Here is a 72,089-nt window from a genome sequence, read left to right as displayed (position 1 = left end):
GTTTGGTTTTCCACTCAAAAAACAGTAGATTTAACATTGCATCATGCAAAGTCATCTAGCTTCCTTAGGCAAACCATTTTTTATGTGTCTCTCTTTAACTGGTAAATTTCTCAAGAGAAGACTCATAGTTCCTATTTTTCCAATCATTTTCTAAGTACTTAACAATAAACATTTATTTAATGGCTACTGTCAAGTTTGCAAGACAATAAAGTGAATTAACAAGTCAAGTCAAAAGATCTGGAGGAAAAAATCCAGTTTTGTGTGCCTGTTATTAAGGTTCTTTGGTTTAGCTTGTTTTATACTAAATAAATAATTTTCTTGATTTTTATCTCCTTTTCATATATTAACATGTTGAAAAAGAAAACCAAAGGTCATGTCCACTAATCTGTGTGGAAAGGTTTCCCTGGATTATTGCATTTGCAAGGTTTTCCACTTTTACACTAAGATTTGGTAGCTGATGGAACACTGAGGGCCAGTAATAGCAGTTGCTAATGGAAACAAATCCTGAGAATAAACAGGAGGAGATCATGGGAAGTAGCATGGAGAAAATTGTAGAGTTTCAGGGAGGATATCAAAGTAAAAATAGAATAATTTAGAAATCACCATCTTTCTTTGAATGGATATCCTGGCAGTCAAAGTCCCAAACAGAAGCTACTTGAGCCAAGACTTCCTTTGAAACCACTTGTATTTCATGGAAACTAATTTTTAAAATGTTCGGTGGTTTGGGAAAATGAAGAGTCAGTTTACAAATCATTATCCACTTCGTGAAAAGAAAAAGAAAAAGAAATCATCAAGAATCCAGATTTTAAAACCATATAACAGAGTTAAACATTGTCATGTGACAAATTAGAGGGACACTGGAGTAATTTCAACACAGTCAGATCATCAGCCCCTGGTCCTCCTAGTGATTATGCTCTCGGTTTACATACATCCCTGCGTTACTGTGGTGTCTTAATAACATCTGTTAAAAGTCCTGACATGTCAGTAATGTGAGGAGAGGACATCCCCCAGTACCTATGCCAATAAGCAGATGTCTGTTCTAGTTACTAAGGGTTTGAGTCTTTTTGACTATATATAGCTCATACTTCTCTAATCTCCTTGCTTCAGAATGGGGAATATTTAATAGTTTAATTAAAGTAAGCAAGTTGTGATCACTAACTCTGATTTTTGTGTCAGATTAAAAAGTAAATCTATGATAGAGTCCTCTACTAATGTGCATGGGGCTAGTGTATGTTAAAACTAGACATGGAAAGAAAGGTACATTAATTTTCTTTCCAGCACGGGGATTCAACTCAGCATCTTGAACATGCTAAGTCAGCTCTTCACCACTGAGCTCCAGTCCCAGACCCAAAGTTATCTTAAATATGAGGGAACTACTTATTACAATGGTACTTTTTGTTTGTTTTCCTGAGATTGAAAGATTATGTTTCCAATTATTTTATGTACCAAGTTTAATTTTTGCTTCTCCTAGACCATGCGTTTTCATCTGCTAAGGCCTTTTTCACATAATCTTTACTCATCACTTGGAATTGTTACAATTGTTACAACCCTTCCAGTCTGAAATTCAGTATCTCTTCCTCCTCTTCCTCCTCCTCCTCCTCCTCCTCCTTCTTCTTTTTTCTTTTTTTGTGGTGCTCGGGATCTAGTATCTTCTTGATGGAACTTTTGTCAACTGCTCTGGGCCAAATCAGTTAGAACTTCCTTCAAGCTCCCAAGGAAATGACAGTGGCCATTAAACATGTTAAAATAAGGTGCTTATTTCTCTACCTCCTCTCTAAGATTGCATTTCTCAATGGCAAGAGACCTATCTTGTTCTCTTTAGACTTCTGTTGTTTAGCACATTCCAGAACGCAAATGAGAAAAAAGAATGATTGTTCAATGAGTGAACCTGCCTTCTAGATCTTCCCTACCACACCTCATTCCTGTACCATACATGCACTTTATGCTTCTGACATATAGGACTATTTGCCTTTTGAATCTTTTCACTTTTTTGTTTGTTTGTCACAATAGCTTTGTTCAAACAGTTAAATAAGTGTGCCTTGCTTATCCTTGGCAGAGACAGAAGATATTCATAGACACTTGATATAGGAGAGCTGTTCCCTGTTGTATTTTAAGGAACTCCTGAGTACTGCCACGTCTGCCAGTAACTCTACCAACAAAGAGTTTTCATTTACCTCACAGCCCAGTCCTATTTTAATTCTCAAGTACTTCTGGAAAGAGCAGACATTCATTTGTCTGCATATGAGTGTGTCTGATACTTTCCATTGAGCAAATTAACTGAGAATGAGGGAATAATTTTCTCAGTTTCAAGACAATCTCCATGCTTTATTGGATATGTGATTTTGAGCAGAACATTTCACTCTGTCTCAAGTCCTCAGCTGAAAAATTATGATAATGATAATAACCACCTCAGAACATTACTATCTATTTATACGGTTCAGTTGAATGTGTAACTGTGATGATAGTCACTATTTATTAAATATATATTTGCATTTATAGTTATTTACATAAATTATTCAAATTAATCATCTCTGTACCCTTACAGAACAAATATTTATAGCCATCTTTTACAGAAAATTTACTCTTAAGTCATGACTGTATGTGTGTGAAAAACATGACCAGTATAGTCATCCAGGCAAAGAGAGCTGGAATATGACAAGGAAACAACTAGAAAGTAGAAAGGAATATGAGTCAATCTGATTAATATGGATTTTTACTCAATATAATGCTAAAGTTAAGACAAAAAAACAGAGATCTAATTTTAATAGGAGCCACTATCTTTAATAAAATAATACAAATTCAAGACTATTTTAGCAAAACCAATAAAGACTTATAGATGAAATCTCAAGAGGCCATAAATTTTACAAAAGCTAAAAACAAATCATGTGTTTGATTAAGGGAAAAATTGATCATTATATTAATACAAATCAGATATCAAACTAGAACATTGTGATGAATAAATTGAATGAATAAATACTTTTCACATAAATTCCATCTCTTTCAACAAAGGGAAACTTTTATCTTGAGAACTTAAAAGTAGAAGACAGATGCCAAAAATCATGTGCCAAAGATTAATTTCTAATGGTAATTACAAAAGTAAATTATCAAACTAAGTATTAAGGTCTCTTTTAAGGCTTCAACACAGAAAAGTATTTCCAACGCATATTATTTCAGGGTAATTTAATATGTCAACAATCTTTGCATTCTAAATCCTCAGATCTACAAAGTTTTCTCCTGGGGATTTTTTAATGTGTAACTGTGATGATAGTCTTTTGGGCTGAGGCAACAAATACTGAGCCACATTCTATGGCCCTACATCCAATTAATTTTTCTTTCCTTAATCTGGCTAGCCCTGTTTCCAAAAAGAGATTTGTATACATGCATATCCTCAGCATATACTCTTTCCGCAGACTTCCTCTGAATTTTCTCAAATACATTTTTCACCCTAGCAAAAGGTTTCAAGAAAATAATAATGCAAAGGGGAAAAAGAAAAGATAATTGTGTAAGAAGAAATTAGAAATTTGGGTTTGGATTCTGAATACTCAGGTTTGAATCCTATCTCTTCCATTTACTAGTTGGACTCAGTCTGGTAAGTCATTTAAGGATTTTGTTCCAAAAGTGAACTCAGTTTAAACTTATGGATAATAGTGATAGCTATGTGAGAGCTGAACAGGAAAATGAATGTAATACTACTAGCAGAACTCTGGCTTTTAGTATGTACCAATAATTATTATCATTATTAGACTTGATGTTTTAGAAATAAGAAAATGTGTCATTCTGTTTCAATTTCCTTTTACCCTAACATGACATTACCATCCAGGAATAGAGGATCATAAAGTTGTTCAGATTAATGTTCATAACTGAATAAATATAGAGACTTTTTATCCAATGAGGCAAGTTTCAATAAATCATGATTTTTTTAAAGGGGTAGGTCTACGAATAAAATAATCCAAGGAAACATTTTGTTGAGAGTCCTGTTGCATAATGAACTCAGAATCTGTAAAAACTGTTTTAAAGTTTTTTAATAAGTAAAGAACTAACTACATCCATCCTTTATACATTTTTAATTAAAGAAATAATTTTAATACAGCAGTATTTAAACTTTAATAGGTGTTTATTTTATTTCATCCTGTTCATTTGTTTATGTCAGTAATAAAATTTATTCTTTTTCTAATACTGCAATGAATTTTCACTGTTATTTTATACTAGATTTAAGCATGTGTAAAAAATAAAAACAAGATGGCATCACTTCAAGGCTGCTTGGAAAGGACTGGATGAAGTTGGAATTATTGTTAAATAGACTGCGGACGCTTTGCTTTCACCTACAACTGTGTATAAGGTTAAGCTTGAATTTTTCATTGAATTTCATGTTATCATGTCCACAATTATAATTAAAGACTAAAGTTTACATTTTAATTAGAGCTCACCTTGGTGGGGGAGTAAATTCTAATATCTTGGCAGATGTATAGATGAGAGTATATTTCAGATAATAAGCAAGATCCGTGCAAATGTTGAAACAAAGTCTCAGTCTAAAGAGTAAGAATCAGTGTTGGTTTTGTTTTAACATTGTTAGAAATATAAAGAAACAGTGCTAAGTAGGTGTGATTTCTATTCAAGAAAAAAGTTCATGGTGAAAGTTGTAGCTAGGTCATTTTAAGCCTGGATGTTGATTTCTAGCTTCATTTTTTTTTAACATCCATGCAAGCTGAAAGAGAATGTGAATCTGAGATGTGAAAATAAAATTGCTGTTGTCCATTTATGATTTTAATGATGTAGACACTAAAGGCCATTTCTAGTCTTGGCCTGTGGCTGGTAAGATGCATCCTTATTGAAAAAACATATGTGCACATACTTAATGTTAGGGTGAGATCTGTCAGCCACTCTTCAGGCACACTGGCAACTAAAATAATGTGACAGAAGGTAAATCTCTCAAATGACTTTTAAAATATGGTTCCATAAAAAAATTATTTTGTTACTGTTTGTATAGCACAAATTACATTGAAGGGCCATTATTTTTTAAATAAACTCTCTCTTTCACAAGACCTCAAGTTACTTTAAGGGAGCTATTTTCCTACAAACTTTACCCTACAGTGACTATCTCAGGACCAGATATACAGTGGGCTGTGGGGAAATTTTTGTGGAAGTGAAGCACATGATTCTGTAGTCAGTGTAGACACATTCTCAAATGAGCAATTGCTTGACATACTAAATCAAGGAAACTTGAACTCTGGAAAAGGCCATAGGAATCACATGAATAAGCTTATTTCACAGACAAGAAACTAAAAACAAACAAAAAAAAGATTTATCTAAGAACAGCACTGGACCACAGAGCTCCAGTGCCACTTCCTGAACCTAATTACCACAGTCTTTGCTCATAGAAAGTCCCTGGTGCAAGAGAGTCATTGCTTTGGTGAATATTTTATTTCAGATTCACACACTGAAGAGCTGTGGGATACTCCTAAGTTAATTCAGGGCTTACAACCAAATGCCCAGTTCTATAGAAAGATAGGATAAAGACTCTTCATGAAGCAAAAGGCAAATTGGTACTTCTGCTAAATATCTTTTGCTTTTTAGTTCACAAAGTCATAAAGTATACATAACAACTAAAAATGTCAGTGTATGTTTATGAGATAGTAAGAGAACAAGATTTGGATGAAAACAATTTTCCGAAGGAAATATACTTAATTAATTAATTAAAAATCAAAAACTAAGTGTAATAACCTTTACATATGAATACTTTTTTTTAAAAAAAGGTACCATTATCTTCACCAACTCTTGACTATCTTTTTTATGTTTTATTTATTTTTTTGTTTTGTTTTAGTTGTAGATGGACATGATACCTTTATTTTGTTTATTTATTTTTTTTATGTGGTGCTAAGGATTGAACTCAGTGCTACACACATGCTAGGTGAGTGCTCTACCACTGAGCTACAACCCCAGCCAACAAATCTTGACTATTTTTATTATTACAACTTATTGCTATTCCAGCTAAAGTTGACACACTTGTCACCACCTTGACACAATGCACTTTCTTTGTCAGTAAATAGAGTAATAGCCATGCATGTGGCCTCTGTATCAAAGATTAACTTCTTCATACTTCAGTTAATCTTTTTTGAAATGAATATCACAACATAATCACTTCATAGTATCATTGAAATAATTAAATAAACTGGTACATGTATAACACCATAGAACATCTTGTGGTTCACAGTGTGTGCTTGATGAATGTAACATACATTCAAACTCCTGGACGTGAAGTTATGAATTCTTCAATGTGCCTTCTAAATCTGACACATGAAAGAAAAGAAAATTTGAAGTTAAAGGAAATAATCAAATTTCTTGTAAGTCATTCCTTCTTCCTTCACAAATTTGAATTTATTACTAAAAAAGGTAAACAGAAAACTGTTTAAAATTTTTGTTTGATAAATCAATTAATGAAAAGCATTAAAAAGCAAAAAGTGTATAACTCTAAAATGATTTGTTTTATTTGTTTTAAACTATAATTTAAAATATGGAAGCAATAAATAGAGAAATGAATGAAAATCTGACAAACACTAGCTGAACAGAACTTAAATTCATGCCTACCCCATGATACCTTTATTTAAAATAAAAGTATGTTTAAATTTTGGAAAAAATATAATATAAAAAGAATTAATTCTGAAGAAAGAAAGATGAATGATCAAATCACATTTTACAATCATGTTTTATACATAAATGCATCTGTTAAGGTAACAGAATGTAAATTAACTATACAGCAAAGGTAAAAATTATCAAACAAAAACATTTTTATGCTGATAGTGAACAGCAAGCATGCTAGGTTGTGAAACTTGTAATTTAAAAACTTTTGATGGTAAAAACGTTGATCAATGCATGATGAATTATTGAAATAACTTACTCTTTATCAATTTGATGTAAGTATGTATATAATTTTCATTTTTTGTTTTTAGAGTAACAAAACATGGAAAGATTTTATTAGTCCTCTAATTTCACTTCTCACTTGCTATGATGGTCCTTTCTTTGGAACCCCTGACAGATCTACTTTTACACAAATACCTTTTGGTGCAAGCATTCACTGTTCCTTGAGAGAAACAATTCCTCTATCAAAAGTATTAAATAAAAATATAATTGGTAATCTTTTCTTTCTGTTGAATTCAAGCCAGACTTCCTGAACTTACAAACCAAATCATTATGAAGACTCTTGATAGTTTTCTTTTTCATTTTTTTTTCATACCAAACATCCCAACACTTTTACATTGCCCTTAGATTTACTATCTTCCAGTCCCCATTCTTTCCTGGGTTCTATTTGGACACCCTCTTTGTCTTTATCTCTCTCTAGAACAATGATATAATCTGACCACTATAAATCAGAAGAGGACTTTTACCTCCATCCTTTGGATATCATATCTATGTTAGAATGTTTTATCAACATTTTCACAGTGTAGATTTGTACTAGGCATATAAGCTTTTCAAGTTCTTAGAGAATTTAATAATCTTGTTGGTAGCACTTTTGTCCTTCCTTGAGAAGTTATAGTTTACTTATGTTAGCAGGGTAACATAAGTTACCCTGAAGATTCTGTCCAGTGTGTATTCATAGACATGAGTTTATGGGATGCATGACTCACAGAGACACTACTTCTCTGCATAGTGGAAGCTGACAGACTAAACAGTTGCACATGAAAAGTGGCAAGAATGCTGAGCTGTCAAGCTGACTTCTCAGTGCCATTGGTGTAATACAGTAGAAATAAATGCTTAGATTAGGTTTTGGAGTAGTCATTTATGCACACAAATAAACCCCAGATTTGACCTTTAAACCTGAATGACTTTGAACATATTCCACATTTAGTTCCCATGGTTTAATCTTGAATAATACCTATCTTATCTAATGGTTTCTAAAATTAGAAAAGACACCATATCATGTAGTTGTTAAAAACATAAACTTTAAGGTCAGAAAATTTTGACTAAACTCATGGCTTTACCACTAACTAGTTTGTTGATCTCAGATAAGCCTTGATTTTTAATTCTGTGAAGCTAAGATAATTCCTTCTTCTCAATAAATTACTGATTATTATATTGGCTATTAAAATATAGTACAGTCGTGTCTAAAGGAAAGTAATCAATATGTGATAATTTCCTGCACTCAATATGAGAGGAGATACAGGAGACATGGTAATTGATGGAAACTTTTCTGGAGAATCAGAAAAAATCCTTTAGGGAAAGAAACCCTGTAAAAATTATGCAAATAAAAGCTCAACAAGAAGAGTTAAATACCTCACAGAATGATATGAAAGTCTTCCTGTAATTATTTGCATAAAATTTTGCCTTGCTCATTAAAATATGTCCTCACAGACAGCAAGGCCATTATTTCCACACAACAAGCAAAATTTCTTGCATATTAAATAAAAAAGGTAAATTTGTTTTATCATCTATGTAATGGTATTAATAATGCCTGCCCCATTATATAAGAGTTTTATATTAACAAGAGAACCATTACTATTAACAGTGATATAAATCATAATAAGATCTATAAATTTTAGCTTGTCATGTGCTAATAGGTCTCATTATTATGTTTTTTATTATATTACTGCCTCACCATAGGCAACTGATTTTCCAGGCTGACCTCTGTGTATAGTCATTACATTACCATTATTCTAGTTTGTGTGTGTTTGTGTGACTGTGTGTATGTGTGTGTGTGTGTGTGTGTGTAAGAAAAAGATAAAATTGGGCATATGTGTCAGTGGCTATCCCCAGAAATCCCTGGTCCTTAAACTTAAGGTCAGTGATGAGCTGTTGGGATGTGGTAGGAAGAATTCTTTCATTAATGTTAACGAGTTGGGGTGATCTGAATGGGGAGAGAGTGTAAAGGGTGGAGGTATCAGATGGCAAGGGCTTTCATTCCATCAGGGTCAGCAAATAGTGTGGTCATAAAAACATTCTTGAAATAAGGCCACCAAGATTAATTGAAGCTCTACCTCTATAAAAATAAAGGTGAAAGCTAATGTGCTTTAGCTAAGAGTTCATCTGTAAACCTTTACATATTGAAAAAGCCCCCACACAGTAGTTCCATAAATTCAGCGTGCCCAGACATGGAATACATCAAAAAACAGTGCAAATCTAGAGGAACAGGAGTCCTATTGTGATCCACAGATACAAATGAGTCCCTCACCTGAAAAAAAAAATGAAATGTAAAAACGTTTTTCTGGACTTCACTTCAGAATAAATAAAAGAGAAAATGTGAGAAGGCGTGTGAGTGCAATTCTCACACTTCTGAATTCCATCATTAAAGGGATGATTTATACCGATGAAAAATGCAGTGGAAAGGTAGGATATAGCTAAAAGTCATGCTTTACAACTTATTTCTGTAATATGAATGCTATTTTCACATCTACCAGATTGGGATGATAAAATATTATCAGAAAAAAAATGGAAAGGGATTATCAAAATAACTTATGCCACAAAATAAGCACCAAAAATATTAGGAAAATGATTTGTGCTTCCAATGGGTATATAGAAAAGTGCAAGAAAATATCACTTCAACAAAATCATGCAAAATCATCACTTATTTTTCAGCCCATTGAAAAGGTCACTAGACAATAAAAGATACCAAATTTCAGCTGGTTATAAGCCTTTCCAAGGAAAAGTGGTTCACAAACTGTTTCACCTTTCTTAGAACATTTCAGAACAAGTTTCATGATGGTGATCTAACTACCATAAATGAAGTTAAGAAAAACAGCTGAAATCTTCACAAAATTTTAAAATAAATGTGTAGGCTTCATGAGAATTTCCCAGAAGCCCCAGACATAAGTGAAAACTATATTAATTTGCAGGTCTATAATATGCAAAAAAAATGTACATACATAAACACAAATATCAGAGACTGTATTCAGAATAGAAAACAGTACATTTGATTTAAAGCCAAATCAATAGAAATATTTGAATGGAGATACAGAGAGAGAAAAAGGAACTATTCAAAATCCCAGACCATCCAAGATCTGTGGAATGATATTAAATGATCTAACATATACATAACTAGAGTAACAGAAAGGAAAGAGAGAATGAGGATAAAAAAAATACTCAAGGAGACAGTAATCAACTTCTTCTCAAATTAAAAAAAAAAAAGAAAACATAATGAAGAAACTCAGAGAATTCCAAGCAGGTTAGAAAAGCACAACTAAGCAGGTCAAAGAAAAACAGGTGATAGCAGACTTTCCATCAAATAGTGTGTAATCCAAAAGAAAACATAGAATTAATTTTACTAAAACAGATAATCTGAGATGGGGTTCTAACTCAGTGGTAAAGAATTTGCCTAGCAAACGCAAGGCACTGGGTTTGATCCTCAGCATCACATAAATAAATAAATAAATAAATAAATTAATTAATTAATTAATTAAAGGTATTGTGTCTATCTACAACCAAAAAAAAAAAAAAAAAGATTAAAAAGAAAGAAAACATCTGTGCTTGGGTTGTAGCTCAGTAGTAAAGTACTCAACTAGCCAATGCCAAGGACTGGGTTCAATCCCCACTACTGGAAGAAGGAGGAGGAGGAGGAGGAGGAACCAGCCTCAGCAACAGCAAAGCACTAAACAACTCATTGAGACCCTGTCTCTAAAAAAAATATAAAATAGGGCTGGGGATGTGGCTCAGTAGTTGAGCATCCTTGAATTCAATCCTCAGTAGCCACTCCCCCACCTCCCCCACCAAAAAAAAAAAAAAAAAATATATATATATATATATATATATATATATATATATATGGTCAAAACATATCAATTGAACTTTAGAGTTTGTCAGAATGTAGGAAGTGGGGAGCATAAAGCCATCCTGTCACACAATTACAATTCAGTCTGTCTATAGACTAAAAACAACCACTTCCCAATAATTAAAGAAAAAGCTTAAAAAAAAAAAACTAGTGACATGGATAAATCTTAAATCTCTCAGTGGGAACCTATTTGTAAATAATTGACTAAAAAAACAAGAATAGGGAGGAAAGTTATACTATGCCAACAATAGTACAAAGAAAGCTTATGTTGAACAAATTGTGTCAGATAAAGTAGACTACAAAACATTGATTTTTTATTATAAATACATTTTATAATAATAAAAGCGTAAACACTGATAAAGAGTTTGAAAATAAAGCTGATAAAACTGAAAAAAGAAGTAGAAAAATTTACCATTTTAAAGATTGCTGGTAATATCAGCAATCTTTCAATTATTGAGAGAAAAAAGACAAAAATTATTAAAATATAGATTTAAACATTATCAGTCAGCCAAATTTAGGGAGGATTTATAGAACACTCCACTCAATAACAATAAAACAAATATTTTCTTTAAAGTCCACATGAACTTCACCAAGGTTTGGTAAATGCTCAGCCATAAGACAAATATTGACAAATTATAAACAAATTAAATAATGCAAAGTACCTTTGCTAACAACAAAATAATTAAACTAAAAATCAATAGCAAAAGATATATAAAAAATCACTAAATATTTGAAAATTAAATGACATGGCTAAATAGCTAATTGTAGAAAAATAACTTATAAAAATAAACAATAAAAAATGAAAAAGAACATTTCAAAATATAGAGTTGTGGGTGCTTGGAGGAAAATTTATAACATAAAGTGCATATATTAGAAAAAAGAAATATATAATCATTTAAGCATCCACCTTAGGAAAATTAAAAATTATGCACAAGCTAAATCCAAGTGAGACAAAAGAAAGGAAATAAATCAAAACAGAAGTCAACTAAATTAAATGATAATAATAGTAGAGAAAAATCAATGAAAACAAATGGTTAATTATTATTATTTTAATGCATAAAATTCTAGACTGATCAAGAAAAATTTGGATAAAAATATAGAATTAGGAATAAAACAGGGACATCATAATAGATCCTACAGATAGCAAAAAGAAAAAAATAATAGTATAAGGAACTTTAATAATTAATTAAATGAATATATTTAAAAGACTAGCTGTGTGAGTTCATTTAGGAAAAAAATAGCTCAAATGATTAATCCTGTACCTGTTAAAGAAGTTGAAATTTTCCATGAAAACTTTCCCACAAAGAAACAAAAGGTTTAGCTGGATTCATTAGAAAATTTTCCATATATTTAAGAAATAATACAAATTCCACACAATCTTTCAAAAAAATAGTTGAGAGTATAATTCTTCCTAATCATTTTATGAAATCAACATATTGATGATATTAAAACTTGAAAATATATTTAAAAGAAATAAATGTTCCATCTCTTTTATGAATAAGGATTCTTTACAAACATTAGCAAAAAGTAAACAAACTCATACATCATGAGAAAAAAAGATAATACATCATGATCAAGGAGAGTTCATCTTAGTAACATACAGTCACAATTCAGTTCATCTACAGACTAAAAACAACCTCTTCTCAAATAATAAATGAAAAATCTAGTGACATAGATAAACCTTAAAAGCATTAGTCTAAGTGAACAAAAGCAGACCCCAAATACTACATACTAATTAAAACAAATAAAAAAATAAATTTAAAAAAGATCCAAACCCTGGCAGCATCCAATAGGAAAATGATAAAACAAGAGTGATAATAAGGAAAATACTATAGTGGATATTTCATTACTATGGTCTTTGGGAAAAGCAAAAATTTGTACACAGAAGTCAGATCACTGATTGCTAGGGCCTGCAGGTTGGGAAAAGGGACTGACTGAAAAGGGGCATGAGGGAAATTTGGAGGTTAATAGAAGTACTGATGACAGTGAAAGTTTCATGCTGTCTACATATGTCAAAGTGTATTCCTTAAAAGGGTAATTTTTGTATGTAAATTAAAAAAACTGGACTTAAAAGAAAAAAGAAGCATTAGATAACAATACCAAAACAATGTCAATTTCACTCACATTTGGTCTTTTTTTTATTGTTCTTTCTCATTTATTCTTCCAGTAAAAAATTCACTTTGTTAAACTCAAAAAAATAAATCTCAATAGGATACTCACTGAAGTTAAATTAACTGGAAAAAGAATTGACATATAATCTAGAAATACATATGTGAGGGGAAAAAAAAGAATTGTGTCACATTAGATTGGGTAGAGAGACTCACATTGGTCTTTACATAAGACCCCATTGTATGCCTCTTAGCACTGTTTTAAGGTTAAACAGCCCTGGGGCTCTTTTATCTTCCATCTTTCAATTCCTTTTCCCATGGTTTTTACTAAAGGGAAAGAGGAAATTGTAGCAAGGAAGTTGAGTAGAATTTCAATGTTCATTCTATCAGTCCCCCTGCCCCATAGATTGCTCATAACTGGCTTTGTCTTTTAATGGAAGGTCAGACTTCGGTTGGACAACTTTCTCTACCTGGATCCCTCTGTCTCTGGATCCCTGTAACAATCTTTCCACCAGAATGCCTATTGTTAGTTAATGTTATTGCACTATCCCTTCTGGTTCCTATACACTATGCCCAAATTACATTTCCCTCAACTTCCCTCAACTTCTCTTTACTGCCAGAGTCCAGACTGATATGGCTAACAGGTTCAACACCTGTTCCATCGTTTTGAAGCCATGAGAACTTGGGCTATCTATTTAAGTGGAGCTTATTTTTTTTTGCATCTGTTCCATGTGACTAATACCTCCTTTGCAAGGTTGTCAGGGAAATTAATGATATGCTATCTGAAAAATCTTTCATTAATATTTTCTCCCTTTCTCATCTTAAGTTTCTTCCCATCTATCACTGGATGATTATTTCCTCATCTTCTCTTTGTTTGCATATATTCATTTCTCCTCTACTCTTTAAAGATATTTGAATTTTTTTGTCATGTAAAAATGCATCAATAAGTCACTTAGTGTATAATGTACAGAAGTCTGTATAAGTGGCTTAAATGTACCATGGTTGTGTTCCTGGAATAAACTGTTTCTATTTCTATTGCTGCAGAACAGTTAAGTCAAACTTTTGAATTAGGTCAACAAAATCCACAAATAGGGTGGAATCTTTGGACTGTCTAAGCAGGGACAGATCTGGAATAAATCAGCCACAGATATCACTTGTCAGCATGCTAAGGGAGGCATTTCCAATAAGGGTAGAAGGTACGTCAGGAATATTGGCTATGGTAGTGTTATGATGCATCCGTTAAATCTATATTGAGAGTTTTCCATCATGTGCATTCAAGCAAACATAATTGTTTTATGGCAGTAATGTCTAAACAAGGGTCTACAACTAGGCTGTATTTTTATCTTGACTTGTGAACTATCACTGCCAACTACTCGGATTTCAAACTTGTTGAGACATATGTTATCCCTGGAAACCCTTCATAAAAATGAAGCATTTTACTGTTCCACCAATTCAGTGTGCTCTGGTCAGTTCCCCTATCTAGTTCCAAATTAACCATGTAATAGTTCCTATACTAGTGAGTAGTATTTTAAATGGCTTTTAAGCAAAACCAAAAAGAACAATTTTATTTCTGTTTGTGCAAAAACATAATCTGGTTTGGATTCTCTTTTCTAGTTTTTAAACAGTGAGTCAGAAATGCAGCTATGGGTGAAGAACTGGATATGGAATTAGGGAAATCTATGTTTGAAATCCGGCTCTGCTAGTAACCCATAGCTGTGTGTTCTCTTCAAGACACTTGATTTATCTGAGCCTCAGTCTCTGTATCTGTTAAATGGGGACCTGCTGATGAAGCAAATAAGTCAATAATGATCTAATGTCATAACATATTACCTTTAAAACTTAGGCATTTATCTTTTTACTAATTTGTGTATGTAAGGATATATGTGTTAGTAGTAGGAGATGAAAATGAAGAAAATTTTCAGATAGAGGCAGGAATATTTTGGTTGAAAGGAAATTAAAATACTGGAGAACAAGAGCAAGATAAGAATGATTACAACATCTGCATTTATAGCCCACATGTCACAGTTTGGTATTTATAGGTTTGCTAGTGACAGCCTTCCCAGTATAGCCATGTTAATTATGAAGTAGCTGCTGGTTTCACTGACACAGCACTGTGCACCTGACCGAGGCTGGAACTATTCATCATTTCCATGGACAATCATTTAATTTAAAGGTCCAAAAAACACACCAATAAATCAGTTTGGGTTTCTGATTATAATCTCCCTAAATCATACTTTGAAAAGCCCTGGTGACTTTAACAAATCTTCGTGCATTTAATTTCCCAAATATGATTTGTAATACTCAGAGTTGGACTAAAACCTCAGGAAGAGGTGATGGGTCAGAAACGGAACACAATACTAAATGTAGAATTAAATTTTCCAGAGTTAAGCTCCCATTGCTACTTAAGTGCCATAATCAAAGCAATAGATAAAATAAGGAGAGGAAGAAAAGGGGGAGAGGGAAGGAAGGAGGGAGGGAGGGGAAAAGGAGGAAGGAGGGAGGGAGGGGAAAGAGAGAGAAGGGAGCTTGAAGAGAGGCTTGGGAACATGTTCAGTGGAAAATCTGTAGAAATGATGTAAGAGACAGCAAAGGCAGGGATTGGAGTAAGGGGTGTATAGCTGAGACTATAAAAACTCAGAGAGAAAACTCTCCATCAGGGCTGAGTTTGGGAGAAACTGCACATACAGGACTCTAAAGTTAGGCACCCCTGGTTTATCACAAGGTAAGTTAAATGTAAAAATTTGTAAAGATCTAGGAGATTATTTTTCTTAACTATTATATTTATTTACACATATTTGTAAAATATGTTGCTTATGTCTTGATTTTGTGAAAATGTTTTTGGTAACGTTTCCTTCTCTCAAAGAAGTAGAAAAGCTGGAATATTTCTATAGCACAAGCTTAAGGTGAAGCTAATAATCTGCTCAGACACTATCTTTCTTATACTCGTTGTGCTTTTTTTTTTTTGCATTTCATAAGAAAAAGGAAAGTCAGGAGACTGATTCTATGTCAGTAGAAGTATTTTGCTTTCATCACAGAAGCTCAATATCAGAAAAAATTTTAAATTTTTTATAAAAGTTGTCTAAACAATCTGGATGGGAAAGAAAATTTTCTGTTATCCTTATTTTTACCAAATTAGAAAATAAGAACATCCTAAATTAATCAGAGTCTTTATTCTATATTCATAAATCCTAAAGCACTCTCTATTTTCTTATTATAAAAATAAAATGTGCTAATGTGGTATTAATATAGTCAAAGTGGCTTATATCATGTCTATTATTCAGTATTTGAAATATTATTGCTATTCAGTGATTGGTTTAATAATATAAAATATACATTTGAGTTCTGTTTGAGACAAATTTAAATTTTTGTTTCAGTTTGGAAATACAAGCATATGCTCAATAAATTCAGCTCTAACAATGTAAAATAGTATTCCTTTGAATTTCTATAATAGACTCTATAGAATTAGGAATATGAGAATTATTTGAGTTATCCTTCTAGAAATGGATTATGGTAATTTTAATGCCCATGTAAGCTATAGAATAGACAGTGTCATAGATAACAATCTACCCAAAATCATCAGGCACATTTTGTATCTCCTTTTCACTTTGATACTAGTCTTCCGCACTCTTATGGAACTTTTCTAAGAGCCTTTTATAGATACAAGTTCAAGTCCCCCCTCTAATTGAGTTGCACTGTGGCCTCCTTCAAGAAATTTATTCACAGACTCTCTAAGCTAATCTTTAGATATGACCTAATTAACCTCTTTGCCAATACTTAAGTTACTGTGATCCTTCTCCACCAGAAAATTTTGGAGTAGAACAATCTTTGTTAATCCTGATTTCAACAGCTTTGTAACCTTGGACTAGTCACTCAGCTTCATTGGGGCTGGAGTCTGAGGTGAGATAGGTGAGATGCAAGTTCCTTTCTAGCCTTGGACATCCTGCTTAGCAGATCAAAGCATGTCATCTGGATGTTCTGACTTAAGCCACTGTTTAGCTAAAGTTCTCCTCCTTTCTCCAAATAAGCTTCAGGACGCCGCTCTGAAGCAGAGAGTAGCATTACATGCCAGCAGTTGCCAGATGCCTCAGTTGGTTTACAATGGTTGCTGCTCCTCAGCATCGCCTTTGCTCTGTTCTAGTCTGTTCTAGTCACCTGCATGGGCTCAAGCCTGCTTACCAAGCACCATGCCTTCGCCACCACCTTCTGCTGCTTCCTCTTTATGCACCACTGTCTCCCCTCCCATATTTCCTCTCCTTTGAGCAAGTTCATTCCAAAATGGACACTTTCTTCTTCTATTGAGTGCTAAATTCAACGATTTGTAATATCACCATCTCTCTCCTAAAATTCTGTATTCTTTTGATATGTGTGACTCCGAATGTGAAAATCACACTCTAAATATCAGATGAAGGGCTGGGGATGTAGCTGTGTGGTAGAGCGCTTACCTAGCATGCATGAGACACCGGGTTCAATCCCCAGTACCACATAAATATAAACAAATAAAATAAAAGCATAAAAATACAATAACATTTTTAAATATCATATAAAATAATATTAAAAATTCATTTCATTTAATAAAGTAGAGCTTGAAAGATAACTATGCTTTGGGTTGAGTTCAACTGAGCTCTCTTCCCTTTGTTTTCTGCCCTGGAGGATATTCTCTATTATTGCATACTAATATTTTCATGCAAATATTATGACTGAAAACAATGATAATGCATTAAGTGTTATAGTGATTGCTACTTAGAACTCTCTTTAGTAAAATTCCTTACCCCCATTCAATATTATTTTTTTATTATGTTTTATTTTTATCACTATGCTGTAATTCTAGTTTCCAAGGACTAACTGTATTCCTTGAAATTAAAAATGCAAACTGATATTTTTTCATAAAAATAAAAAAGTTTTTGAAGTCACCACATTTGAAAGGCAATGTCAGGCTAATATAATTATTATTTGTTAATTGATTCATGTGCATCACTTTACCTGTATTATTTTTACTCCTCACAAAAAACCTGCAAAGTATGTCTTTGCCCCATTTACCTGATGAATATATTAAAATAGAGGCTAAGTAATATGCTCCATCAGGATGCCGATCAAGGTCTACATAACCTAAGAGTTGACACATTTCTACTAATGCACATTTTTATAGTGGAAAGTATACCAAGTTCTAAAGTAATTCAGCTTAATTTCCCAATAAGCACTGCAGATTATTTAAAGGTTGTCTCTAACAATTATAGCTGAAGGAAATGCATGCATTCCAGAGAGTCTGCTCCTGTGGGAAGAAATCCTTACAAGTGAACAACCTGAAGGACCAGGAAAGTAACTGACTTTCTTTTATATCCCTGGTACTTGACATGCTGAGTATGCCTAATAAATGTATCCTGTGGTTGAGTATTATAAAATATATGTATTTTCTTCTTCTTTTCTTAAAATTTTTTCTTGTAGTCATAGATGGACAACATGCCTTTATTTATTTTATTTTTTTATTTTATTTTTTTCATGTGGTGCTAGGAATCAAAACCAGTGTCTCACATGTGCTAGACAAGAGCTCTGCCACTGAGCTATAGCCCCAGCCACTATTTTTCTTTCTTTCTTTATATTTTGAAGAGTACTGTTTCATTGATGATATTGGCTTGTTTAATGTAATTTAAATGTAAGAATTTTATTAAAATATATCGATAGAAAGTGGGATAAAGAGGGAAGGGGGTGGTCATGTCCCACATTATCATCAGGCTTATTTATATGTTACGTTTTAATTGTTTATTCACCTTTACCCTCTGAAAGATTTTTTACGCTCCATAAAAATTACCTCTGTACTGAATAGCCAACCAACTTGCTTATGGGCAATTCTACAGCTCTTCCCCATCCATAGCTTTAAAGGTTCTCTCTTTTCTCATTTGTGAGCATAAGCATATGAATTAAAGAATAAATTTTCTTAGCAGAATTGTTCATAGTCATATGCCAAAGTTCTTTTTGGCTTGTACATGTCATGGTTTTATATCAAAAAAATGTTTAGTTATTCAGAGATCTAAGTGCAGATTAATATCTAATAAGGAAAGCTCTTAAACTCTTGAGGAATGATTATTGGGGAATGGTGCTGCATGTTTCTTTCTTTAGAGTAAGAGTCTATGATGTAAAACATTAATGGCCATGTCAGGATTCTAGTAAGAACTTCATCACAGTTTAATATAGGTGTAAAAATTTGGATCAATCTTTTTTCTAAATCTAGATAAGATTGTTGATATGAATTAGTATCCATATTGATTTTAATATCTGCCCTGCATTCCTGTTTACTGCATGAGGCTTCTTCACTCATTCATTTAACTTGATGTTGACTCCATGCCAAGTGTTCAGCTAGGTGCTAAGATTAATTTGGGGATATGGCATAAGTCTTTGCTCTCAAGGAGTTTACAACCACAAATAACTTTTGTTAAACATACAGATCTGGATTTGCTAATAATAGGATTTTTCTTTAAAGTAGTATTGTAGGTTTCTGCCTTTATTTAATTTAATTTATTTATTTATTTATTTATTTATTTATTTATTTATTTGCAAATAAGAGACTAGCAATCTGACTGAAAATTCCAACTAAACAAACAAACAACAACAAAAATAAAATAGAGGCACTTAACCACAAAATTTTTGAGATTTTTCAAAGGCAATAGCATCAGAAAAAGAATGAAAATTGTGCCAAATAGAATAAAATCAGGTATATATGTGCACTAGAAAATTACCATTCTTCCTGATTTGTATTACACAGAGAAAGTCATTTTAAAAGACAGATGTCCATCACATTAACAACTCATCCATAAAAACCTTGCTTTAGATGACATTAGTTTTGGAGATGGAAAAATGTTTTATACTTCCACAAATAGGTTATACTTGAAAGAGAGTGAAACTGGTAGTCTGAAAATGTAAGTTGTTGTTCTGGGTCTTCTGACTGGTGTTGTGACTTTGGAAAATTTACTACTGCCAATTGAAGAGCAATGAGAAATGGAGAACACAATCCTGGTATTTTAATTCTCATTTTTTTTTTTATAGCAGGGATTGAACTCAGGGACACTCCAATACTGAGCAATGTCCCCATCCCTATTTTGTATTTTATTTAGAAACAGGGCTTCACCGAGTTGCTTAGTGCCTCGCCGTTGCTCAGGCTGGCTTTGAATCAGGATCCTCCTGTCTCAGCCTCCCAAGCCAGTAGGACTACAGGCACACACCACTGCACGTGCCTTGGTATTTTAATCTTTAAAAAATTGGAAAGTGTTACATTTCTTAGTTTCAATGTGCACCTTCTTTTCAGAATCATACCCCACCATAAAGTAAAATATCCATCACACGATTTGTTAAAATTAAATTTTCTAAGGAGAATCTTAAATGAGTAATTCTCAGATGTACTTCATGAAATTGATATAGATCATGTATGTGACAGAATCTACAAGCTATAAGGTTCAAGGAAGTGTCTCAACCAACTGATTGCCTCACCCTGAAGAAAGCTAGAAACAACCTTGTTTAAAATTCTGTTCAAACATTGTTACTTATTGAAATATCAAGGTTATCTATATAAGGAAAAACTATTATTGATCTTCTTGATTTTTTATTACAAATTTTGCAGATTTTCTCTATGAATGGCTCTAAGTTCTATAGGTGATTATTTAGTGCATGTAACCTTTATGTTTTCTAGTAGAGCTTGGCTTCAAAGATCTACCTTCAGCTTAATCATGAATTTTACAACATTTAATCAAACTTTTCACATTACCATATGTTTTACAAATGTTTTCATGCACCATTTTAAAGTTCCCAGTGCAGAGATATTATCTATGATAAAATAAGAAATTTTATGAGAGTTTTTTCATAGAAAAATTTACATCTTTATATATTTTTAGTAAATAACATTAAATAGACAAATATGCTTATTGCTCTTTCTTGGCAACTCTAAGCCTATTTCATGATTTTTGTTAATTCTAAGCCAATAAAATAATTAAGTTTAACTAGAATTAATTAATTAAAATTTTGTGAATTAAAAAAGTGACTTTTATGCAACAATTTAAGAGTTTGGGTCAAAGTTACCAGGCCAATAAGGAGCACAGCAAGGATATTTATCAGCATCTTTCAAATCTAATACTGAGTTTTTCCTCATCACCCCAGAAATAATTTTTCTGATGTTAATGAATAGCTGTTCATTGACTAAAAGCTTTATTTTTAAAATATTCATTTACTCATAACCAAAATTATTGTAGTAACATTATATAGCAAATATATGAAGATATAATTATATGATATTGGTAGAAAATTTTTGTTATCAAAACCTCCTGATTTATTTCTTTTGGATGAATTCCAAGGAATGAGAGAGCTAGGGCATATACTGATTCTATTTCCTGTCTTTTGTGTAATTTCCATACTGCTTTCCAGCGTGGCTATACTAATTTGCATTCCTGCCAACACTATGTGAGTGCACTTTTTTCCCACATCCTTACCAGCATTTCTTATTATTTGTATTCTTGATAATCACCATTCTGAATGGAGTGAGATGAAATATCAGTGTAGTTTTGATTTGCATTTCCCTGATACTGTAGAGATACAGGCACATAAGTGTTTATAATAGCACAATTTACATATCCATGTTGTGGAACCAGCCCAGGTGTATGCCAACAGATAAATGGATAAAGAAAATGTGGTATCTATACACAGTGGAATTTTACTAAGCCATACAGAAGAAAGACACTGGAGAACATCATGTGGCATTTGCTGGTAAATGGAAGGCACTGGAGAACATCATGCTAAATGAAATAAACCAGACTCAGAGAAAGTCAAAGGTTCAATGTTTTCTCTCAAGACCAAAATGGCGGAAAAGGGGAAGAGCGGGGATCCCATAAAAATAGAAGAAGGATCACTGGAGCAGAGGAAGGAGATGAAGGGGAAGGGAGGAGAGAGAGGAAAAAGGAGGAACAGTGGAATGAAAATGACGAAATTATGCCATATATCTATATGAATATACCACAGTGAATGTCACCTTTATGTATATCTGTAAAACACTGACTTTAAAATATTATGAGTAAATAGAAGAGCAATAGATTAGAGGAAGGAGAAAAGAGGGAGGGAGAAGGGGAAAGAAAGAGGAAGTACTAGGGACTGAACTGAAACAAATTATATGCTATGTCTGTATTATTATGTCAAAATGCACCCAGTATTATGTATAATAATAATGCACTAATAAAAACATAAAGAACTCTCCTCTTTTTGTATCCATCTTTCTGCAGCCACTAAGATTTTTGATTTCTGAGAGTCTACTCAAATAATTATTTTACCTTGATAGACTATTTATTCCAAATGGTAGGGAGTAGGCCTCAGTCAACACTTTAAAATTAATATTAACTGTGTGGTTTTAAAATTATATCGGATAATCAAGTTCAGTATCATATTATCCTTCCCTTCTCTGAGCCCAAAAGAGGGAACATAACTGTACTTTATGGCAACTTGAATCTTAGTGCTAATAATTTTTTGTTTTGAAACTGTAGGGGAATGCATCTAGTGACTTACTCATGATGGAAAAAAGAAAACGTAAAAAAAAAAATTCTATGTAAACATTTGAAAGTGTGTGTGTGTGTGTGTGTGTGTGTGTGTGTGTGTAACCCTTATTTTATCAATTCTGTCCCATATTTAACATCTCTGAATTTTGGAGGGAGTCTGATATGTGATAGCATGTCATCACTTAATGAACAGCATTTTTTCTTTCTTCGAACACATTTTAACAATAGAATATCTTATTATAAATGGCATCTTTAAATCAAAGGTTTGAAAGTTCTTTATTTTGCCTAGAAATACCTAAAATTATGGAGGAGAATGTTTATGTCATGACCAGATACAGTCTTGTGCATAGCCTCCCGCTTGATAGGAGGAACAGCAGGAAGCTTCTTTTAGCTAAGCCTGCACCAGCTACCATCATTTCCTCCACCAACTAGCTTTACTAACTGACTTTAAAAGCCAACGCAACATCAGTAGTTAGTTAGGAACTCTGTTTTTATTTGGTCTAAAGAAGAAAGGGTTGCAAACGCCACATTGCTCAATACCAGCAGAGGCAGTGAGCAACCTCAGTCCCAGAATTCCTGTATCAGGTCTCTTTCTATCACAGTGAATTGCATGGACATTGTGTTAAGCATTGTGTTTGTGTACCCTCCTTTAATATGTGTGTGTGTGTGTGTGTGTATGCAATAGTTACTCTGTTGTCTACTATATCTCAAGCTGTTCTGTTATCAAAAAGACCTATGTGACTGTAACTTAGTGGAGTGGGATAAGTGGTGAGTTGAAGAACTCACAGTCATACAGATTTACTGATCATACTGACTCTACTTGTTTGGAAGACCACCTTCACTTTCAGAGAAAAAAGTCTGTACACAGTGTTGTCAGCAGGCACACGTGGCCAATTCATGGTGTCAGAATTAGGCTCCATTTTTAGAATGTCCTGTTAATTTTTTTAAAATGAGAAGAGAAGGTAAAGAAAAAGTGAAAGTTGAATTAGCCATAAATCTTTAATCTTTAATTAAGTCCTTTATTTTAAATTTTTGTTGAAAATGTGCATAGAGTCTGTTTTGAATATCTTCAATCAAGATATTGGGGAAAATAAAAAATTCCCAGTTGATATCAAGATTCACCCAAAAACCCAGTAGTTTCTAATACTTGGATCAAATATCCTTAAGTTAAATGTAAATCATGAAGTCTCAGGTTGAAGAGAAATGTTTTTAATCACTTGAGAAGTTTTTTTCTTCAGATGCAGATACTTTAAAAGTTTTATCAGTTTTAAAATGCCTTAGGTCAGATAGGAGCTCACAATGCTTCTCTTTTTCACCTTTATCATCTTGAAATTTGGCACTTTGCTCCAGTTTGGTCTCCCTTTTTTCAAATGATGATTCTCAATCTTTTTTTTTTTTTTTCATGCCCAGCCACTTCAGAGATTTGTTGTTCCCAGTAAAGATGAATAATGATAATGCACTGATTCTTAACAATGAAACACTTTTCTTCATTTTAATAGTCTTCTCACTAAACTGGGGTTTAAATATATTTAAGTCTGCTGGACTTTCATAGCAGCATGTCAATATGAACTATCACTTCTCTAAAGGAATAAGCAATACATATTGTTTTCCCCTACTTAAGTGACAAAAGTTTGTATCCCTCCTTCTTGATCCATCTACCACCACTCCAGCTTGAGTTCGGAAGATTCTTTCTGGATGGAAAGTCTTACAGGTAGAAAAGCTATGAAACAGAGCTGAAAATGTTTGACTATGTGAAATATTTCTTCATCAGCAGTATTGTTTACAAAGTAAACACATATACTATTCCAATTGCCTAAGACTGAAGCACACACAAAATCTTCTTATATAGTAAATCTTGTGCTCACTTGTCTCTTTTGAAATTCTTCAATACCCAGAGGAATACTACTTAATAAAAATGATTGATATACTGAAAGTGTGCACATACTTCCCCCTTTGGTGAATTCACACAGTCAATGAACATCCCTTGAGGGTCTCTCTATGAATCAGAGTGTACATGGGGTTTAGGAGATTTTTAAACCATGAGCTATATTTATGCACTATCAACAAAATAGGGAAATGGGCCTAAAGGTAATCTTTTCCTTTCCTCCCTATAATTTCCTCTGTTTCTAATTTTGTAGCAGTGAAGTTTCAACTGGTTAATCAAATGTCTTTTGTGCGGCAGGTGCCAGGGTGCTTGTTTTCATTAGTGTACCAAATGCCATTTTTAGGAACTTGGCCTTTTGGTTAACTGGCTACAAGCTTGGCTTTAAACCATTAAATGAGTGTATTTAACTCGGCATTTATTTTTATGTCTCCCTATCCAAATAATCAGGATGTGGTTATCTGTTAGATGATATATTATGACTTTTTTCCTATATACACCCAAGCACAAAAATATATGCCTCAGACATAATCATCAATACTATAAACACCCATCATCCTGTGCCATTTATAAGATTACAGAAATGGAGAGAAACCTTAGTAAGAAGTGTATAAAAATAGTTAAAGGAAATCCACATGGAAACACTTATAAAATTTGGTAATTTCACACTCTAAAACCTATTTTTAACATAATAAAAATGAAGAAGGAAAACATCACAGTGGTAGTTTATCTTTGATTAAATGATAGAACTCTATTTTAAAATAATATATATATATATATAAAACATGAGATCAGGTTTAAAAATATACCTTTGTTCTTAATATATTTTCCTTTATGTGGAGGATAAAGAAACATCAGCAAAATGAGCACAAATTATGACTAAGTGGCTGATTTTCTAAAGGAATAGCTAAGGCAGTGTTTGGTTGGTTGCATTATTTCTCATCTATTTTCTCAATTTAGAGACAGTCATGATTTATGCAAAAATTATTATTTATTTCGGAAATACCCAAATCAAATATCAGTTTAGCAAAAAGAAAACAAAGAATTCGTTTCTTCCTTCTTTCCAGGAAAGGATGGAATAAAGAAAATATATAGTGAATAGTATGAAGTGCAAGATTCCAAAATAAATTATTTGATATGATAATGAGCAAATAGTTTGGGCTAAACTATGTGAAAATTAAAATTATATTTGATAAAAATAAATTTTACAGACAATGCCAAAATATTTTTATCTCCATTTAGTCTCAATAAACATAATTAATACAGATGCTACTCTGCTTATACAAAAAATTTATTTGTTCATATTCTAACATGCAACATATATCACTAAGATTTACACTGAGGTTTTAAGATAATATTTTAAGGAAGTGTCATAAAGAAAAATTTTAGTCACACCAAAATGTATGCGGTTATTAAAGAAATATTTAGTAATTCTCATAAATATTTCTTCACTTACAAATTATAAATACCACATAAAGGGGCTATGCATGAATCAATTTAATCCTCTCAAAGCTCTTATTAGGTGAGAATTACTTCTCACTTCATATATAAGTAAAATGAAGCTCAAGTGTGTTAAATGATATATATATGTATGTGTGTGTGTGTGTGTGTGTGTGTATACACACACACAAGGTCACACTAATATGAAAACAAAAATAATGAGAATCAAACCCAGTCCTTCAGATTTCATGGTAGCATTTCTTTCTCTTTGCCCCCAGCAAGTTTTTCAAATTATTATTCCTTAAGGAGACAGAAGTGTACTGAGACTTCTCATTAATTACCAATGAACCTTGGAGACTTTCCCAATTCTTCATATTAAGTGGCAAAGACTCTATTCCAGCTGGCTCATACCTGAAGTCTGCCCTCCATAGGACAATGTCTCCTCCTGTACTATTCAATGTTCAGAGTTTATTATTCAATCAGGCAATCAGCAAGCCCAATAGAAATCATAGATGAACTTTAATTGGCTGTATAAACCACAAATATATAAATGACATACATTTGTGCCTACTACACAGAATTTTTAAATGTAATTTTTTATATATTTACTTTTTTTAAAATTATAGATTAAAAACTAAGTCCTTTATCTTTCCTCCATAATCTTATTCACCTTATTTCTTCTTCTGAGGCACTCATATTCATAAATCAAGTTCTATTGGTTTACAGTTTAATTATATGTATATATTCAAAAAATATATAGAAATGCTTTATGTATTTTTAATTCAGTTATATAGTGTTATGACATGTTGTTTTAGTCAGCTTTTTCTCTGCTGTGACTAAAAGATCTGACCAGAACAATTGCAGAGGAGGAAAAGTTTATTTGAGGGATCATGGTTGCAGAGGTCTTAGTCCATAGATGGCTGGCTCCATTCCTTGGGGCTCAAGGTGAGGCAGAACCTTATGGTAAGAGAGTGTGGAGAAGGGAATCAGCTCACCTGATAATCAGGAAGCAGAGAGAGAGCTCCACTCACCAGATACAAATATATACAAAGCTACACCCCCTTTGTCCCACATCCTCCAGCCATACCCCAACTGCCTTCAGTTAATCCCATCAGGGGATTAATTCACTGATTGGGTTTAGACTCTCACAACCCAATTACTTGTCCTCTGAACCTTCTTGCATTGTCTCACACAAGAGCTTTTCGGACACTTCATATCCAAACCATAATACATGTATTGTTCTATACTCCCCATCCCAGTTTTAATGAAATCCGCAAATACATTTAAATAATTCAATGGTAAATAGAAGTATATCTAAATTATTTGCTTTAAGTCCATAGTATAAATAAATTTCAATTGACAAATCCTCATCTTTTGAATGGACCACTTGGGTTGATTCCAGCTTTTTACTACTATAAGGGTTTAGACTTCCAGACACATGTCTCCTAATAAGCTTATAAGAGTTTCTCAGAGATATATACCCAGAAACAAAATAAAAGATCATAGGTATTGCATGATCACTTTCAATCCTTATGCCCAATTTTTTTCAAATGGAAGGATCCATTTCCAAATCAGCATTTTTTATATTTTCTTTTTTCTAGCATTATTCTAAACATATGCAGTGGTGTCTTAAATTTCTTGCTGCTCTTATTGTGTAAATGGTATATCATTTCTCTTTTTATTTATGTTAAATAGGCTACATATATTATGGGATGTTTATTTTTCATTAACTTCTCTCCTTTTCTATGAAATCTCCATTTACAATTTTGGCCATTTTTATTTAGTTGTGTGTCTATATTTTAAATTTATTTATCAGACTTATTTACATGCTCCAAATACTACTTTTTCTTTTATATATTTATTAATAATATCTTCCATTTTGTAATTTGTCTTTTGATTTTATTAGATTGGACATGGAATTTTAACATTTTGTATTGAAATTTCACTATTTTTTCTATATGTACATTTTGAAACTTGCATAAAAATTCTGACATAATAAAAATATAATTTTTTTTAATTTTTTTAATGTAAATGCTTTCAGATACACCACATTCTGTCTGATTCAGAACCCATCAGGCCTTTTTCTCTTTTACCTTGCCAATTTTACATATTTCTCCTTAGGTACGTGAGGCTTCATTCTCTGTATTAGACAAAGAATAAAGTTATATAAATTTCTCAGACCCCAGGTTACTTTGAATTAAATTATTATTATTATTATTATTATAGCTATACAAACTCAATCTATGTTTCCGTGTAAATGAAGACTTGATTGAATTCAATCTGGAAGACTGACAGCTTCTATTGAGTATCATTGAAGTTTTGTAGAAATACACTCCTGTACACAGAAGTGCTTATCATGTGCATGTAACATACTTCTTAGGAGATTTCTTCTCTGTATTTCTATTCAAAACTAATCAATGCTAACCCTGATCTACATGACCCTTAGATGCTGGACTGGAGACTGGCAAGTGCACATTTCATCCTGGCTGTGTCTTTGATATTGTGGAGCTCAGGAAAAGTGCTCTCAGTGGATGCAGCAACAGAGGTAATGGAAACTATCTTGAAAGACTTTATCAACAGTTTTATGAACACAAGCTATTTTTACTATAGTCAGGAGGCACAGCTGAAAAATAGGGATATATTTTGATAACACAAAGTCAAGGAAATAGGTGCTTTTGCTATTGCTTTTTTTGTTTGTTTGTTTTGCCAATGTTATTCAAGGTTGAGAACTTTAAATGTAAATAGTAATGATTATTAACCTTCTAAGCAAATTCAGAGCAAGTCACATATTTTCAACATTAAAAGTAACTCGAAATAAGAAACACTTGTATTCCTTAAAGTAGAAAGCATTAATATATATATATATATATATATATAAAATTTCTACCATCTTTCTTTCATTTTTCTTTTTTTTTTCAATTGGTACTGGGAATTGAACCCAGGAACACTTAACTGCTGAGCCACATCCCCAGTCCTTTGTCCCTTTTAATTTTTCTTTTGACATAGGGTCTTGGTAAGTTGCTTAAGGTCTTATCAAATTGCCAAGTCTGGTCTTGAACTTGCGATTGTGCCTCAGCCTCCTGATCTGCTGGGATTGCAGGTGTGCACCACCGCCCCCAGCTCTACCAGTTTTAATTAAATCAGTTTGAAGTTGTTTGCATTCCAAATTTTGTGTATTTTTATTACAGTATAAATGTTTTCTTTATGTCTTGACCAGTACAAAGAAAAGCAAATATGAGGACATCTCCACACAGAGAAAACTCAAGATCAAATTAAGTTTGATCTTATGAGAAACATGTATTCTCTGTACTTCTTAAGTAACCTAAAGTAAGGATTTGAAATGCACCTTACAAAAGGTTTAGTCTTACATGAATTCTATAGTCCACCCACCCACCCCCTGCAGAATTAAGGGTATCTTAAAGAAACAAAACTCTACTTGGTATATATATTAGTTGGAAGAATATTTTGTGAAGGCTGCTTTGGAGATAATGTAAGATCTTTGCCTTTGAAGGTCTGTCTCCTGCTCTTTGGGGTTTCTTTCTGACATTCCATCTCTTCTTCAGTTTCTTTGTTGTGACCAAGAGTGAGGTAAATGGAAAAATGTGATGGAAGTGAGAGAGGAAAGGAAGAAAGCCCCTGAATCTAGTTTCCTCCCTTAGAGAAATATTCTCAAGCTTTTAAAAAGAAGCAGTGTTTCCTGTACTGCAGAATGACAGGGATGGTTAATAGGAGCAGAGGATTTGTTTTGTTTTGTTTTGTTGAGTCCCAGAAAGGAAAAAAAAAAGAGACTTCACAATCTGAGCATCCATACCTATATTATGACTTGGATGAAGTACAAAGTGACAATATATAGTAACATCTAAGCAAACAAGAAATTTTATCCTAGACTTTGACATTAAATTGGGTTAGTTCTCATGCATTGTAGACACTCACAGATTGTGAATAAATTGCATGGATGGAGAAGTTTAGTCCCTGGACATGCAAGTGGCTAAATTTTCTTCATTTTTGTATCCCTTCAATATAATGCAGAGCCTGGCATAGATTGGTATTTTAATAGGTTTTATAAATAAATAACGAATGAATGACTAAAGGGAAACAGCAAGAGGTTTAGTTTTTTTTTGTTTGTTTGGTTTAGTTTTGTTTTTTGAGAGTTCATCCAATAAATATTCATCAGTTATTTATTGAGTACTAACTCTGAATAAAATACTGGGCTATGTATTGAATAAAGTAAATAAAAGATTAATCAGACAGTCTTTGTCCTCAAGTTATTTATAATCTGATAAGGAATACAAATGTGTTGTAAGCAATCTAATGTAAATAAAATAAAATGTAATAGGTATGATGATGAAAAGGTATAGATAAAGCATTCTAAGAATGATAAGCAAGAATTCAATTCTTAGTGGTACAAAATCAAAAGAATAATCAGAATATGTTCAATTTTAGAGACAAGCCTGGAGTTTTTGTTTTGTCTGTTTTCTCTTGGATATATATACTCTACCTTTATATGTTTCCTTCCCCAAAGGTTTAGCTTTCTGTGTGAAACATAATTCCATGAGAAAGTATAGAACGTTACACAAAAGGGATGTTATCTAAATACAGGAAGTGTCCACTAACTTTACCTAATTTGGGTTTCTTCATCTAAAGAGTAGAACCACCTTTCTCTGCTCTACAGGCCTTTGATTCTGGAGTCACAGATTTGCAGTCACCACCCACAGTCCGAGAAGAGAAGTCAGCCACTGACCTGGCTGCAAAACTGTTGCTCCTTGATGAGCTGGTATCTTTGGAGAACGACGTGACAGAGACAAAGAAGAAAAGGAGCTTTTCTGGCTTTGGGTCTCCCCTAGACAGGCTCTCAGCGGGCTCTGCAGATAAAGTTAAACAGAGGTAAGCGAGCCTTTTGGAGAAGGGAAATCTGCACTCTCTAATCCTTTCATTCTGGGCTCCAAAGTAAAGAGAATTAAATGTAAAAAAAATACAGTGAAAAAATTCTATGCAAACAGATTTAACAGAGTATTAAAGTTGTGGGTTTAATAGTGTGAATTTGGAAGTAAGTGATTAAGGAACAAAATGACCTCTAGCTACAGTGTGCATTAGCTTTCCTGTCAGAATGTTCCCTGAGGAGGATCCTCACACACATGTATACCATGGCTGTTGTAAGACATGTTTGCATTTGCAAAGTGAAGGAGAACATGTGCATAGTGGGATAAATATTCTGATCACCTGAGTCTTCTACTTAATAGAAGCATTCGGAATATCATTGTTTTTATCCTCAACACAAAGCTTTCAAAATATGTGAATTAATGTATTTTTCTCTACCAAGAAATAATGAAGAGCTCTCAGAACTTGGAGTGAGAAAACAGGTATTTAAGCCTGGAGACTTTAAAAGTAGCTTACCCTCTGTAATCCTCAGCTTATTTGTCTACAAACCGGTGTGATTACCTACCTCTGTAAAAAAAAAAAAAAAAATCAAACATGATAATCAAATTAAAGTGCATTGTGATATTTCAATCAACATAAAAGAATTAGAATAAATGCATCTCCCTCAATTACTGATCTCCCTTAATTAACCCATAATTAAAGAATGGTTTAATTTATTTTCTATGTTCCCAATATCTGTTCCTTGTGCAATATATTTTATATTAGCAAAGGCACAAGAGACCACCCAATTACCATACCAAATTCTCTGTAAAATCTACTAGGATTCCTTTTCTTACCCTAAATATCATATTTCTCACTAAATTCTCTAAGTTTTCTTTTTTTATTGTCTATCTTTTATCTAACTGTCTTGAGAACCCTGATGGCAAGGAAGCATGCTATTATGATGGTCAGTCAAAAGGATCTAAAATATGAGAATCTGAACTTTAAATAAGACATTAAATATAGTACACCAAATCAGCATAAATCTGTGTATTAAAATGATATTTTAAAGCCTAATGGGTCATCTTTACAGAATACTAATTTTCAGTTCATTGCTTTAAAAACTTCTAAATGGGGATAACTTTAATCTTTCTTTTGAGAACTCCACTACTGACAGTAGACATGAAATTTTCTCTTTAAATCTTTGTAGCTAAAATAATCAGGAAATGATAAGATTAGCTGATGCGGTAGAAACCTTTTATAGAATTGTTCTCTCTAATAAAAAAAGAAGGAATGACAGAATTAGGATGTCTCTATTTTGCATACCCTAATGGACTTTGGATGTAGACAATGATTTTTGAACACTGCCAGCATCCACAAGGGGAAACAGCAAGTCATTACATGTCTCCTGATGAAAGAAGCCAGCCCCACATAAGAGACCGTTGCCAGAAAACAAACAAACACACAAACAAACAAATAAATAAATAAAGGTAGTCTTGCCTCCAGATCCACCAAGCAATGTTCAGGAACCATGGAAGACAGGAATGGTTTCAGAAACACTACAAAGACACAAAGAGCAAAATCCAGATGGTGAGAAACTACCGGACAAATAATCCGGTTTCTTCAAGAAATAATAGGAAAAAATGAGATGGACAGCAAAGGGGATTCTAGAGATTAAAGTAGACCTAAAAGACTTATTAAGCATTAACAATTTCTTTTAATTACAGCCTGATTTGAACAATAATCTTTTTATAAGTTAACATATGTAAATGACAGTTGCAAATGTAAGCAGTATAGCTATTTGATATTAAGTAATTATTATTTACTTTCAAATAGGAAAATGATACCATCATTCAAAATGAGAGATACCTCAAAAAAATAATTAAATTGAAAGTGCAGATGCTCCTCGACTTATGATGGGGTTACGTCTTGATAAACCCAACAGAAGAGGAAAATCTCACTAGTCCAAATGCATTTAATACATCTAACCTATTGAACAGCATAATGAGCAACACAGTATATTGTAGAATATTTCTTATTTATGCCTATGATCAAGTGGCTCAATAGAAGCAGTAGCTTGCTATTGCTACAGGGTATTCTGCTGAAAATCTTCTGTCCAGAAAAAGATAAAAATTCAAAATATGTTTTCTACTGAGTAAGTATGGCTTTCTCACTACTGTGAAAAAGACAAAAAAAAATTTAAGCTGAAACAGTGTAACTGGGATACGGTTTATTTGTTTATTTATCTGAAAGTTGCTTCCAAACAATACAGAAGCAGAAGTGGACCCAGATACAGCAACATTCACAATAAATTAGTAATTGTCTTAGATTGATGGGTTCAGAGGGGTTCATTACACTATTCTATTCTGATATGTGTTTGAAATGTTTTATAACAGATATTTTTGAAAACTAAACAATGAGATAAATAGCATATTAGACCTGGAAAAAAGATAAATAAATCTATCATAAAGAAATAACTCAGAATAGAACAAAAGTATATGGAGAGTAGAATAAAAAATTGTAACATAAAATTTAATCTAATAAGTTTTGTGGGACATATATGGAATCAAAAAGAAAAAGTCAAACTACCAGGCCTGGTGGTGCACACTGTAATCCCAGTAGCTCAGAAGGCTAAGGCAGGAGGATTCCAGGTTTAAGCCAGCCTCAGCAACTCAGCGAGGCCCTAAGCAACTCAGGGACACCCCGGCTCTAAATAAAATATTATGTGGCTCAGTGGTTAAGTACCCCTGGGCTCAATCTCTGGTATCAAAAAAATTGTTTTTTAAAAACATTTGCCATCCAATATTGCCATTCGATATTGGTACAGATGTTGGTTGAAGGGTTCAAAGTTTCAGTTAAACAAGATGAATAAGTTCTGGAGATCCATTGTACAACATGATGATTACAGCTAATAATAATGTATTATATATTTTTAAATTGCTAAGAGAGTAGATTTTTAATGTTTATGTGAGGTAATGCATATATTAATTAACTTGATTTAATCATTTTATAATGCACATATGTATCAAAATTTCACATTATATACCATAAATATATACAATTTTATTTGTGGATTATGCCTTACTAAAACTGAGTACAAAGGTAAAATAATAAAAAAAATCTGAAAGAGAAGTTTTGTGGGAACAAACTGAGGAGAAAAATTACTATTTGACAATATTGTGCATATTTGTGAATAATTTTCAATAAATGATAGAAAAAATATAAAATTTTAAATTCAGCAATAAGAACAAATTTTGACATGAATAAGTAATATTCTTGACAGATTGAGGGAATTAGGAACATTGTTCTGTGAAGAGAAAATCATGTAAGAGATAGCTTAGAGACTTGAATATTTGGGGTGTCGTATTGGGAGAACTGAATAGCATGGAGTGGGCTTGATGTTAGGAAATAAGAAAAAAAGCTGAATAATAAATGAAATAAGGAAGGAGAGTTGGGGTAACACAGGGATGCTGTGTGTGGGGATGCCCTCTGGAATGTGCAATGCAAAGCTCCTATAGCTTCATTCTATTCCTGGAGCCATATTGAAAGGTGCCATACAATATTGTATGAACAGAGTGTTTTAGCCAGCTTTTGCATCACTGTAACCAAAATATCCAACAAGAACAATTTAGAGGAGGCAAAACTCCATTACTCTGGACCCAAGGTGATACAGCACTTCATGAAGGAAGGGCCCAGCAGAGTCAAGCTGCTGGGGTCTTGGAAGGGTAAGGAAACATCGAGAAGGAGGGAGGGGAGAAGGGGCCAAAGACAAGACACACTCTTCCAGGGCACAACCTCAGTGACCCAACTCCTCTAGTCATTCCCCACCTTTCTAGAGTTACCACCCAGTCAGCCAGCAAACTAGGATGGGCCAATTAGGTTACAGCTCTCATAATTTAATCATTTTACCTCTGACTATTCCTTCATGAACAGGAGCTTTTAGAGAAACTTCATATCCAAACGAGAACAACTAAAAAGGATTTTAGTAGAATAACTGATGATCTTTATCATGTTCCCTTTTCTCTGCCTTCACCTTCACCTCCAACTATTTCCAGAAGTTTAGCAGGTTAAAGAGAGCAAAAGGGATTTGCACAGACTGAACCATGAGCTTGAAAAGTTGAACAATTTTTTTTCTAAACTAAATTCTTTATATTTTTATATATTTTTGTATGATAGCTGATACTTTGTGCATTCAAATTAAACTCCAATTGCATTTCCTATGAGTTATTGCTGCAGCATTCATTTTTTTTTACAAGAATTCCTGTTCTTAGTCTTAAAGCAAAAATTAAATTTAGTTTGTATATTAGAGAGGTGGAAAACTATAGGAGATAAATAATAAATATTACATAACATATTTCTATACTCCTTGAGTTTTAGTAAAATAATTTTAGACTTCTTGTGGTATATAAATTTTTAAAATATTCAAGGTTAATATTTTACATTACAAAGATATTTAAATATCATTAAATATGTATAATAGAGGCACAGGACTAAAATAGATATCTTTACATATAAAAATGATATAGTTAAAAACTACAGTAATTTTACACGGGAGATCTGTACTAAGGATTATTTACCTGCACCTTTATCTCAATAGATGAAATGATAGTATTGGTCCAATATTTTTTTTTATTTTTCACAAGGCTGGGAATTTATTACTTTAATATGTATGAATCTACATATTTTCTGATTTGCTTATAAACACCCGTGGTTTTCAGGTGCATATCATACATTTTTCTCCTTCTCAAACAAACTTTCTCAATATTCTTACTGATGGAGAGAAGGTAACTGATTTCTGTCATCCATTCTCTAGTCCTAACAATTGCATCTATAACTCAACCCAGGGATTCATAAGCTTTTTCTGCCATACGTCACTTGGGAACTTTGAAGAAGCCTATATCCCCTATCTCAGATATCACTTTTGAATGGGTAGAATTCACAAGAATTCAACCATTACAAATTAGAAATAGAATTATTAACTTGTAGTATACTAACATATATGATTATTAATACACAAAATAACAAGATTTAGAAATGGATCTAAAAACAATAATAATTTCAAGAAACGCACCATAAAAAACATTTCAAAGTATTTATAACAACAAAAATGTAGTCTGACAGTATTTTGATATCCGATTGTCACAAAGGTCCAGGTGTAACTAAATACTGTTGGAATTTGTTCCTTATTTTCATAATTGAAGTGTTGTATTTTAATTACAGGTTAATAAAAGTAAAAAAAGCAACCTTTGTCCATCCACATTTATAGACCCCTGAATTATATTAGTACATAGCTTCCCACTAAAAAACCCTGAGTCTCGAGCATATAAAATGCATTATTTTATTCTTTATAATTTCAAAATATTTAGGCAAGAAAAAAAATTTTACATCTGCTTTTGAAAAAGTCCACCAAGATATCAGAACAGCACAATACATGAATAGTTAGGAAAAATAAAAAATGACAATAGACAAACAGGAACCACTAAACAGGGCAAAGTCTATGTCAGATCATATTAGAATGCATTGAACAGTGCTTATCGTGTACTATTTACCCAAGTTTTTCACTGACTATGACACTAGCTTTATTTTCAGATACACATGCATGTTACTTAATTCCCAGGGCAAAGTTAATTTTATGCTTTGAAGTATAAAATATTTTCCTCATTTTAGTTCACTTGTTCAAAAGTTAAAACTAATGAATGTTCACCTCATTAATGCAAAGCAAAGGAAACAGGTATGATTATATCCCTGGTAAAATAGTACTTACTTTCTGAATGGCCCTTTAACATTAGGAAATATTGATGATAGGCCTGGAATTTTTCTAACAAATGATTTTTTTCTGGCTCCTTCACACATTCCTGAAAATATCTTGCAAATAATAAGAACAATAATAATACTCTATATTTTATTTTGATTACTGCTAAACATTTTCACAACTATTATTGCTTTAGTGCTGCCATTAAGATTTTGAGATTAGAGAAGCAAATAATGTTACTTGGTCAATCAGGGTACCAACAGGAAATATTTAGCACTGTTGAAAAAGGAAAATTTGGGGAAAGTTTATTCACAAGAAGATTACAAAAGTCTGAATATAGGTAAATCATAGTGGTTGGCACAACAGCCAAGGGCCCTGGCCTGAAGAAACAAGAGGCTTCTGGAATATCATATATAGTCATAGAGAATCAGATGCCTGGGAGAAACAGTAAGCCTCGTTGAGAAGCATAGCTCACTGGAGAAGGTTTTACAAGGGGGAATGGGAGCATAAAAAATTGTCCTGTCATCTTTCCCACTCTCCTGGTCTCTCTTGCCAAGGTCACCTATAGCCTAAGGTTGCAGGAACTTTTATGCTATCCAAAAATGTCAGCCACCTCTGACTAAAAGTGAGTGAGAAAAGATAAAGAAATAAATGTGAAGCAGCTGATGGAAGAGACCCAGCACAGTTATGCACATTCAATAGAACTGGGTCAATTAACATTTTGCTTCAGACTATTGTTATTATAATCATTTAATTGAAAGGGAATAACTGTAGAACACAATTTTACACCCTACTCCATGCATTCAAGCCCACTCGATGGGAGTACATGTTTCCTTTCTCTTGGGAAAGCCAAAAGTAGGCACCTTGGCTCTGATAGTCATATCAGAATAATAGGAATCCTTGTGTTCACTTTTAGTATTTTCTGTTAAATATCAAATCTTATGTCTTAGCCCAAACCATGAATATTATTAAAGCTTTCTTTTCCCCAGCCTTGGCCCATTCATGCTGGGAAGCTGCAGTGAAAAGAGGGCTATTGTCAGTTTCATCCTCACCCTCCCAATACTGCAGTAGCCCCCCTGATTTTGTCTCCTCCAGAATCAACACTGGAGATGCAGAGAGAAATCTGACTTGACTGATCAGACATGATCTGGCTCTAGTGCTCCCTGACCTTTATAACCCAAAGATGACTCCTTATTAGGACTTATTTTTACAGACCATCACATAACCCTCACTGGGAACTTTGTTATAAACATCCTGGCCTCCAGCCATGCTTCTCTTTTGGCAGGATGCTCTTCACCCTCTATACTTTCGGCTTCTCCATTTTACACCACCACCAGCATCCTGCTGAGTTTGCTTCACCCATCACCCCTGGCAGAGAGACCTTGAGGCAACTTATCCTTTATAATTAACCTAGGCCAGCTCCATCCACATGCTCCACGTCCTTAACTTTGGTTACTAAAAGGGAAGCTGTTCCTTATGTAGTCATCCCTCTTTGCTCTGATATCAAGCCCACTCTCAAAGTTTCTTGCCCTTTAGATTTTATAGGTATGGTTGCATCAGGTCTATCATGCTTCCTGGGTATATCTCACTCTGAGTGGTTTTCCTGAAGACCCCTATTTGAAGGTAGAAGATAAATGTCCCTGTTCTCCAATAACTCCTTCCTGAGAAATTCTTTCCTCCTGACCCATTCAACATCAATTCTTTTATTGGGCTAAGGTTGGAAAAAATCAGTTTGCAGCAACATTCTTTGCAAATACTACATGAGTCTAGCACCTAACTTTAGAATACAAGAGGAAATACTTGCCTGCCTACTTTGGGACCACAGCCAAAAACTGAAATAGAATCTTATTTGAAAACTCTTGATATATTACCTGCTTTTTAACATTTCATAACACTCTAAGAAGGAGGTTGCTATGAATCCCATTTTATTGGTGTATTTTCAGAGAGATGAGTTTTCTGAGATTACCTAACTATAAATTATGCATCAAGTTGTTTAATCCAAGTCCAATGATTTTCCACTTAAAGCTAGTTTTGATAAAGAAATTAAAGCTGAGTGAATAAGGTGCTTATCCATGACCAAGAACAGTGAAGTTCATTTAGAACGTATACACTGAATAAATACTAATGGGGTAGGGAGGAAGAGCATGAGAAGAAGATTACCACTAAATAGGGAAGAGAGGTGGGAGGGAATGGGAGGGAGAAGGGGAATTGCACGGAAGATGGAAGGAGACCCTCATCGTTATACAAAATACATGTATGATGATGTGAGGGGGGAAAAAAAGAAATGTGTCACATTAGATTGGGTAGAGAGAAGTCATGGGAGGGGAAGGGAGAGGATGGGGAGATAGGAAGGGCAGCAGAATAAAATAGACACTAGTATTGCTGTGTGTATATACGTGTCTGTATAACCAATGTGATTCTGCAACCTGTACACTCAGAAAATGAGAAATTATACCACATTTGATTCAAATGTATGATATGTCAAGATCATTGTATTGTCATGTGCAACTAATAAAAAAAATACCATACTGAAGACATATGGCCTTCTATCCTAAGGTTCAGGATAAAGTTGAGAATAGTGCCAGGTTTGAGTTGTTAGATATGACTGCCCTTCTTGATGACTGTCCTAGAGACTAAGATAAAAATCCTAACATTTTATTTCCTTTCTAACTCATTGTAAATCCTGTGACAGACCTAGGCCAACCTCCACATCTTATGATTTTTGCTGATTCTTTTTAGCTCTTATTTGGTGATGCCTAAAGGATGTAGTTCAAAATGGGCTACATTTCAGATGTTAGAAACACAGAAAAAGGATTCAGAGGGAGGTGCCCCAGCTTTCTTTTTTCCCCCAAGTTAAAAAGCCTGACCATGCAATGGGAAATGCCCTTGAGCATAATGATCTTGGGCCATTCTTGCCAATAACTGTTCTTTATTGTCTGTCTCTTCTCACCTCAGCTCAACACCACAAAATGACGCAGTTCTTTACCTTTTCTCCCCACCTAACTCTTGTCATGAAGATTTAAACTTTCTTCTAAAAGAGAGAATATTTGACTCCATACATGGGCTTTGCAATGTGTATTACCCATCCCTCCAAAAAGAAATTTTTGTAATATATTTTTTGTGTGATTCTATTTGTTGGATAGAAGTTTTAAAATTTTCATTAGTTGCTCAGAGAGATTCATGAACCAAGTAAATGCAGATCCCTTTGCCCTATCCTACTACTCTGCAATGCTTTCCAAATTAAGCATCCCTGGTTCTTTCTACAGCTACCTAAATCTCATTATTTGATCCCAGTGCTGGTGGTTTTGTTCCGAATGCCTGTTTAGTTATCTCATTCCTGGGACAATACTTCAGAAGCCAATATTATTTCTCTTCTGCATCATCATCATCAGCAGCAGCAGCATTAATTTAATAGCAGTCTGTTTAAAATTTAATTACCAGTTTTGAGATAGAATTCTGAAAGTCAAAAGTAAACTTCTGCTGAGTGAAGTAGCATTTCCTTTCATCATTCTAAAAATCACACTGTTGATTATGAAGGAACCAACTGGTTCCCTCCTCCATGTGCAGGAGCTCTAATTAGGCTTCTTCTACCTGTATTCACTTCCTCCCAGGGGAATAGCCTCTTCTTTGATTGGTCAGGTTGGGAGGAGTAGTTGAGTATGTTCAGCTCATACGCTTCCTTCCTGTTTTTATTAGATAGCAATGACTAGTTATGTCAATCTGTCTAATCCAGGCAGAATATATAAGGAAGGCCTTTGAAATGTAGATGTGAATTCATTTTCTACATTCAGTTTTGTCAGTAATAAAAATGGCATGTTGGTTTCTAGATAGATAGATAGATAGATAGATAGATAGATAGATAGATAGATAGATAAATCTTATTTCCCTATTACTTCTAGATGTAGACTTGGTAGGAGGGAGAAGGCATTATGTAATAGCTAGTTAAAACCACCTTATCACTCAGATTTAATATGATCCTTCATTCTAACATTCTGGAATTTGAATTTGAAAACCTATCTTTCTGTGTACTTTTGATTATTTCCTTCTCATCCCTCACAGGGCCTTGCTGAGTACTTAATTTTAGGTTTTTCACATGGCAGTCCTTCCAAGCTCCTATAGTTAATTATCATTCCTACTCTTTCTTTTTCTTTTATTTTATACTCGAATTTTAAATTACAGTAACCACAATTGCAAGATTCAGGGGTGACTATCTGGCTTATTGTTTCCACATGCTCCCTAAGTTTTTCCTGGAACCCCTAAATTGGTGTGTGATTGCTTGAGAATCTCATGGTAATAAATATCAATTGTAGTGAAACAAATTATCCAAAATTGAGCAGCTTAAGAAAACAACAAGCATTATAATTTTCAAACCGTTTTGGTGCATTAACAATTCAAAAAAAAAAAAAAAAAAAAACTTGCTGGGTGCTTCTGATTCAGGCTCTCCAAGGTTACAGTGAAGATGTTAACCAGGGCCTCAGCACCTGAGGCTCTGCTGGAGCTGAAGTATCCATTTCCAAAATGGGTTGGCAGCTAGGAGTCCCAGTTCCTCACTGGCTATTTTCAAGGCCTTAGTTCTTTGCTATGAAAACCTCTTTATAGGGTTGTTGGAGTGTACTTAGGAAATGGCTGCTGGTTTCCCCCCCACACCCTCCAGGCATTCATTCGACACAGCAAAGCAAGAGGTGCAGCAGCTTCCTCGCTTTCACATGGTTTTTCCACAAGATCCTTGGTGACAAGTCAGCTCTGCCCCATGTGGAAGGAGAATATTTTTTTTTTTTTTTTTGCTTTGAAACCATAGAAACTTTATAGGCATTACAATAATTACTATAGCACTTTTGTGGGCTTACTCCCCCCCAACTTCTCTCAGATAATACTTTTTTCTTATATTTTGGTCAATATGTATTAATAGTACATATAATAGGGTTCATTATGATATTTCAACACAAGCCTCCAGTATGCAATTATAAAATCCAACATCTCTTCATCTGCTCACCACTACCCTTTCCAACTTCTAGGCAACATTCACGCTGACATTTTTTAGGTTCCACATGTGAGAGAGAACATGCAGTAGTTGTCTTTTTGTTTCTGGCCTATTTCACTTAACATAATGTCCTCTAGTTCCACCCATTTTGCTGCAAATGACAGGAATCATTCTTCTTTATGGATGAATAATATTCCATTGTGTGTGTAGACCACATTTTCTCTATCAATTTATCTGTTGATAAGCACCCAGTTTGATTCCATAGCTCATTAGCTTGTCTCTTGAACTAATTTTTTTTTCATGCTTCATCATACAGAGATATAATCAAGGTGAAAATGATGCTAAGTACAACACTAAGCCCCACACACTGGATATTTTAAAGCTATTCTTAGCATGCAAGCTTTTTTTTTTTTTTTTTTTTTTTTTCGCTTTTCTTTTTTTTTTTTTTTTTTTATTTTATTTTTTTTTATTGTTGGTTGTTCAAAACATTACATAGTTCTTGATATATCCGAGAGGGGAGGCAGCGCTTTCAGTACCTCCTCAACAAAGAGTGGAAGGAGAATATATAATGGCAGAATTATTGGGGGCCACAGCCTGGCTGCTGTACTCATAGACACTTAATAATTCATCTCCCTGTTTTACTAATCCAAATTACATCCTCAGTTAACTGTTACTATTTCTTCCCCTTTTGCATAATACTGAATATGGGTGGAGCTGTATGACTTTCTTCATAGAGGCCTAGTATTTTATTGCCTCTTTAAAATAGAGCAGCAAATCTGACTATTGTTTTGAAGGAACATTCTCCATGCTCTGGTTCCAAGTTTCTTTCCCCAGGAACTTAAAACCATAAACAGAATAAGTAAAACTTGTTGTTGTGTCCAACAGTTGGAGGAAAAAGGTTTTAAGTACACATGAATCAACCTTTACACATGAAATTAATGAACTGCTAGTCTGGAAAATAAACCTTTACAAATTGTGGAGGCATGGTTTTCACAAAGAACAAGTTCTCAAACCATGATGCAATTAAATAAATAACAAAAGGAAGACCAAAGAGGAAGGTATAATCCTTTGCCATTTAATGAGACTAGAGCTGTCTGAAGACCAAAACCACATATGTAGAAAACAGGAAAGAAAATTATCAGATATCTTCATTAATGACCACAGGTACCAAATCCCATCTCCTCCCCAGACACACACATACACACATACACACACACACACACACAAAATAACAAAACAAATATAGGAATGTATTTTTAAAAAACAATGCAATATTATTGTTGTAGGGACAAACAAGGCAAGGCACCCAAGACAGCAGGAAACAGTTTTATTTGGCTGCAGCCAGGTTCAGAGGGCACAGCTTTTGCTGTAATCAATCAATCCCCTGAACCCCGAGTTCAGGGAGTTTCAGTGTTTTATACCCAGCATGTAAGGGGAGGGGCTCAGAAGTTCACAGTCTGCAGCAGTTCACATAAAAGCAGCTCTTTCTTTCACTGTTCTGGGCAAGTTAACCCTTCAAGGACAACACCTGAGAAGGGGAGAGCTTCTTCTCTTCTTTCTATCCTCCCCTTGCCAGATGTTACCATGGAGCCCATTTGTAACTTATCTTAAAAATGTAGACATCTCTGTGAAGCCCAGCTCAAGGCCAGAGGCCTTGTTTGCACATTTCTTCAAAGTACTGTACTGGATACGTTTGTGAAAAACTAGTAAGGGGTGCCCAGCACCTGGAGTGCTGGTATCTTCTTGGCCAGTGGCCAAGTAAACAGGGCGACATGAAAACAGGAAGTTTATCTACAATGGACTCTTTTTCTGACAGTCCTAAAAGCAGCCATGGTGAAGAGGGCTTTTCTGTGGAAAAAGGGGGTGCCACTTCATTATCATGTAGGAGTTACCACAAAAAATACTGTATAAGGCTGGTTTATATTAGAAAATCAATAATGGAATTGACAAATCAAAGAAATAAAGGACATCATCCCAATAGATGAAAAAAAGCATTTGATAAAATTCAATATCCATTCCTGAGTGAAATAACCAGTAAATTAATAATAAAAAGAAACTTCATAACAAGGGAAGGAACATCTATTTAAAAAAAAAAAACACCTACTATACATATTCTAAGCTGACACCAATAAAAACAAATCCAACAAACTATAGAAGATTTTTATGGAGAAAATTATTAACAGTTTATTTGAAGGCATTAAAAATAACCTAAATGATAAATGATCTTGAATAATCAGCCTCACTATCATGAAGATTTTGATTCTCTTCAAATTGACTTATATGTTCAATTTCAGTACAATTTCAGTCTATACTGCAATAAAATTTCCAGTAAACATGGCAAGCTGAATCCATTATTAGGATAGAGATGATTATTAGATGAGGTATAAAAATTAAACTAAATATTATTTTCATTAAAAAAACAAGAAAAATCACAGATGGGACAAGATATTTGAATATATATAACTTATAAAGTTTAATATTCAGAGTATTCTAAGCCCTCCTACAAATAAAGACTTAAAATAAAAGCACAATTACAAAAAAACAGATAACAGAGTTAAACAGGCACTTCCAAAATAAACAAATGAAAATGTGAGTAACCTCATTAGTAGTCAGGAAAAGCCAACTAACACCCAAACCATATATGACTACTGATGAATTAGATTGGCAAAATTGAAATTCTCACAATACAATGGTTGTCATAGTTTTGAAATAGTAGGATCTGCCATATATTGCTCTCAGGTGTGTAAATTGGTGCACCTTTGGAAACTGGTCTATAAAATGAAATTAAGTATAAGCATAGCTGGCAATTCTACTTCTGAAAATATACTTTAATCATTAAAATGAACACCAAAGGCATGCATAAGAAAAAATTCAGCAGAACAGTCTGAAGACCAAAAAGAAAATTCCTGAATTTTTTATTCACAGTAGAATGGACAAACCATTGTATATCCCTGTGATGAAATCATATGCAGCAACTATAAATAAAGCAGCTATAGCAACACATGTTAGCACGGACAAGAACATAATGTCTAATCTCAAAATACATAATATTTGTTGAAAGAGAGAAGAGTCATACATGATTCCTTTTTATGATGGACAAAACTTGATTATATTCAGGGCATAAAATGATATTTAATACAATCTATATTGTGAAATGATTGTCAAAATCAAGCTAGCATATCCATTCTTTCACATAGTTACCTTCATATTTGGTAATGAAATACTTAGATCTACTCAATTAGCAAATTTTATGTATATAATACATTATAGTCAAACAATAAACTACCATTTTTAATATTAACATTAGTATTATCAGTACTAGTAATAGTATTAACATATTGTTAATGACTATGTCACCATGCTGTACATTAAGTCTGCAGTACATGACTCATTTTAAGTACAATTCTAGAACTGTCTAAGGTAAATACCAGATTTTTGAAGAATACATACACAGATAATAAGATAAGGAAAAGCAGAGAATGATTAGGCTAAGCTTCAGTCGTCTATATATTACCTCTGGGAAAATGAGCCATGAGAGGGGAGAGGGATGCTGTGGTGATGTCAGAAGTGCGGATAATATTCTATTTCTTATGCTGGTGCTGCAAATAGAAAACTCCTTTTCATTTTCTTTAAACAGATTATAAATAAATTTATAGTATTTTACATGAAGTGATTCTTGATAAAATGTTTAACTGTGCCTTTTTAGAATGTTCAAGTACCTTTAGAAATGGAATTATCCAAGAATATAAATTTTAAAGAAAATCCTATTTAATATTGGAAGTCTATACTTTAGTGTACACTAAACTACATAGTTTAGTCATGTTTAAAAGGGCAGTCTGTAATTACAGTCTGTAATCCCAGCAACCAAGAAGATTGAGGCATGCAAGTTTAAGACGCTCAGCACCCTGTTTCAAAATAAAAAATAAAAAGGACTGGGGATCTAGCTCAGTGGTAAAGTACCCCTGGTTTCAATTTCCAGCACCAAAAGGAAAAATTAAAAAATAATAATTCCCTTTATATTAATTTGATATTCTAAACCTTTAAATTGCTTAAAGAATATTTTAGAATGAAAAACGTGGATTGTTTTAAATGCCTATAGTATAAGCCATGTCATACCACCATTTTGTCACAAGAGGGACTAAATACTCAGAAAGTACAGCTTTCCTTTTTGGTCTTAAGAATATTTCTCTATGGACTGGGGCTGTGGCTCAATGGTGGAGTGCTTGCCTAGCATGTGTGAGGCACTGGGTTTGATTCTCAGCACCTCATACAAATAAATAAATTTTAAAAATAAAGATCCATTGACAACTAAAAAAATTATTCAAAATATTTTTAAAATGCTCTAATATTAATTTTTTACACACTCTATTTTTGTCAGCACATGTGTTTTAGTGTAAAGTACTATTATACTTTTATAATAATAGCAAAATAACTAAATTACCAGTTTACTTCTGAAATGATATAGATTATACAGAAATTCTTTAACTTATTGAACAATTATAATTTCTATTTACTTTTTGAAAAAAAGTTTTTGTTTTTATATAAGCACTAATGTTGAGTAGATGTGTGTGTGTATACATATATAATATGACATATAATATATATTATGTATATATTTTATACATATTTATATTTTATATATTACATAATATATAATATATATTATATTTATATAAACAATTATGTTATATATATGCTTAATTTTAAAATTTATTTTCTATATACCTTTGAGCATTTTCAACCAATCCTAAGTTTGATAAAATAAATCAAGTACTTATGTATCCATTGTTAGTCTCTACTTTACCCACTTGGCTACTTCCTCTGCTCTAAGGAGGCTTAAGCATTTCTGGAAGCTCTTTCAGTGGTCACTATATATGGACAAGGAGAGGTAACTTACTGACACAATTCACCTAACACTTTAGATATTGCTCTTTTTAAAAAAGTGTTTGTGTTTATAAAGGTAGGCTATAAATAGTTTGAAAATCACTGGATTAGACTGGTAGAAAAGAATAATATCAGTTGGAAAGTACAAAATGTTTTCACGTGCGTTAACTCATTAGGTCTTTTCAAGGTGAATTGTGAACTCTGAGAGGTAGCATGTCTTATTCACCACTGTATCCCCGTGCATAGAATAAATCCAAATGCAACTGACTATTACTTAAAAAGTAAATATATTAAATGAATAAACAGCTCCAGAAGATAGAAACAACAAGTATTATCTAAATTTTATCAAAAAAAGGAAGCTGATAATAACGGACGTGCAAAGGATCACATTAGCACTAAGTAAAACAATCAAATTAGAGCCCAAGCCGTCCATTTCCCGGTTCCTAATACTGCTTTGATCAAATCTGGGAAAAGGGAGGGAAGAAAAATTAGGGGGGAAAGGGAATCCAGGAAGGAAGAAAAGAAGAAAGGAAGGGAGGGAAGTTGGGAAAGAGGGAAAAAGCAGGTTTATTTTGCTTTCAGCACTATAAAATCTTCTTTCACAGTCTGATCTCTCAAGGAAAGATCAACTGTAGTAAAGCCTAAAAGAAAAAAATATTATTTCTATTCCTTTTACTTTCATTTTTGAAAAAATATATTGGCAGTAGGGAACAGTACTGTTCTAATTTATATGATTTATGAGAATATCACACTTCTCTTAAAAAGTAAAAATATTTGTTTTTTTTATGACCACTATTCTTAAAGAAGATTTGGGAAATCAGTGTACATGTCATATGAATCTTTGTCCCAGCTGCTATTTCCTTCCCCTTTTGACAGTCCTTTTAACACCTGGGAGGGTTTGTTTTTTCACTTCCTGTTCCTATTTATCAGAGACTACTGGGGACATTCCCTCCCTTCCTGAAGTGGCTTTTGCCCTATTGGTGGTCTCCTGGAGTTACAATGGTGGAATAGTCAGTAAAGGGATTTAGGGTGAAAATTACATCGGCTTAGTATTTTCTATATATTAACCCCATTACACTCAGACATAAGCCCTACATCACATAGAGAGATGTATTTGGTTTTTGATTGCTATGATAAAAAAATTACAACAAAATTATTGATCATCTTAAAATTCTGTAGATCAGACTCCATTATATTCTCACCACCCAACATGTATATAATGCTGGATGACTTTTTCCAGGCTTCTTTCAGCTAGGTCATATGGTCATGTGATCATATGAGTCATAGAATCCATTGCTAGCCAAGAGGTGTCCTATAAAGTTTCTCCTGCAGAGTGCTCTATGCTGTCCTTCTTGCATTGTCTTCCATCTGGACAAAGAGGAGATCTAGATATCCATTGGCTGTTCCTCTTTCCCAGAGTTTCTAAGGGAAAATCTATTTTCTGTTCTTTCAAATTGTTGGCAGAATTCAGTTCCTCATGGTTGCTCAAGTCCCTGTTTCCTTTCCAAAACTTCTAGGGGATGCATCATTCCTTAATGCATGAGCTTTTCCTTCCTCTTCAAAGCCAGCAAATGTGGGCAGTCCTTCTCAGTTTGCTGTTCCTGTCTGACCTAGTTTCCTTTAGTCATCATCTACTTTTAAGGACTTCAGTGACTAGACTGGAAATACTCAGCTACAGTAGCATCATCTTCCCATTTCAAGGTCCTTACACTTAATCCTGTGTGCAAGTGACATATTTGCAGATTCTGGGGATTACCATGTAGACATCTGTGGAAAGCTGATTTTCTGACTACCACAAAGAAAACAACTGCTTAAAGATAGTTTAAAATGCAAAAGAGACATTATTTTCTTTTCACAGCAATTATTTATAATTGTATCAAATGGTTGAAAGCATGACCAACATGCCTAGTTTCTTATAAGTCTTAAACATGCATCTTAAGCTAATTTTATAAATAACAAATTTCCCATTTGGTTAACAAATTGACAAATATATAGTCAATTTGTAATTAAGAAATCCAGAAGTGCAAACAACAGACATCACCTTAAGAAGTAATATTTTGCAGAAATAATGAAGGAAGGTAGGGATGCAGAAATGGTAAAAATGAGCAATAAGTATTTTCCCATACCCAATTAACTGGCCAAATTTTTTCCTAGAAGACAAATCTTATAAGACAATACATATAGTCATGCAGCTAACAAAACCAAAAGCCAACCCAGAATGGAAGATGGATGTGAATCAGCAGAAAACAAAGTTAGATTAGATGAAAATATAATAGTCCTAAATATTATTTGATGGTAATCACATATCAGCTCCCCTGTGTGTTGTTATTATCCTTGTATAGATAGCACAATACACAGCATCAGGCATGTAGAAGGCACTAAATATTAATAACTTACAAATTAATTCTTTTAAATAAATTAAATGATATTTATAGATTTTTATGTGAAAGGTACAACTTTAAAAGTCCCTCATGTTTCGTTTGTTCTCCATGCTTTTCAGAGCTTTTTAATAAATTATTTGCTTCACAGTACCATCAAGACCATCATTAAGAAAAAGTTTGGTCTCAGTAAGACTAAGAGATTTTCCTCTATAATTTGCATTAAATTATCATCACTTCTGAGAATACTTGCCTAAAGGTTTTTGAAAGCAAAGACTATTTCTGTTAAGGTCTATAAACAAGTCAAGATGGCGCCTGGCATTTTGCCAGAGGGAGTGGTTTGTGAAGTAACGCCAAGCAAGCCATTAAGTGTGGAGATTCCTTATTGGTTGACTGATGTATCTAGTTTATGTTAATTAAGATAAGCTGTGTGGAATGTATATATACCCCTCCTGTCCTACAATAAACGGCTCCCACTCCTGCTGTATCAATGTACACAAGTTGCTCGTCACCCCCCGGTTACTTTGCTGCAGCCGGACTGTGGCAATTTCTTATCCATCTAAGTCAGGACAGCCACAGAAACAACCTTATACATAGTAAGGACATAGTAAAGTATAAATCAATTGAATGACTATAGGATAAAACCTCAAAAATGATTGAGGTTTTCATTAATTTTTGGCACTTATGTAGTAGAGATTAACTATATAATGCAAGCAGCAATGAACTAAAGAAGCTATTGAAAATATTCCCCCCAAAAGTCTTTTTTTTCCCACTCTTTAAGATGATGAAAATTGGGCTGGGGTTGTGGCTCAGCGGTGGAGCGCTTGCCTAGCATGAGCAAGGCCCTGGGTTAGATCCTCAGCAACACATAAAAATAAATAAAATGAAGGTTTTGTGTCCAACTACAACTAAAAAAATAAATATTTTAAATAAGATGTTGAAAATTAACTTGAACTATAATGCAATATGTGCCACATCACTGAGATTTTCAAGCAATAAACTGTATTATTACAGTCATTTGCAAAAATATAAAGCAGAAAACCTTGCATTTGGTTGGGGAATAACTTTTCAGATTCTCAGTCCTAAAGTATTCACTAATAATATTTTGATTTTTTTTGATCTAGGTGTTTATTGTACATATCTGTACATGTCTAATATAATTCATTTATAATATTCCTACTTTGAAGTCAACCAAAAGCCATATGTGTATTAGTAACTATTGCAGGGGGTATAACTAGGTATTGAACTCTGGGGCACTTGACCACTGAGCCACATCCTCAGCCCTATTTTGCATTTTATTTAGACACAGGGTCTCACTGAGTTGCTTAGTGCCTCACTGTTGCTGAGGCTGATTTTTAACTCATGACCCTCCTATCTCAGCCTCCAGTGCTACTGGGATTACAGGCATACACCACGGAGCCTGGCTTTTATTAGTAACCTTTTGCTGAGAGGCAAGTCACTTATAGAGACTTCTTAGTTTATCCCACCTATCTCTGTCTTCATTAAGTAAATTCTAGTTTCTCCTCTAATTCCAAGGCTAGAAAGTGAAAGTTACATATTCTAATTTTTGAGCATCTCATGTTAGGATTTTGTTTTGACAGCAATAGATGATGATACTAAAAAAATAAAATTAAAATGCTTAAATATAGTTTTCCTTTTAAAGAGCAAATATTTTAAAATAAAACAAAAGAGCTAACAAAAGAGGAGTTACTGGGAAATGAATTGACCAAATCATATTGTAATATTGTCTGCATGAACAAATATGTAACAATGAATCCCACTACTATAAATGTACCAAATGAAAAGCCAATGTATAGAACATATAAACTGAAAGATGTAATGGGCCTCTTATAATCCTGTGTGGATATTTTCAAACTTCATTTTAATAGGGAGCTTGTTTAAATTTTTCAAACAATATTTAATATCAAGATTATACACACAACCCAGACCACTGCATATAAGGTTTTTCTGGGTGAAGTCTACATGAAGGCATGAAAGGCAAACTTCCTTCCACTCAGCCTTCTTCTCTGCATCCTTTCCTCTCCCACCACCATACTTCCCCAAAGATCTATTCTGAGGCAGAGTTTGGAGAGAACAGTTCAGTTTTCCTCAATAAACAGAAGAATAAAATCTGAAGAGGTCAAGAGATTTACCCACTTAGCAGATCAGTATGCCAATACAACCTGGTTTTTCACTTTGTCTATTTGACTTTGCATATATTAGCTTCTCTAAGCTCAGGTTTCTGGTGTGTAAGATGGATGTGGTTATACTCACTTCCACAGACATTCAGAGTGTGAGAATGGTAACTGGTGAATGTAACTATTTTCTTTATTCCAACTCCCAAAGAAAACCCCCAGATCTGCATGAAATGGAAGCATAAAAGTAATGGTTAATAATGGCAACTTTAGCTTAAAAATATTCTCTTTGTTTCAGGAAAGTAGTAGCTCATCCAAAAAGACGATTTGGCATCCCCATGGATCGGATTGGTAGAAACCGGCTTTCAAATTCTAGAGGCTAATTGATTTCAAGTGTGAGTACAATTTGACTAAGTAGCAATGCATGCAAGTATTTGATTTAACATTTCATGATAGACTAATCCATTCTTGCTTATAAATCACCTTTTTGATTTCTTAGCTCATATATTCACTTTTTCAAGCATTTCTGTATACAATTAGTACATTGATGCTAAGCAATTTAATAGACATTTGGAAAACAGAGGAATGTCTTATATCTTCTTCATCCTAAAATATTATTTTCACAAATTTCTATGTAGTTATTAAATATTAACATGAAAAAGGTTTAAACTTATAATGAACACAATAAATCACCTTCATAAATATGCATAAGTGTATAGTCATCCCTTTGTTATAAAGACCACACATTTTATTGATTATTATCAATGAAGATATTACTAGGATTATGATAATATGGAACATAGGAGAGAGAATGATATAGTAGAAAGAATATAAGTCATGGAATCAAAATACCCTATTCAAATCCTGGTTGTCATTCATTATCTTGTTTCTGTCAGTATACCTTATTTTTATATGTCTTTTATGTTAAACTAGTATAGTGTCATTGTGAAGATTAAATCAGATCTTTGTAGTAAATCTAGAACATGTTGCACACACAATACTTGCGATTAACAACAATTTACATTACCATTCTGAAAATATACTCTGTGTTGAGCCCTACACTTAGTGCTTCACATGCATTTCTTCATTGAATCATTCTGTCCCTTAAAGTAGAACTATTTCTATCTCCAGTATCTTGAGAAGCAGTGCAGAAAATGGAATAAAGGTGCCAGCAAGGGACATCAGGTTTTCTAGTTTCAAATCCTAGGTCATCTACCTGTTAGCTGTAGGACCGACCTTAAATTCTTAAATCTTACTTTATAAAATTAGTATAATAACAATTTCTAACACATAGTATTTTCCTAAGGATAAAAATGAATGGATGCATATTAAGCACTTAGGGTAGTGCCTAACATATAAGTATTTAATAAGGTGTATGATTATTATTATTATTATCATTATTATATAAGCAAGTAGAAAGTTTAGATATATTAATTAAATCACAATGCCATATGGTAATACATGCAGATAGAATTAAAATCCAGGAAACTTAAATCCTGATTTTATATGTCAAACACTTTATTTAATCATATACATTGTGTTTTAAAAACTAAATATTTTTGAATATGAAATCTAGGCAATATATTTTCTCTCAATATGGCTTACGCAGGTTTATCCTTTCTCCCAAACATTTAAGACAACCTATAACTACCTTATCAGTTTCAAGCTAACAAAGAGGTAATTCTGTTTCCTGTTTCTCTTACAATAATCCTCAGATCAATAATGCAGAGTCTCCAAAAGCATGGGTTTTGCCCATTCCCCCCTTAATTTAAATGACCCAATTTTCCTTCTCCTCAAATGCTTTACAGTCACAATAAGAAGTACATATTTTTTATCAGAATGACTTAATTAAAATAAATTTTGTCCACTGGGTATTTGTTGATTAATGATGTTCTACAGTTACTGAATGCCCATAAATATAACCATTTATTGAATACTACCTATTTTTATTTGTTCTAATTAGTTATATATGACAGTATAGTATACATTTTGTCACATCATACATAAATGGAGTATAACTTCTCATTTTTCTGATTGTACATGTTGTAGAATCACACCAGTGGTGTAATCACGAATGTACATAAGATAATAATGTCTGATTCTTTCTACTATAATTCCTACCCCCATATCCCTTCCCCTTCCTATTACCTTTTGAACTGCACTATCTTCAAAACTCAGAATGAACTTTTTCTTCACATCTAGAATATACCAAGTACACTCTTACGAGTTGTTAAAAATCACCACATTAAAGTAGGAAGTAGCTAATTGCTATTAAAAACCAAGTAACTCATGGAATAGGGCCCATGTCCTCCAGTTTCTTAATGTATTAATTGAATGGCACTAGATTAAAACAATTAAATCCAATCAACTTGCCATCCTTGATCGTTACCCATTTTTAAATTTCTGAGTTAAACCAAAACAAGTATGATAAACAAACTGCACAGGAAATACATGTTCATATAAATACTTATATGAAATTCCAGGCCATAGAAATTCTGGATTACTCTTAATCTACAGAGTTGAATTAATATAATCTTTCCTGAATCACTATTGGGTGCAATCCAAATTAGTAAATTTTATCCTTCTCTTAACAAATCTTGTTTAGCATCTTGAAAATTGCTTTTTTTAATCTTTAAAATCTTAAGACAGTAATATCATGAAAGACTGGTTTAGAAAAGAACTTAATATCATGTATTTTCTCTTTCCCTTTTGTCAATCATTGTGAATTCACCTTCTTAATTGTTGTTTATAGTCCCACAAATATCCCCAAGATTTTTTACGTCCTCATGTGAAGTTTTGTGTTTTATATGAATAACAGAACCCATAAAATGATATTTATATCCATTCAAATTTTCAAGGTTATTTTTGAACTCTTTCTTCCTATTGTGACTACATGCCTTTGAAAAAAGCATGTGATATTGTGATATAACATGCAACTCATTTATTAGATAACAAGTCATTAAATAACGTTCCTATAGTCAAACAGCTAAGTAGTTGGATATCCAGAAACTTAGAGTTTTTTAATCCAATTCCAGTTTTTAAAGCAATTCAGGAAACAGGTGCTATGAGAGGAAATTGATTTACCCAAACATTTACAGACTCTTGGCCAAAGCAAGATCTAAAACTCAGGTTTGGCCTTCTAGGCCAACATTCTCTTCATGGACCATCAGGTCTTCTTGGTGCTAAATTGTCATTGTTGAATGTTAACTTCACTGGTTATACTTTCTAAAATAAAGAGAAACAAGATCTTAGACATTCTGAAAATCTTTGTTTCATTTCTGTGAGGGTTGAAATATTATCTTTTGAAGCATGTTTAGTTGTGGGTTTTCACCTTCTGGGTTTCATTTTAAGTCTTCACACCAAAAGTGAAACTGGTACCTAATCATGGAAGTTTTGCTTGGTTTGAGGTCAAGTCTAGACACAGCTGCTATGCACTACCTAGTTTCCAAACTGATAGCAATCTCCTCTGTGTTTTAGAAAAAAAGATAATCTAATATTTTCACAATGTCTTTCTCAAATTATTAATACATTGTACCAAAGTTTTGAGTTTTTAAATGGGCCTTAGTTCTAAGCAATACAGATTTTAAGAGGTATTCTGTCTCAGGTATCATAGCTTCTCTAGATGTAATTAGCAAGTTCTGTACCTCTGCCATTAAAATCAGGATACCTACCTGATGAAATTAGCAATATGACAATTAAGATGCCTGCATTAAGGCTATTATTTTAATAATGTGATGAATATGTTTGGTTTATAATGACAATTTTTAAATAATTTTTATATAATTTTTCATACTTTTATTTATTTTTTTATGTGGTGCTGAGGATCAAACCCAGGGCCTTGCACATGCTAGGTGAGCACTCTATTGCTGAGCCACCACCCCAGCCCATGACAATTTTTATTTTAGAAAAATTTTGATAACTATCATTTAAATAAATTAATATAACTCTCAAGTATAGCAGGAAGATCATACATAAATGACAGTGTATGTTGGGATCCTTTTAACAAGAGCAAAATAGATAGCAATTATTGATATGTTAGCTAACAATAAACAGAAAGTTGTAGTCAGCTTTTCTTTATCTGTCTTTGGTTTGTCGGAAGAGCATCCTTTGAGCCAAGATTGAAAGTTCAAGTGAAACAGAATACAGTAGATATATGAAGAAAGGTGTTTTAACAGAAACTTTTTATAAATTTTATTAATACATGAGCACAAACACCTAGAACATATACATTTTTTAAAATGTTCTTTAATGCATTTTGATCCAAAACTATTATTTTGCATTATTTTCAAAATAAAAATATGCCATATATATAAAAACTATGAAATATCATATAATTAGAGGTTTAGCTCATCTTTATTAAAGTTGATGGATTTTCACCTGATCTATCTCATTAGTTTTAGCAATTTCAACTTTCATTTTTTTCAGATGCAACTTCCTTGGGTGAAATGACACAGAAATGTGGAAGATGCTTCCATGAAGTTCTTCATACTCCTTAAGCATAAAATTTTAAGGAACTGGCCTTCTGCAAATCTTTTCCAAACCTTGAACTTCAGTCCATCACGTCACAGTATTGTTTTGGTTTCATTACATTATGCAGATCACTTCAATGCATGTATATTTTAAATATGTATGTTAATTATTCAGGCATGGTTACCTGCTCGCCAGACCTCATTTTTTAATCACATTCAAAAAGCATGATATAAAGAGAAATACCTTCTATAAGCATGTACAATTCTTCTTCTTCTTCTTTTTTTTTCAGTTAAAGAATAGTAATGAGAGATATTTGAGTCTTAAAACTAGATAAAATCTGTTTGTTCATTATTGGGTAGTAAGGAAAGGCCATGATGTGTATTTTCGCTGGAGTACATTCACCTGTCTCTTTTTCTTTGTCCATAAACTTGTTGGTAATAATAATAATAATTATTATTATTATTATATAATTATATAATAATAATAATTATTATTACTTTTATCATATTCAAGTTTTGTCCACTTTAACCAAATAAAACACAGTCCCAGTGAGCTGTAAAGCCAGAGTTGTGTTAGAGTTAAGGATATTACTCATTTGTTAAACTTTTATATTTCTTATTCCCCAAATTGTCTCTAAATTTTAACTGATAGCTAATAAACAGCAGCAGTGGTTCATTATGAGGGGAAAAACTACACACAAAAGTAACAGATGAAAGTAGACAGGAAGTTAAAGAATCAGTAAGCAGTAAACCACCACCCAGACCAGGGCCAGCACAGCACAGAACATTTCAGTATAGAACAATGGCAAATCTTTTTTAGAAGTATTGACTCATCTAGGAAATTATTTACCCTAGTTCAGACACTGTGCTTAATAAGGCATTGAAGAGCGTAATGTATTTGGAAGTGGTGTATTTAAAATGAGGCAGATTATTTTTAATTGACCTATCAAGGCATAAGAGTTTGCACTTTCGAAAGTTCAGTTCTCAGTAAAAAGTGTGATGTTACTGCAGTTTAGGTGTATAAGCATTGTGTGCTGGAGATACTTTCAAAATACAAAAATAACATGGAACAGAGATTCAGCATGAGTAATTTGACAGAACTGTGTAAAGCATCTGTAGAACACTATTCCTTTAAACTCTCGCAAAACTCATCATCCAACAGACCTAATATACTTGTATGGTACACAGAGCAAAATAAACTCAAAGTAATAGCATGGTGACAAAAATGCACTAGAAAAGAACTGAATGGATGATTGGCCTAAGTTAAAAAGAAAATTAAATTTTTAGTTATGCAACATGCTTTTTAGAAACCCAATTTAGAAGATCTGAAAAGAGGTAAAAGAAATAATGATGGATACTTAGAACACATAGCTGTTTTGTATAAAACTTCTCAGTTTTTCTGGAAATTTTCAAATTGCTGAAAAATCTTCAAAGTGTAGGGAAAACAGTAAATGAGTGTTTCTTTTATTTGTAATAGAGTGCTACAGTAAAGAGAAATTAATTTTGAGAAAGATAACCAATTATGTTCTTCATACTTGTTTTAGCTATTTAGCTAGTTCTTGTTTTAGGTATAAGTAGCACATGGGTAAATATTCTACAGGCCTCAAAGTTTGAAGGGATTATTTAAGAAGTAATGGTTACTACAGATCACAGAAAATATGCAACTTTTGACTTTTGTAGACTGGTCTATTTCACTTGGTGTGATAGTTTCCAGTTTCATCCACTTATCAACAAATGCCATAAAGTCATTCTTTATAGCTGAGTAATACTCCATTATGTATATATAGAAGCTAATCCAAAATAAGGGGATGGGTTTAAAAAAGATTAGAAGAAAGATAAGTAGAATAGACAAAGAGGAATGAAAGAAAGGGAGTAAGGATGGGATATAGAATGACAGTGGAATGAATCTGACATAACTTTCCTTTATAAATATATGAATAGACCACAGTGAATTTTATCATCAGATACATCCATCAGACAATAATTAAAAAAAGAAAGACTAAGTAAATAGCAGAAAGATCAGTAGATTAGAAAAAAGGGAACAGGGGAAAGAAGGAGGGGGAAGGAAGAGGAAGTATTGGGAACTGAATTAGAACAAATTATATACCATGCTTCCATAATTATGTGAAAATGCATCCTGTTGTCATGTATAACTAAAGAGAGCCAATAAAATTAATTAAAATAAATAATGATTTCTCCTATCTACTTTCCCCAGCCTTCTGATGAACTATGGAATTGTTCCCTATTCCTGGGAAGTTCTTTCTTTCCATTTAATCCCATTTGAATATTTGTAAGCATCTAAAGCAACTAGGTGCTACTTTGTGCTTTGACCAATGGTATTAAAAACGACTTCAGCTGAAATATTTCTTATGGGAAAGATTTGAAGTTGCGTTTCACAAATAGATTTCTACATAATATTTTTAATTCAAGATTGGGTTATGACATCCAATTTAAATAAAATATGACACCACAATCTATTCATTGATGTTTATTTTGATATGCAATGCCTGTCTAATATACACAAAACTTTTAAGAAGAAAAAATGTTTTCCCCATCTATAATTTCGTTTTCATATTTTAATTTTTATCACTTCAGACAAAATAGAAAATAAGTCAGCAATATCATAGTTTTAAATAGGATCATCTTCTAATATAACTATAAATTAAGACATCACTTTCAGTTAAGAACATGAAACTCATTTCATTTCTCTGTTCAGTGGACTTGCTTATTACTAAATCTAACTACATTTCCTTGGAAAGCCACAAATGTGAAGGATTGTTTAGTTTTAAAATAATATGTTACCTTTTTAACTCCTTGCCCCCATGCAGTGTTTCATAATGCAAATGAATATGTGAACATGGATTTCTGCCTGCTGGTGCAATTACATAACCAACTTTTTATGAGAGGACATTGATTCCTGGCTATATTATCTTAAAATTTACACTACAAAAAGGCTGTCAATTGTACGTTTAGTCTATAGATATCTTCAGGGAATTAAATTTCTTAAAGAAATTATTGAAAAAAAATAATAAAATCTTCTAAAAAGAAGAGGCATCAAAAACTTTGTGAATGTCACTATTTCCTTATACCCAAAGATTTAAGATGCTTAAATATTGTTCAGCTTTTCCAAAGTTAATAACCATGAGATGATAAAAGAATTTTTCATCTTTCTTTTGGTAAAAAAAAAACATCTTCAGGCATTACTGTGCCACTAATATTTATTAATGTACACTTGAATGGTTTCTAAGCAAGTATATTGGTATCATTATAGGCAACTTGCTAAAATTAGTCTGTTCTATGTACTGTTTTACTTTGAGGGGTTTAAGAAATACTGTTCATGTCATCTTTTGAGATTTTATCTTTAAGAACCACACATGATTAGATAAAAATCCATTTCTTCCTCACATGATAAAGTAAGGGAATGTGTGTGAGCTCATCTGGTCAGCTACCACATACTAGTCAAGTCGTTTAAATTCTTTAGCTATAAAGTTTCTTTGATAATACCTCTGTTCCAGTATGGGTGGCAGACAGAATTCAGGCTAAATTTCCAACCTTGGATTGGTTAAATAAGCTTGCTCAGATGTAAGCATAACTAGCCTGATGAATAGATAGGAAATAAGGCCTGAGGGTGTAGCTCAGTGGTAGAGTGCTTGCCTAGCATGCATAAGGCCCTGGCTTCAATCCCCAGTACCAAAAAAGAAGGAGAAGAAAGAAAAAAAGAAAAAAATAAGTGTGAAACAAAAACGTAACAAAGGAAAACCAAGAAGCTCTTTGGTTTTTGGTTGGTGGTTTTTATCACACTAGGTCTATCCTCTTACAGGCATGCTGGGAGTCTCAAATGGATTTTTAATGTTGTAGGGGAAACAGAGCTGAAAATTAATAGACATAATGTTTTGTAAGAAAGTTTTCTTACATTTTATTGTAAGAGACATCCAGCACTACTTCTCCAAGAGTCCAATAAATAATACATTTCTGCTTGTCAGTAATATATGTTTTTTTTTCAATAGTTATGGTGACAATTGTTCAAATTAGCAGAAAAGAAAGAGTGGCCAACACAATCATAAAAAAAAATAATAATTCATATTTTCCACATAAATTGAGACAATATAATTTATTTTAATTTTCCAAGATGCTTTTTAAAATATTTTAACTGCAGTCATCATAAGACAAAACTATAAGCAATGAATTTATGAAAACATAAATAGATACAGCAATTTCAACTTCAGCTCAAAAGTCATTTTAATAGTCACATGCAATTCACCAATGCAAGTGATTTGTCATATTCACAACATAAACATTAAGTACATTGGAACCCACTTAGTAACAAAGTGAGAAAAATAATGTGCAGAATAAATGCCACAGCTTCCTTATGTTTGAAACAGTTGCAATCTTTAAGCAGTAGAGATTTTGTATATAGACATATAGATAGATCTTTGTCTGCCATTCTTATCTTTTTTGCATCCATAGAAAAAGCTTTAGACACAGTATTTCCAAAAGCAAGCTAAAGAAAAAAAATATTTTTTATTAGAAGGGTATTTTATGAAACCTTATATTTTAATAAAATGTGTGTACTTCAGAAAGTAGGAGGGACTGCTTTGTGAAAAGCATGTCCAATATAGTAGCTTTATGTGGATCTAGCTTTATGTGGATCTTTAAATTAATTAAAATTAAATAACTAACAAGTCAGCTTCTCTATTACACCAGCTGCATGTCAAGCACTTGGTAGTGAGTGACTCAAAGCCATTGTCTACCAGAATGATAGTGCAAATTAGAGAATGGTCCCATCACAGAAAGTTCTATTAGACATAACTGTTATACATTACAAGGCATGTAATTCAATCCAGAGAACATAGTAGGCTGACCTGTTAAATTCACTCTTTTATGTAATTGAAGTCTCAAAGAGGAAGTCACATAAGTAAAACACAGTTCTAAATTTGCTTTTATTTATTGAGAAAAGAGGAAGAAAGAGTTTCAACATCGCATTGCAAACCACCAAGTGATATTTAAGTAAATTCAATCTTTATCACACTGAGCCTTCAAATTGTGATCATAAAATGGCGCTTCAGAATAATCAAATAAAATTTAGCATCATTTTAATCCTTAATTATGCAAATAAATCATTTTAAGTCTTCCATGGGCTATTCCTGATCTATTATGTTTCTTACAGTAGGTTCATCTAGCTAATTATAAATTTCTTTTGTTTCTTCTATCTAAATGTGTATAAAACCTTTGAGAGATGAGTCTTTGGTTCAGAAATAATGGGATGCACAATAAAAAAGAGTTTAAAAACCCATAGTATAATTTAGCCACTCTCTGAAATAAATGATTAAACTCTATCTGCTTGCCCAGCTTTCCTTCCCCAACTAAACTCTAAAAACACCTGTGCTTGGCACCACATATACATAGTGTATGGCATAATACTAAGAGTATACTTCTCATTTCTACAAGATCCACAGCTTTCTTTAAACAAAACTAAACTCAAACCCCTGTGAAAGCAGAAGTCTATTTTCAGACATGAAACTGAGGAGCTTGGCCCAGAAATCCAATTTTCTTTTTATAGTATGCCTTGGAAAGTTATCATCACTGTGCTCTCTGTCCTTTCAGAGATCTCTGAATATCTCTATCTGGCAGAAAAATATAAAACTACACTTAGCCAAGACATACTTGTACCACATAAGCAGTTCAACTACATATGTAATGCAATACAATTTTGAGAAATTTTGGACCTAGTTGAAAGGAATTGCTCATGAGGGGGGTATTGCCATAGAGCCAACTCACCAATGATTACAATCATTTATCATTTACATGAAGTAAGACTCCAGCCCTCATCCTGGTGTCCCCTGATATCTCATTCAATTTCCCGTTATTAATGCTATGCTTGGTATTACAGGACTATGTTTTTAACAGTTATCCATTAACTATATATTAAACAATTTTAAAAGTTAGAATATATCACAGCAAGTGTACATTCCTACTGCCGAAACCTGGATTTCTAGGTCCATTTCACATTCGCATATTGTTTTATGTGGTAGTCAGTTTCTACTTATGCCAATAATACTCACTTTGCACATAATGTGGGCTAAGTTTTTGTGACGTTATTTCATACATTCATCACCACAAACATTTACTTATTTACTATGACACACAAATATGTTTTAATACGCCTTGCATAAAAATGAAAAAACAAAAAAGCTTCTTGACGCTCTCAAACAAGTAATTCTAGCTAATCTCCCAATTTTTTCTACCCTTTATGACAAAATTCCTAAAAAGTATTGTCTGTTGTCAGTGATTCTAGTTTATTAATCATGATTTCTTTAACCAAAAGTTTACCAATTATTTTCAAAGTCATTGACATTCTTTTGGTGCCAAATTGAGCTGGAAGGTATCAGTTCTTATTGTATCTATCATAGCTTTAGTGTCCTTTCTGGAAACCCCTTCTTACTTGACTTCTGGGCACATTTTCTTTGTTGCCTCCTTCTGTGGTGATTACTCCTACTCAGTCACTTCAACTAATTCCCTTTTATCTGTCCAATCTCTAAATTTGGAGACACCTAGACCTCGGCCTTTAAACATATGTTCTCTCTATATCTGGAATCACTTTCTCAGTAGTCTCATCACAATGCCCAATATGGAAATGCTAATAAATACCAAATTTAAATCTCCAATCTGGGTTAATTTCCTAAATTCCAAATTCCTATATCCAATGATCTCCTCAAATTACTACTAAGGCAATTTAGTTACACATGACATAATAAGCCCAAAATGTCTGTGATAGGGATGGAACATTCCAACTATTTCTTTTTCTTTCCCCTATATTTCCAAGGTGCCCCAATCTCATAAAGTTAGATTTGGAACATAGACTTAGTTCCTACTATTAAAAGTATGTTTACTTCTTTCCTCTTCTATTCTGCTGTGTAGACACAAGACACCATGTGTTCCACACAATAGGCACAAAGTGGAGGGAATATGATGAACAGAGGCAAGACTTCATGTAAAATTAGAAAAAAAAAACTTAGAGGACATCGCACCTCTTTATTTTAAGGATATTTTGTTAATGTAATATATTCCAATATACAAATTGTAACTCAAAGTAGGATGCTTCTCCAAGAAATATATAAAATATGACACAGTCTCAGCAACTCACTAATGGCAGAAAATGAAACTGATATTATGTTTTGGAAAAATTAAGAGCCATTTCACAAAGCAGTCAAATATGTGGTAAAGCTGGCATATGTAATAGCTTGGAATTCAAATCATTCATCTCTTGATCTTCTAGACAAAAAGTTTGGAAAATAGAAAAATAAGAAATATGTTTGGTTATTTGGGGATTCATTTAGCAAAAATTAGCAAGAGATTGATGAGTTTAGGAAGGAACTGGTATCTTTGTCAACAAATAAAATTGGATCAAAGAGAGATTAGAAGTACAGAGTCTTGAGATGATAAAAATAGCCAACAGCTTCTAGATCCCAAGCACTATGAAAGGAAATTTTAAAATAATTCAAGTGACAGATTCAGGAAATATCAGTTGGAATAAAGAGCTGGGGGTTAGGGGTGGACACACAGACTAAGTATGCAGTGTTTAAGGGTTATTCCAGACACCTTCAAGGCAGCTGCTATTAAGTTGGGGTAAGAATGCAAAAAATTATAATAGTTCAAAGATATGATATGTTATGTAGAAAACAGTGGAAAAGCTTTCTAAGTTTGTGAAAAGTGTCATTGAAAAAAAAGTCATAAACCTTAGAAACAAAAATGTCTTTGGCCCTTTGAAACAAAGCTCATACTTCTAACCTTGTAAGAGTTTGAAAAGACCCCAAAAAAGCATGCTATTCACAAGAAGGAATATTCCATCTAGTGAGACATGCATTCAGGGATATTAATGGAAAAACCAAAACTTCAAAAAAGATGGAGCCAACGGAAACTAAACAACCATCAAAGGAACTCTCCTGAGAACCACCAAGCCCTAATCAAGAAACCGTTCTCCATCCTCAGGGCAGGGTCCTTCACAATACTTGCCCCAAGATATTTCCAAATTGCAGGAAGCCACCATTCCAGTCAGTGTTTATCTCCTGTCCTCCTTTATGAATGAGATTATTGAATGTGGTTATACTTTCCCTGTTCCTCTGCCAATTATTGGGTTTGCATGGGGTGGATAACTTGTCTTTTTAGTTTAAAATGTCCGTAAATAAAGTGTAGACATGTTGTGTTTAGTGAAGACTAGTCACCACACCCAATGCCTGTTCTTAGTGCTTTGTGGCCCCAGTGAAAAGCATTTGGAATTGTCTCTAATGGGAGTGGATGAGGGGGATCTATGTTTTTAAGAAGATAACAAAGGACTGACTGTGTGGAGGCAGAGCTCTTCAAGATAGGGATGGAACTTTCCAACTATTCTTTGTGTTTCTCTACATTTCCCAGGTGCCCCCAATCTCATAAAGTTAGAATTGGATCATGGACTTAGTTCCTACAATTAAGAGCATGTTTACTTCCTTCCTTTTCTATTCTGCTGTGTGGACACCATGTGTTCTACACAATAGGCACAAAGTGAAGGGAATATGACTAACATAGGTAAGACTTCATGTAAACTCAGAAAAAAAAAAACTTGCACACATTTACCAGTGTGTCTTGCTGACTGTCTTGCTAATGCCTAGTCTATTTTGGAAAATATAAAACTTCTGATATATGCTAAGTTCTTAGATACTAGTTTATCCTCCTTCCTTTTAGTAGTATTATAAAAAGATATTTTTATGAAATTTAAATTCACATCTGGAATAAGGAGACAAGTAAAAATATATGTACCCTAAGAAATTTCACATCAATAATGGATGGGGATAGACAGAGTACATTTAATTTTTTCAATAATAAGAACTGAGTCAGCAAAATCAAGAATTTCCTGGAAAAACTATGAAAATTTAGAGTGATGCAAAAGAATCTGGGTAAGTTTAACTGTTATGAATAAACATTGGAGTTCAGAGCAAGTGTTACAGCAGTGGGGTTCCCCTCACATAAAGGAAAAAGGTCTGAAGATATGAATTAACTGAAAATTGAACTACCTTTATTTTTTAACCACCTGGGATCGATTTTTAGGCCAAAATAGCAACAGTAAACCAGAAGTTTTAAGCATTAGGGACCTTTTTCACTGAAACCTGGTAAGTATGACCGTCCAACCATTACAGAGCTCAGATTCATTCCAGGGGAACACTCTCATTAGAATTGCTTTTCAAAACTATGAGTCTTGATCTTGATAACTACCATCAGATTAAAAAATATCCACTTAATCTTTTCCATCTCAGAATTAATTATGAAAATAACAGTTTACAAGTCAGTTACAAAACTTTCAAATAAAAGCTTACCTCGTTTGATAGGATGGGAAGAGGATAGACCATCTATAGCATAGGACAGCTCAGTATCTTTTGCCCCCATAAGCTGTTCTTTGAGTTTTTCTAGCTGTTAAGGTTTTTTAAAGATAATTAATTAGCCTTTAATGACCACCACTGTAGTCTCCATTGAAGAAAAAGAAAGAACAAAAGCAAGAAATAGAAAGAAAGATGGAAGAAAAGAAGAGAGAGAAAAAGAGGAAAGGAATAAGAGGAAATAAGCAAAAAGATAACGCGTGAAAAAAATAGGAGCTAGGTGTGGGGGTGCATGCCTGTAATCCCAAAGACATGGGATGCTGAGGGAGGAGGATCACAAGAGGGAAAATTAGCAAGACCCTGTCTCAAAACAAGAAAGAAAAAGCTTCGGGGATGTGGTTCAGTAATAAAGCATCCCTGGGCTCAATTCCCACTCCCCTTCAAAAAAACATTGGGAAACTTGCATTTAGAGGCTGTCTGAAAAAGGTACATGACTCAGGTAGGAATGCAGAGAAATAGAGCTTTGGTGAAAGAAGACAACTCTGGGTGTCAATTCATGGGGAAATATAGTCTGGGTAGTTGTACTTGATTTTATGTCACCTATAATGAGAAGTCCTTTCAAGGAGTTCCAAATAGTTATAGGAAAGTCTGGATTTCCTGAAATCTTTGTCCTTTTCTCACAGGAAGGGAGAAATATTTTGAGAATCTAAGGTTCCAATCCAAAATTCCACTTGTCTGAATTTTCAACAAGCTTGCCAGTTGCCTAACCCCTGAAGACACAACTACCAAAATAGGGTTCAGCCTGGACCAACTCATGTCTCCACATCCTTGCTGCTGGGAAGAGAATGATGGGCATAATTCTCTCTCCTCAAGGACAACACAGTTCACAGAATAATGGAATAGCATCCAATTGTATTCAAGAGAGTTTAGAAATCATGCAATTCAATGATTTTCAAACCATCTTCATAAAATGCCAAGGAGTGGAGAAGATGAGGTTGATAGGAGGCTCCCTTTCAAGAAGTCCACACTGCAGGCTCTCCAAGCCATCTGCCTAAATTACAGTAGCTCCATTCTTAGATATTTCATAGACAGAACACACAACATTTTGTTGGGGGAAAAAATTTCCCATGGTTCAAAAATAATAACTGGAAGAAACACCAATTTCTAGCCTCCTATTTTACAGATGAGATTTCTAGAGAATTTTAGTTGGCCCAAGTTCTCATATTTGGGTAACTAGAGAGCTAAAACTACAATCTAGATTTCTAAACATTTTATACTTAAGATCATACAGCCATAGTTTTGTTTTGTGCTGTATAGTGTACTTTAATTGTTTTGTGTTGTATAGTATACCAATTCCTAAAAAATATTGGTTTCACTCTTTCTCCAGCCAGAACAATGTTTCACAATACAGTATTAATAATTTTTCCAGGGGCGGGCCATTACTGGAGATTGAACTCAGGAGCACTTTACCACTGAGCCACATCTTCCAACCCTACTTTGTATTTTACTTAGAGACAGGATCTCCCTGAGTTACTTAGGACCTCATTTTTGCTGAGGCTGGCTTTGAACTGGTGATTCTTCTGTCTCAGACCCCCAAAGCCGCTGGGATTATAGGTGTGCACCACCGCACCTGGCTAGTAGTAATAATTTTTTTAAAAAAATATTATGTGACAAAAAATTGTTTTATAATTGTTATTAAAATTGAATGTTTAAGTATTACATATTCTCACCTGGTTATGTTCTTCCAAATTGTTAGCCAGTTCTAAATCTGTAAAAAAAAAATTGTCATATGAAAAATGGACACTGCAATAAATATTTAATCACTTCAAGACACACATTCAAAATCTTACATGGAAGGCAAAGGTCTTTTTCATATGATTTGAGGTTACCCACGAATTCCTAATATAAAAACTCAATGTATTTTTCAATACCCATAATATTAAAGTTCAATCAGTTAAGTCATGAGAAAATATCTCTTTCCAACATTAAGCACAAAATTTTCTAACATAGATCAATAGTTACATCGTTGACTATTTTATAATAAATTCCTATAATTTTACTGACATGGAAAATATTAAATGAAAAAATCAAAAGAGCAAATACAAATTCTACATGTAAATAATTTCTTTGGGAAAGAAAATTCACCCAAAATACTAACAGTAACTCTCCAGATTTTATAATTTCAAAATAATTTTTTTTTTTGTAATTTTGTTAATTTTCTCCAATGGGAATACCTTACTTCTAACTTTAAAATCTTGCTTTATTAAAAAGTATTAATTAAGGCCTTTTTTTCCTTTGTTTTTGCAGTAGAGATGAAACCTAAAGCCTTGAACATGCTAGGCAAATGCTCTACTAAGCTATATCCCCAGCCCTAAAGTATTCTTTTAGCTAATATTTTGTCCTATATATACAAACCTTAAAAAAAAAAGGCTACTGCAGATGTTGTATGAGAGGATACCACATTGTTGTATTGTGACATTTTCTAGACTTGCTAAATTTCTGACAAAATCTCAATAATTTCTTGGAGAGCAGTTTGGTGCATATTTGTAAATAAGATTCCCCTTTACTTCAAAGGAAAACAATCTCAGTTAATGTACCATCAGTTCCTAATTCATAGTCTCCAAGCCAGCCACTTTCCAAATTGCAATTCCATTTAGGACCTTCAAATATAGCAGAATAATAACTCCATGGCTATCAGCATAAATATGAAACAACAACAACATTTAAGCCTTCAGTGTAGGGATATGAGGGATCTTTATTATTATTGTCATTATTATTATTATTATTATTATTATTATTATTATTATTTTAATTGTTAACTTTTTTGACACATTAGGGCCTGTACATGCTAGGCAAGCACTCTACCACTGAGCTACATTCCCCAGTAGAAATGAAAGAGCAGGTCTGAAGATAGAATAGATTGTTTAATAGCAAAATCTTGACTTCATTCTTAACTCACCAGTGTTGGAGGGCCTCTGGAAATCAAACTTTTTATTCAGGAGAGTCCATAATAGTTCCTCACGATTCATATCTTTTTTATGTAGAAACAGTTCATTTCCTGTAATGATCACACACCACCATTTCCAATTGGAGTCAGTCACTGAAATTGTTTCTAATTAAATGGATTGCACTGGCAACTCTCAATGTATATATTCATCAATAATAGAGATGTAGAGAGATGTGCAACTCAAAGAGACCATTTTATAAATCAGTGACTATATATGAACAGAGAGAGATGATGTGAGAGAGAATTACATGGAAGATTGTACCCTAATCCTTTGTGTGTGTTATTTTGAGTAGTGAAATTGCAGGTAAATTGTACTTCCCTCTTTATAATTTGTGTTTTTGAAATATTATGTTATTGCATTTAACATAAGAAATAAAAATCTAAAAGTTGTTTAAAAGAGAAAATAATAACATTTGATTTTTATTTGATTTGATATGTATATTTAAATACAAGTCAATTGAAATGCTACCTTTTTCATATTGACATCTTTCAATTTTTCTTGATTTACTCACAGCCATTTATTACTTGCAACTCTCTCAGAACTACAAACGTCTTTATTCTGGAGTAGAAATTGGGACAACAACTTGATTCAAGGTGTAAAATATGGAATATTTGACAAGATTTCTACTAATAATGCCATTGAAATAATAATTAGATATAGCAATGAACTTTAATGACTGCAGGCTTATTTCCCCTTTCCTTCTCTCCTCATTAATAACTGCTACAGTGTGGGCCAAAGCTAGGTTACCCAGGTTGAAGGTTAGGAGTGACAGCACTACAGTTTTAGCTAGAGGACTGGATCATAACCTGACTGTATTCTGTAAGTCATCTATCTTCCCTGTGTCTAAAAAATGTCAGTTGTTGAACGAAGTTAAGTGGCTAATTAAAGGAAGAAAATGATGATTTGGGGCCAGTGACATCATCAAAGTTTTCTGCACTGACCAAAGATATTTAATTGTGATTCAGTTCTTCAATTTCCTTTGGTTCATAGACTAGAAACTATCTGCATGAGACTTTTTTTTTCTTTTGACTATTTAAAATATTAATAGAATATTAATGTAAGTTTTGCTCAACATTAATTAGACAAAGATCCTCAAGAGATGGTTAAGGAAAAGATATGATTAGGTAATGCCTTTTATTCTAATCATTCCTTAAAATGTTAAATTATAATCTTTAAAATGTTTTCATTTGATTTAAAAAAGGTGTATTTTAAAGCAAGATGACAATGACTACTGTTTCAGAAAGAGAACTGTTAGACTTCGATAAGAGAAACAGATTAATTGCTTTCAATTTGGAAAACTTATGAGAGTAGGAGGAAGATAACTAGGAAAATACGAATCTAAGTTTTCATTTGCTTACTGCACAGTTCATTTATCTGCATATGTAAGTGGAACTTTTTTTAAAAAACAAAACGAATAGATTTGCCTTTATAATTTTTGCTTCCAGTGACTATACCTGCATGACTATTTGTCCTCAGAAGTTCTTTTTGCCACTTTTAAAGACAACCATCTTTTAATGGAATCTCTAAGGACAAAATTTATTTCAAGAAGTTGAACATTTTATTTCTAAAGTAAAGAAAAATATTGGCTAAGAAAAACAACAGAAAATAAGTCTTTGTCTTACATTTGTTTTTACTTTTAAAAAACATAGCTTTAAAATAGAAAACATGTACTATAAAAATGTTTCTACCTTTGAAAAGCAGATTAAGATTGATAAAGTATTTGCTTATGAAAGATCTGAGCATAGATGACCTTTGGCATAAAGGATGGTAACACTGTTCAGCTGCTAGAGTGAGTGATTTTGCAAATACACAGAAAATATTGACTCATTGCCACTCTCTACATACTAAATCTGCAAAATTTTAGTTATCCCCTTGCTTTTCATGTGAAGCTTTTAACTGAACAGAGTCAAGAAATTTTACCAGAAAGAAACTTGGAAGCTCTCAAAATGATAATATAACAAAAATTAAATTTTCCATAGTTCTGATCATTCTTTCTTTCACCTTAGTGGTAAGGGATTTTTCCCACTTCGGATTATCTACTGAGGCACACTTTCATATGGCCCCAGGAAATAAAGGCAAGAAGGAGAATGCCCTTTGTCTTAGATGTTATCTACCACATAGAGAGAAAGCTTTATAGTCAATATCAGCAGATAAATGTTCGCTTGAAATACTTGGTAACTTTCAGACATTTGTGTAGGGAGAGAAGCTCCCTCTAGTCTTGAACAATTTATATCAGAAAATAATATTAATAAGAAAACTTAATCTTCCTCATTAATATTTGATGACACTGAGATCAAAGAGGATGTCAGAGATAGATGTTCCCAGGATGCTGCTGGTGAGTTAAGGAAATCACTGTGTGGAATTCCAAGGTCAGAGTATTATTGATTTGTAATGTAGCAAATCTATAGAACTAGTTTTTTAAAATATATTTTACATATATCTGAAATTGGAAGTTACAATTAGTTATCACTAACTTACACTTAATTTTGTGAAGTTCTCAACAAATGGCCATATTTTCCCTCACATTTACACTGTGCTAAAAAATATTAGAAATCTAAGTATTTTGCAGAAAGAGACCTACCAAGTATAATGATTTTAACTGGATAAACAAAGATAAGATGTGAGTGCCATGGATAAAATCCAGAATCTTTGACTCCCAGACTTTTATTTAAGTTTCTGCTACTATCTGTTTTTCAAAGTGAAAACTCTCATAAATCAAAAGATGCATGCAAATTTATTTCTGTTTTCAAAAGGACTGTTCTAATTTTCTTTGACTTTTAAAACCACATTGGAGGTAACAAGTTCTTGTAAAATTGAATTAGATCCAAATGTGGGAAGCTTGATCCCTTTTCTCAATCTGGTGTCATGGACAAAATTTATTACATTCTGTCTTGACTCCCTCTATGAAAGAGTAAAGGAGGTCCTTCCTGACAAGGACATCAGTTAGATGAAAAAAAAAAAAAACAGAATTTAAGCCAGAAGGGATATTATTTGAAGAACATTATTATTATATTTTAAGTCACTATTTTTAAAACATAAAATACATATTTTTATATATGAAATATATAAACATTTCAATAAGGTTGATTGCCTAATAAATCAGCACAAAATTTAGCCTTACTTATTTTCAGAGCTACTTTTACTATAGAATGCACTGAAAATTTTAAAGAAAGATCACATTATGATATGATAAGAGCAGAAACTTATTTTCATCAATTTTGTCATGGTATTGCAAATGTCATAAATTATTTCATTTATCATTATTGTCATAAATTTGCTAGAAATCTGATAAATATAGTTAGTGCATAATATGGGTGCATTGCCCTCCTGAAAGTACTATGGTTTCACATGCACTAATTCTTTTTTCTTTCTTTCTTATTAGTTCTTTTTAGTTACATATAACATTAGGATTCATTTTGACATAATTACAAAAGCATGGTCCCCGCTATTATTCTTAAATTCCTGCAAACACATTTTTATCTTATTGTACTTTTCCTTGAGATGCTCTCTTTCATAAGTAATTCATTAATAACCTTGAAGAATGAAAATCTCCTTTCTTCAAGATGGAGAAGGAATATGCATTGAATTTGTCATTGACTACAATACCGTTACACAAAAAATAAATGACACACAATTAGAAAAAAATTAAGTGTAAATGAAATTAATTTAGTACAATGTTGAGTAAAATTGATTTGGTACACATTACTTTACTTACTTTGCTTAAAAGGAAAACATCATAGATTCCATTTGATTCAGAACAGCAACTTTTCAAGGGGAGGTTTGGCAATTAAATTATATTTTTTTGTCTTACAACCACATTGTAATAAGGATTTTTTTGAAAATCAAAGTGATATAAAGGGGAAGGTTAGCATTCCTTACCCACTTGTAGGATTTTAGATTTATGTGCACATACCTTGGGTGAGATATGGCCATCCATGCACTGATTCTAAAAAGATCATCACCGACACCAAAGTTAGTCCAAAGCAAAAAGGGGTTGAGAGAATCTTCATGTTAAAAATCTTCTTCCCTGCTAGCAGAGAAACTGACTTTCCAACTCAAGGCAGTTATTTCAGTGCAGCAGAGCTCACATTTAAAATCAAATGTGCTTCAACTACGAATCTTCTAGATAAGGAAAAAAATTCATAAAATGTAATGGGTCCTGTCAACATGATTTAGTACTTGGAGAAGTGACAGGTTATATAGTCAATGGCAGGAAAAACTGAATCAATATATCTCATACTTGCCCATTTCACTAAAAGCAAGCATTCCTATGCATGCCCACACACTCAAACACACACATAAGCATAAGGCAAAGACTTGGAATGCAAAAGCTGTGGGTTGAACATTTGTAATTTATTGCTTAATTTCTTGATCCCAGGATTAATTAATCCTACTAAGGCTAAGAACATAGAAGGCAGGTAAAAGCAGAGAAAATACTTTCCATTTCTCTTAAACCAAGGGATAGTCTTTCCGATAGCAATGTAACCATCATTTCAGTCTTAACCAACCAAATAAATTAAAGTTGGGAAGAGCTCCAATTTGAAATGAATCATAATGGGATAACATTA

General features: G+C 33.1%; 2 protein-coding genes across 2 annotated transcripts; one reads left to right on the top strand and one right to left on the bottom strand.

The window, feature by feature from the left end:
* The first annotated feature begins 15,407 nt into the window (after positions 1-15,407).
* On the top strand, positions 15,408-60,219 carry Ostn (osteocrin). The gene is made up of 5 exons (XM_046457799.2): positions 15,408-15,586; positions 28,157-28,255; positions 30,383-30,594; positions 50,996-51,092; positions 55,123-60,219. Exons 2-4 carry the CDS (start codon positions 28,157-28,159, stop codon positions 51,078-51,080), a joined length of 396 nt encoding a protein of 131 aa, XP_046313755.1. The 5' UTR covers positions 15,408-15,586; the 3' UTR covers positions 51,081-51,092; positions 55,123-60,219.
* A 4,256-nt stretch (positions 60,220-64,475) lies between these two features.
* Uts2b (urotensin 2B) lies at positions 64,476-71,602 on the bottom strand. Its single transcript, XM_046457867.2, has 4 exons — positions 71,435-71,602; positions 67,473-67,571; positions 66,244-66,281; positions 64,476-64,607 (listed from the first exon to the last, which is right to left on the bottom strand). Exons 1-4 carry the CDS (start codon positions 71,529-71,531, stop codon positions 64,476-64,478), a joined length of 366 nt encoding a protein of 121 aa, XP_046313823.2. The 5' UTR covers positions 71,532-71,602.
* Between the last annotated feature and the right edge of the window lie 487 nt (positions 71,603-72,089).

The sequence above is a fragment of the Marmota monax genome, unplaced genomic scaffold (genome assembly GCF_021218885.2).
Source record: "Marmota monax isolate L192 unplaced genomic scaffold, Marmota_monax_Labrador192_F-V1.1 WCK01_AAM20220418_F8-fsc00052, whole genome shotgun sequence".
Classification (NCBI taxonomy): domain Eukaryota; kingdom Metazoa; phylum Chordata; class Mammalia; order Rodentia; family Sciuridae; genus Marmota; species Marmota monax.
The sequence above is the reverse complement of the archived record's forward strand: the minus strand, read 5'-3'. Positions and strand labels throughout refer to the sequence as shown.

Coding starts and splice junctions, on each gene's coding strand:
- Ostn (XM_046457799.2), top strand. CDS start 28,157: ATGCTGGACTGGAGACTGGCAAGTGCACATTTCATCCTGGCTGTGTCT. Junction 28,256..30,382: donor CAGTGGATGCAGCAACAGAG/GTAATGGAAACT, acceptor TCTGCTCTACAG/GCCTTTGATTCTGGAGTCAC. Junction 30,595..50,995: donor GCAGATAAAGTTAAACAGAG/GTAAGCGAGCCT, acceptor TCTTTGTTTCAG/GAAAGTAGTAGCTCATCCAA.
- Uts2b (XM_046457867.2), bottom strand. CDS start 71,531: ATGAAGATTCTCTCAACCCCTTTTTGCTTTGGACTAACTTTGGTGTCG. Junction 67,572..71,434: donor ATGGCCATATCTCACCCAAG/GTATGTGCACAT, acceptor TGATCATTACAG/GAAATGAACTGTTTCTACAT. Junction 66,282..67,472: donor CCAGAGGCCCTCCAACACTG/GTGAGTTAAGAA, acceptor TTTTTTTTACAG/ATTTAGAACTGGCTAACAAT.